General features: G+C 50.6%; 1 protein-coding gene across 1 annotated transcript; it reads left to right on the plus strand.

Annotated features, from left to right (window-relative positions):
* Window positions 1-8,384: 8,384 nt before the first annotated feature.
* On the plus strand, window positions 8,385-40,651 carry GYPC (glycophorin C (Gerbich blood group)). Its single transcript, XM_069473784.1, has 3 exons — window positions 8,385-8,780; window positions 37,888-37,938; window positions 39,949-40,651. Exons 1-3 carry the CDS (start codon window positions 8,741-8,743, stop codon window positions 40,143-40,145), a joined length of 288 nt encoding a protein of 95 aa, XP_069329885.1. The 5' UTR covers window positions 8,385-8,740; the 3' UTR covers window positions 40,146-40,651.
* The last annotated feature ends 30,676 nt before the right edge of the window (window positions 40,652-71,327 follow it).

Consider the following 71,327-nt stretch of genomic DNA (forward strand, 5'->3'; position numbering starts at 1 on the left):
TCCACATTCTCCCATGTTTGGATGGATTCATTCTCCAACAGCTTCTAAACTTTTTCAGTGCTTACATCCCCAAAGATGTCTTTATTCTTCTCTCAATTGATCTTTCAGCCATTTGTAAGATTTAAGGTTCAAAGTCATCTCCACCTCCAGACTTTGAAAGCACTATTCTGTTGTCTTCTAGCATTGGTGTTATCAGTGTGGGTTCTGAGGCCAGTCGGATTTTATGTTCTGCAGAAGCCTCTCTCTCCCGCATCCCTGTCTGTGAAAGCTTTTAAAACTCTTCTCTTTATTGTACTTGTTCTAGACTTGCATAATATACATATGTATATATATTCCTTAAATTCGGCCATTTCAGCCTGAAGACCCGTGTCCTTCGTCAGCTCTGAGCTATTTTCTCCTCCTTCTTCTCTTCATTCTTCTCTTCTTCACATATGTGTACACATATACACACATATGTATATATAGACATACACATATGTGTGTACATATACACATATGTGTACACATATTACATATATCGCTACACATGTATATAAAATATATACACATATATACACACACATATGTGTCATTTGCTCCCTTTTATTTCTGTGTTCTTTCTTTGAGAAATTCACATTAGGTGGACCTCCTGTATTGTCTATCATCTTTTCCCTCTTATTTTCTCTTGTTTTGCTCTCAGTTTAGGAAAATTTCTTTAGCTTTAACTTTCAACTCTGCAATCAAATTTTTATTTCAGCAATTATATTGTTAATTTTCAAGAACTCTCTCTTATTATTTGCTTTTCCTTTTTCATAGACTATCACATTTTTTATGGTTTTAATATTTTCTCAAATCTCTGAGTGTATTAAATTTCTGCTTTGTTCCTTTGTTTTATTGTAGTTCTCTTCTTATTTGTTTTTTTTTTTTTTCCACTGAGGTTAGTTTTTCACTTTGTTCAACTCGGCCTTCTCCCTTCATGTTCTGGTTTTCATATATGACTTGATTGTTGTATATAATTATCTATCAATGTTTAAAAACTAAAGACCAGGTCGAGTAAAGGGTTGTTACCAGTTTCCTCTTCTAGTACCCGAATCCACCTGTTTCCTGATGCCCTCCCCCCGCGTGGAAACTCAGGCTGAGCGACCTGTGTTTGAGACCCTGTGGTCTCTGCTCTAGTGGGGGAGGGGAGCTGTCTGACAGCGATGGCCCCAAATCCCAGGAGGAGGAGGCCTTTACTTCTCACATTAGTGGCTCTCACACACAGGTTCTTCATTTTGTTAGACACACCCACAGTTTTCTGTCCCTGGGAGCAAACCTCCGTGGCCTGCCTGGCACTGTGCACCCAAAGGTGGGGAAGTGGGGAGCATCTGCCTCCACCACACGGACCCTCAGCCCATCTCCTCGTCTTCATCCCCAGGTGCAACCCCACCCTCCAGCCTGGCATCCCTGGGCCCGGACCCCATGGCCGTGACGGCCTCCTCCGGGGTCCGCCTGGGCCGAAGTCTCCAGCCCCCTGCTGCGTCCCTTCAGCGGCTTCCACACCCCATCCAGTGTCCGGGAGTTCCTTACTTCTCACACGTGGCTGATGGAACCCCTGATAGAATCTTCACTTTGCAGGGTGAGGATCCTTTCCATTATTCCTTTATATAACTGTAGAGAGAGCACAAAACATGCTAAGTCTACGGTCTTCAGCCAGACACTTGCAGGAACTTACAAATGAGAGAAACAAATCAGGAAATAAACAGTCACCCATGCCCAATGGCCTAGGCATGACCGTCCACCGTAGGTGGATGCAGTTATACCTGGCGTGGTCATGGCACACCTATGTCCATGTGCGTGTGTTTATTTCACATGATGTCTTTTCATTTTTTCTTCAGTGCCACGAAGACTTTGCCTTGGTCACCACTGATACATTCAGGAGTGGGCAGACCGCCCAGGGAGCCTGCACCGACCCTGCAGAGCGCGCCAGGCACAGGTGTCCTTAGCCTGCTCAGAGGCAAAGTCACTCAGCAGAGTGGCAGGTGGTGAAGCAGGAACGAGAGGCCACGTCTGCTACATTCCAAACCCCAGCCTGTCCTTGCTTGTGAGACCATTCTGGGAATTAAATGAGGTAAAATAATGTAAAGGTTACAGTAAAAGTTTCGCAAATGACATTATCATTCCAGTTCCCCCCTCTCAGTCACTGTTGGGGCTCAGAAAACAATACCCCAAAGTATGATGCTGTGACACGCTGAGTACTTTGAACTGAAGAAGTGCCCTCAGAACCAAGGTGGCTGGACCTTCCCCGCCCCCGTCTCTGGATGCGCCTCTCTCGAAGACAGGGAGGGGCTTTCTCTGAAGGTCCCTTGTCAGACCGAGGGCAGTTCCTCCAGAAGGAACGCAGTGTCACGAACTCCCTCCCTGGCATCTACATCAGCAGGAGAAGATCACGTTTCATCACAGGAGACGGAAACTAAAGGTCTCCACAGCTGGGACACCCGCCCAGAGAGACTGCCCCGGGGGGACCGTCCCCCGTTCTGCCGAGGACTGCCCCTGGAAAGCCACCTGCATGGCCAGACAGCCTTTGCTCCCACCGCAGTTCTGCCCCTCGCCCTTCCGCAGCTTGTCAGCACTACCCTCCAGACACCTCCAGCCCTTCTTTCTTTCTGTGGCTCAAACTGCTGCTTATGCTTTAACCACCCGGCCCTTGTTTGGTCTCATACTTCCTGGGACCTCCTTGCATATGCACATAACAAATTTGTGTGCCTTTTCTCCTGTTAACCTGTCTACTGTCAAGTGTATTTCTAGAGCAAATATCGAACCTCCAGAAAGGAGAGACAAGGTCCTCTCACCCCTACATCACAGCCACTTACACCAAATTCCTCCCTCCTGCTGGCCAAAGAGGGGAAAAGCCACAATAAAAGGTGCCAGCAGGAGCGGCTTTCTTCCCTTACTGGGCTCAAGGGCTCCGCAGGGGGCAGGTGGAGGGGCAGGTTTTTAATTTGGTTTCACATCAACAACTTACACCCACAGGGAAAGGGCTGTGGCTCAAACAGGGCCCCCTGAGAGTTGGTAATTCACTCCCTCATTGCTGGAAGACTTTCATTTCCGTCCATCCTGATGGGAGCCGTCTGAAAGAGTCGCTCAGCAGCTCCCTGTCTCCTTTCCTTGTGTCTTAGGGGGTCCAGCATGAACAGCCCCCACCGGGTGTGCAGCAGCACCAGGAGTCCGGGTGCTCAGCTGCACAGCGTGGAGTGAGGTGGCCAAGGACAGAGAACTGTTAGCACAGTCCCACGCAGAGCTTCAGAGCAGGAAAGACCTGGATGGAAATCTAGCTCAGTCGCAGCAGTTACTTCCCCTTCCCTGCACTGGTCCTCAGTTTCCCTTTCTGCAAAGTGAAGAAGAGAGAAAAGGAAAAATAAACAAAAACGAAACACCACCCACTGTGACAATTAGCTGTGACGATTAAAAATGACCAGAGGAGAGAGGCCCAGCATAGTACCAGTCCGGTACATCCTGGTGCTCAGGAAAGCGCTCCTGTGCGTACAATCCTATGCCTGCTGGAATGTGTTTTCACGGAAAAGTACACGCCTCCTAGGGAGTCTGGACCACCCAAGCTGTCTCTGTGTGCTGTCTTCTCTCTGACTCCTCTGTTCCAGATTCAAGTTCGCCCTGATGCTTCTCTGGGCCCTTTGCTTTTATTTTCAGTCTGAGTCTTCCTGGCTTTGCTCAACCCAGGTCGTACAGGTTGGTTCTTAGAGCAGACACCAACAGATGAGATTGTGCCTGCGGGTCACTTCAACTCAGCCCAGGACACGTGGTGTTCACACTAGGTTTCTGCGCTGCTCCTATTCTCTTACAGATGCCTGTTAGGAAGCTTCCAGAAGTGGGCCATTCTGGATGCTCAAATATCTACCCTTGAATGAGGTGCCGCCGTAAGTTAGGGGAGCATATCACAGCTAGGGTCTGACAGGGGTCCCACCGTCTCACTCATGGCTGGGTGCCACTGGGGCTCAGAAACTGACACCCCAAAATATGGCACTTAGGCTGAACTGAGGAAGCAGCCTCAAGGTCTCTCTGACCTTCCCCTCAACCTCCTGTCCCTCAAATTCTCTGTCTCTCCCAAAGCACAGGATGGAGTTGTTCTCTGAAGTCCCTTATCTGCCTAAATTTCTGACCCACCAAAGAAGACAATGACCTCTGGTCCCTCCCCTGAGTGCTCATTAACTGAACTCTCATCTCAGAAAAAGACTGAAGTCTGTCAACACAACTGGGCAGACTTTTGTCATAAACTACTGTCCGTGAGCCCAACAGACTTTGTCCCAGGTCATTGTATGTTCTCTAAGCCCATCGAATTCCCCTAAAAATCATTTACTACCCCCCTAAAATCACCCACACTTCCCCATCCCTCTTTCCCCCTAAGAAGAGGGGTGTGTAGCCATCTGTATCCCATTGGGTTACTGGGGACTCATTCCCCTATGATTCCCCCGTGCATACACATTGAAATAAATCTATACGCCTTTTCCTCACATTAATCTGCCTTTTCTGAGCTGATTTTTTAGCAAAACTTCAGAGAGTGAAGGGGAAGTTGTCCCTTGGCCCCTAGAATGCTCTCCCCTCTGCCTTGCATGGTGTGAGCCAGCCTTTAGCAACTTCTAGAAGAAAAAGGAACCAAGTAGCTCTGTCCCAGCAAGCAATATAAAGTCTCCTCCTTTGCCTCAAGGCACTCGTCTGAGCCTTCAAACCTCCCCAAGCAGTAGATTCTTCTCAGCAAGTGTCCATGGAACTGCGGGAGGTTTCCCAGTCAAGGCTGCGGGGCTGAGGCCACTGATCCCTCCGTGCCTGGCACAGGTACAGGAGCAGGTAGAGGAGCAGGTACAGGCTCCCCCCTGTCCCCCACAGGCCCGCTCCCTACCTCCTTCTGGTGAGGAGCAGCTTGTGACAACATGAGCAAACCATGTTTCTCCTCTACATCCCTCTGGAAATATGCATGGCCACACTTGGGTTTTCTTAAAAGCTGCCAACTTGCCAATCAAATAAGTCAAACTACATTTGTGTGCTCATGGGAAAGAACTGGGAAAAGGCCAAAAGGGAAAATATTTGCAAAACACATGAAAAGGTGACATTGTCTTTTCTCTATAAAGAGTTTATATAAATCAATAAGAAAAACATTTGCCACCCCTCCAAATAAGGAAACAGCATGAGCAAAATATTCTCCTAAAAGAACATGTGATTTGTAAATAAGCATTTGACAGCATATTCAACCCCACCAGTAATCAAGAAAATGCAAACACAAATAACTACATATGTTTCTCATCTACAGAATTAACAATGGTTTAAAATTTATTGTCTAATTCTGGCAAGAGGCTCTGAGATGAGCTCTGGTACTCTGGAGTGGGGAGAAAATAAATTGTTACAGTCACCACTGGTGAATGTATTGAGTAATTCTACTTGTTGGAATACAAGCTAAGGAAATAAAGTACGAAATCCAGATATTTATTTATGTTCACATGGTTTATCCCAGTATTATTTAGGAAACAACATAGTAAGTAAAACAAATTAAAGAGGTTTTATACTTTTATACGGTAAAATGTTTGTGACATAATACTTGGTAGTGAAAGCTCAGCACTCAAAATCGCATATTCAGTAAAATCTCAATAGTATAAAGCAAATATCCCTAAGCACATAAAAAGACTAAAAGTAAATAACCTTAATGTGCTAGAGATTATAAGTGATTATTAGGGTTTAAGTTTCTTTTTCTTTTTTTCCTCTATTTAACTGTTTTTCAACAAAGAGCATCTATTACTGTGATGAAGGCCAAAACCTTTCAATAAAAATTGTAAAATATCCAGGCATGGTGGCTTACGCCTGTAATCCCAGCACACTGGGAGGCTGAGGCAGGAGGATCACTGGAACCCAGGAGTTTGAGGTTACAGTGAGCTATCATGATGCCACTGCACTCTAGCTGGGGCAACAGAGCGAGACTCTGTCTCCTAGAAAAAAATTGTAAAAGGCCCAAGTAACAGCTGCCCACCTCCATCTGTAAGGGTTCACACCCAGGAGACAGAAACAACAGGGGGCCAGCACTGAGTGTGCATTAGTTTCAGTGGGATTTGGAGGGCAGGGATCCCTTTTCCATGGACAGTTCCTCCCAGCATAGTGCTGGGAAGGAAGAGAACGTTTCCCTCTAGGACTCAGCCACACCCTGTCACCCCCTGGAGGGCTCAGCAGCTTTCATCGGCCACTCAGTTGATGAAGAGGCAGCCAGAGCTGAGTCTCCATCCTGGCTGCATGGCCCTGGACACATGCTTGTCACCGCTCTGAACCTCAGTGTTCTCGTATGTAAAATGGGCCCTTGGCAATACTGTCTTTGGAGGTATTTATGGTAATTAAATGAGATAAGAATTGTTTTATTGCTACAAAATATAGCTGAGCTTTTTCTACTTCATGAATAAATATCCAACACACAAAGACACACTAATAATGCCTTTCTGTGACTTAATGTCTGACTCTTGCCATATAATCTAATTTTTCGTATAATTATTTTATGTTCTTAAAATAGTAGTCATTTCTTTAATATTAGACACTTGGATGGTTGAACTTTCTAAAATATACCCAATGTTTCCCTGGTAGCTGAACTGTGACTCGTTATGAAACATTATTGACTACACAAACAAAGTGTGTATGTCAGGGGGAAGGGGGCCAATATCTTTAAGTAACTCCTATGTGCTGAGTAAGACACTGTGATTATCTAATTATTAATTATCTAATGTGTTACTCACAACAACCTAACTTTGCAGATTGCTCCAATTTCATGGATGAGAAAATTGAGGTTCAGAGAAGAGAAGTAAAATGCTGAAGGTCACCCAGCTAGTAGACAGTAGAGTAACTACCCCTTGACGGCACATGGAACAGCCCCACCCTCTGGCTACGTCTGACGCTGAGATGCTTCAGTTCTATAATAAATGTTACTTTGTTCTTATGCCTTTATAGTCAGTAGGGCTGTCACTTTGGTTGTTTAGCTACTTAGCTGATTAGTTCATTTTTTGGCTTCCTTTCTTTAAGAAATTCTTGTAACATTTTGGTGCTTTTAACCCCTTCTGCCCTGAGAAGTTAGATAAGCAAACCTCTTGTGATTATGTCTAAGGTCAAAGTGAGCCTCTACAAGGTCCTTCTATAAGTGCAGTGTAATGACTTGGTGATTTGTTCTTTGTTTACCTGGTGGAACTTTCTACTTCCAACTCTCCATTATTATGCATTTATGAATTACACATTTCAGAGAACTAAAGTTATTTTCTCTGAATATGGAGGGAGGGGTATTACTGTTCCACATGGACATATATGTTAAAGTGTCACAGTAATCCTTGCTAGTTTCTACTTATTAAATGCCTTTCCTGATCCCACTGTGACTTTATAATCACTTCCACTGTAAAACCTTGGAAGGTAGGTGTTCTTGTCTCCATTTTATAGTTGAGGAAACCAAGACTCAGAGGCTTCCACACCTGGCCAAAGGCATTCTGTGAATAGTTCAAGTAAACGTGTGTGTTGAGCATGGAAGTGTGATGGAAGATCTCTAAGCTGTGGGGGTTCTTCAACATCTAACTAAGGTGAGTTATGAATGCTTCCCCACTGAGTCAAGGCTGCCTGGAGTCTGCGCAGCCCAGGGGGAGGTTGGCAAGGCCTCTGCCTTGCACACCTCCAGGGGGCAGAGTCTCCTGTGTTCAGCGAGGATGACACTCTCAGTGGCATGGCCCATGCATCCCCTGCAGACAGCAGGCATGGTGCAAGAAATGGCAGAAGGTGGGGGAGAGGCCACAACAGTGCTTGGGGCTTTAAATAAACAACAACGAGGAGCAGCACAGGAAAGATCAGACATCAGACATGAGAAGTACCGGGTGTTCCCCTGGCGGGGGAAGGGGGGAAGGGGGTGCAGTTTAAAACAAGGGCAACACGGCCTCACGTTCCCTGCCTTCCTTCTGAGGGGAGGAGGAGATAGAACTATATTACATAACATAATTTGTGGATGGTGGGGTTGACTCCATTTAACTAACGAAAGTGTATTTTCTAAAAAAAGTTTTAATTGTATAAATAGAGTGAATTCTCCACAAAGTCCACTATGTCTCTAAGCATCAGCCACAGGTGACTGTAACAAATCATGCGGCCCCTGTCCAGAAATTCTTCTTTTTCTAGTACTCTTTCCCAAATGGAAAGCCCCCCGGTGGGGACAGGGGCCCTGAGAGGCGGGCAAGGCAGGGACTCTCCCCAGGTCCAGAGCCCCGCCGCGGGCTCAGAGGCCGCCCAGCCGCAGAGCAGCCGCGGAGATTCCAGCGCAGGTCTGCCCTATTTGGTCACCATCCCTGACGGTGCCGGGCCAAGCCATCATTGCCACATCGGGAGTTTTTCAGGGAACACCGGAGGAATTCGCAACCACAACCACTGTATCTGGTAGTGGCAGAGGAAAACAGAAACAGGAAAAAATGTGATTCTTGCGCAGCAAAGTTGGAATTTGGAGAGCAGAAGAGTTCAGAAGTGGGCGGGTGCGTATGTGTTTAAAAAAAAAAAAAAAAAAAAAAGGTTGGAAACCCCACCAGCCAAGTCTGCAGAAAAAAATAAATGAAGTCTGCCTATCTCCGGGCCGGAGCCCCTCCCCCGGCCCGCGCCCAGTGTGACCCAGGTGCCGCTTCCTCCCGGCCGCTGAGGGTCCGGAGCCCGCGAGCGCGACCCTCACGGCGCCCGCCTGTCCCTCGGCCTCTGCCCGGACTGGCGCGCAGGACCGTGGGCGATGAACAGCTTCAACCGCACGTCGCCGCTGCCCCGCGACGGTGAGTTCCCGCCTGGGGAGGGAGCCCGGGGACCCACGCGAGGCCGCGGCCCACAGCGGCGCGGGACCGAGCTCGGCCACGGGCCCGAGGGTCCCGGCGTCGCCGGCGCGCGGGCTGCGCGGGGTCCCCGTCCCGCGCCGCGACCGGACGCGCCGCCTCTGCGCGCCCTGAGCCCGGAGAGGCCGAGGCCGCCAGGGCGCGTCCCCTGGCCGCTTTCTGTTTCTTTGTGTGGGGCTTGTGAGGTGTTTGGGCCAGAACTTGTCACTCTAAGGGAAGAAATAAGGCGCCTCCTGGGAGGGAGAGGCGAGGCAGCGCGTTGGACAACCAAGAGTTGCTTTCTGTGCGTCTGCCCGCCGGACGCCTGGGCAGGGCTGGGCGGACGGGGGACTGGACCGCTCCGGCCTGCGCTCGCCCTCCGGGCAGCCTGAGCCTCACAGCGGGAGAGGCCGCTCGCCTGGATCCTTTGGGGTTGCGAGTCCTCCCGGCTTGTTTTCTCTCTTTTTAAAACCAGCACATGTTTTCTTGCTGACAGGAAATCACATGCGATGTGATTCTTTGTAGGTGCTTGAGACGTTGCTGGGCCTCTCGCAGCCCTCCTCCTCTGCCACTGGGCTTTTGCCACAAAAACTAAAATTTTAATTAACAAAAAAAATGAACGTGTGCCCCTTTCACCCCCACCCTGGCTGAGCCTGATCATTAGAGTCTGTTAGAGAGGAGACACTCTGAGCCTATAACGCAATCACATTAAAGTATTAATATGAGAATGATACGGGTGTTGGAGACACCGGCTCTTTTCTGAGTCTTTGAAATCCGAGTGTTGGTGAGGCCTCACCGCTCGCCAGGCCCGAGCTTGGGCGCGGACGAGCGTGGCTTCTATCTATCCCTAACCGGGCAGGCCTGTGCCCTGCGCAGGCCTGGGTCAGCCTGGGGTGCGGCACCGGCGGGGCACGGGAGCGAGGGAGGGCCGCGCCGCCACAGGGATCGCCTGCGCCAGTTATTAGCAAGTCGCACTGTCTTAGCTCCAGTTTCCACATCTGCAAAATGGGAATCCTAACAGGATAGTCCTTGTCAGGTTTTGAGAATTAAGTGTATATTAATGGCTCAGCACGGAAAGTGACACAAACTAAGTGCTCAGTAAATGTCGGGCATCTTTATATTAATTTTACATGGCACTGTGCATCCGAGTTCTTGTGCTGTAGTGTGTCCAGCGTGTATGTGTTTTACTTGAGCTCCTGTGTGTGTGTCTGTGTGTGTCTGTGTGGCACAGGGCCTGGGTTAAGGGGACAGAAGCCATTGTGATCCTCCCAATTCAGGCACTGAGGAAATGCAGGCTGCAGCCGCTATCCGAAAAGAACAGGCTTGCCCTCCCCTGCTCGGGCCCTCGTCCCGCCCCAAGCCATTCTCCAGGATTCCAGTTTCAGACCTTGACCAATGACTGCCAACACCTCCCCTTCGGGACTCCTGGGGATGCAGCCCTTACTTGCATGCCATTCCGGATTACCCTTCGGATTTGATTTATGGCAGGTCCCTGCTGTGGGAGAGCTGTGGGGCCCTATTTCTTGCTGCTAACTCAGGCAGGATGTGTCTATATCCTGTCTCAGTTTACATAGCTGCTCCTCAGACCCTGAGGTTAGAGAGGAGAGGACCCACTTCCTCGGGCCAGGCCTTCCCCTGAATGCCGCAGTTACTACGAGCAAGGCCTGCGCAGCAATCCACTGCCTTGCCCTTGGATGGAAGGGGTGAAGCCTCAGCGCGGAGACTGCCAGGTCTGCCAGCTTTATATAGAATGCACCGCCTCTGGCAGAGGATCGCGTTAAGTGCCAAATGAAATTCCATCTCAGCCATTGCTCAATCCCTCCAGATATCAGTGGTGCTGGAGTCACATGGCACTGGCACCAGCAGCAGCTGGACCTTTCCAAGGGTGCCCATGGTTGGGCAAGTATTTCTGGGGACTTGCAGAACACGCTGAGGGCAGAGGAGTGTGGGGTAAGAGGCACTCTGTGTTTGCAGGGGGCGCTTGTAACCCCATCCACAATAACTAGGAAGAGGCCCCCTCAGCAGTGCCGAGAGAGGTTGAGCAAGCCAAGTTAGTTTGCCTTTTCGGGTGGGGGTGTATCTATATATATATATATCTCAAATGCCGTTCTGAGGACCCAGCCTAGACACCTTCCAGTGACGAGAACACACAATGGGCCAACAAGCACAAGATAAACACAAAACCAGCCAAACAAATAGGCAGAAACGTTTGAACAGTAAATGAAGTGCGAATAGTAAAAAAGAGAAAGACAACTTCTTCCTACCTCCTACTTTACTGATTGGTGAGAATCCTTCTAGAAGTACTATGCGCATGTATAATTACTTCTTATTTTACAAAATGAAACTCCACTTCATCTTGCTTTTTACCATAAGAATATATCTTAAAGATTTATACCTTAGCACCAAATAGAGACTAACTCAGTCTTCTCAGGGCAGCAGAGTATGAATTGTATGAATGTATCGATGAACTCATTCTTTTATTTAAACAGTTCCTCTGCTAATGGACATTTAGGTTGCGTACAGACTTTATTTAATTCTTTCTAACCTCACACAGTGCTGCCACGACAATCCCTGTAAGTAGGGTTTTACATGCATGTGTTTGTAAACCTTTAGGGTAAATTCCCCCCACCTGAGAATTAAATTTCTGGAACAAAGTGTGTATGCATTTAAAATGTTAGTAGAGACTGAGAAACTGCCCTCCTAAAGGTCACACTAGTTTCTAATGCTCACAAGTAGCTTATAAAAGTCACTATTTGCCCACATCCTCACTCACACAGTGTAGTTTTTAGGTTGGCCAAACTGACGGTAAAAATGTTGTCACTTTGGAATGTGCCTCTGTAATACGTGAGGCCAAGCACGTGTTCTTATCTCCATATAACTTTTTGGGGAAGTGCCTATTTATGCCTTCATCTGTTTCCTATCAGCACGGCCCTCCCATGAGGAAACATGCCCCAGACGTTAAGTGACGGGTCCTGGTCACAGGGCCAGTGAGAGGCAGAGACCAGAGCCCCACCCGTGCAGTGGAGTCAGCTGGGTTTGATCTCGTCCCCACGTTTACTGGCCTCGGGAGAGACGCTGAGCACCGCGGCACCTCAGTGTTCCCACCTGTGAGTGGGCGTACCGGCCACTTCCCACGAGTCACGTGATGAACGGTGCACAGGAGCCTGGCGCTGTGCCCAGCAACAGCGGTAGCAGAGGTGGCTTTGGTAACAGAATTTACAGAGCAAACCTGGCCTTCAGATGCTGGTAATTTCAGGAGTCTCCCTCCAGACAGCTGTTATTTTTTGCTTTTGCTATCTTAGCAACAGCAGTACTTACGTGCCACTGAGCCCTGCTAAGGGCCTTGCCTGCGTCTCCCCCCAACGCCCGGTGAGACAGGCACTTTCTTACCTGTTTTGCAGCTGAAGTACTGAAGGCTCGGGGGAGACAACCTGCCACAGGGCTCCCAGGTACTGAGGGTAAAGCCAGGCTGTGGACACAGGCTGGCAGACCCCACAGGCAGCTGGAGCCAACCTGTGGCAGTAGCTTGTGTGTGGGTCTGCTGCCCGTGTGTGCCTGGCAGGGCACTGTGCCCGCCATAGGGGCTGTGGCAGGGGACTCACTGCTGTGGCTTCGTACCACAGGGAGGGACTGCATGTGGCACAGAGGTTCAACCCTGAACCCCCACTGCCCACTACCACTCCGCTTTCTATGCTCAGACCTGGCCCGTGAGCCTGCCCTGTTGCACCACCGGTACCGATGCCTGCCACCGCCCTAGTGTCCCCTCCCCACACATCCCCAGCTTTCTGGGTACCAACCCTCACTGACACACAGCCACACCTGCTGCTCTGTGACGCCCAGTTTATGCCACACAGAACATTTTCCCACCCCTAGAAAACCACCTCCCATGGCCCTGGGAACACTGGGCAGCTCCAATAGATCCCTGTGTCTGTCCTCTTGTCAGAATTCTGACCTTCCACCCAGGGCCTGGCACAGAGAGGTGTTCGGAACCCACTGTGAAGTAGGTGGGTGATTGCACAGGTGAGCCGAAGGCTTTCACCAGGGCTGCCTGCATTCCAAAAGCCAAACGTGCCTTTTAAAAATGGTGCACTCAGGAGCCCCTAGCCCAGAGCTTGGTATATACTTGGAGGCCAGTAAATAACAAATTGAAATGGACAGAAGTGAATGAAAACAAGTTCTAAGAACGTGGCCCATGGGCCCCAGAAATCCCCAGCTAGCCCTCCCACCTCCCCACTGCAGCACAGGCTCCTGTTTCTAACTCTCTCACTATGTCCCTGCGCCCGCCTCCCTCTCGCCTCGGCCTGGGGTTTTCTCCAGATCACTGCCTGATCTGAACTTCTGAGGGAGTGCCGACTCCTGCCCTTAGTTACTATACATTTTAACTTCTCCACATTTCTTCCAGAACAGTGGTCCTCTACAAAGTCTTAGCCAATGGCAGAAACTGACAAGCCCATTCCCCTCCTGCCAGCTGGGGCCCAGCCCCGCAAGGCTGGGTCCCACCTGGTCCACAGTGCGGGGTGGATGGGGCCCTGGCACGACCCCTCCAGCCACTGGAGAGCCTTGCCTGGGGCCCCGCAGCCACAGGTCCCTGCCCCCTCTCCCGCATGTACCCCGACATCTTCCCCGGCACCCTCCGCAACCCTGTAGAGCTCCAGTACAGTCTCTTGTTTCTGCTTGTTGAGCAAACTCCTTCTGCTTGAAGCCAGACACCCCCTCTCTTATTGGCAAATACTGGGTATGCATGACTTGGGGCCCTGCATGCACACCACTGCCCTCTCTTCTGGGCTCTAAGGGAAGGAAGCTCTGTTTCGGGACACATGTTGGGGAAGGCCCCAGGCGAGGCTGCCTCAGTATCTCTCTGCGTCCCAGGCAGGCACACCCTGATGGAGCCGTTTATCTCCACTCTGCATGTGTGATCCTGACCGCACGGCTCTCTCTGAGAGCCTCGCACCCCCTTCTCCCGCGTGCAGTGTGTGTGTTTATGATGGGCCCCAGCGTGGGACTTCCCGCTGACCTGGCCCAGCACTGCCCTTCTTCCTGCTTGGACTCTGGCGTGGAGAATCTTCATGCTTCATCGGCAACTGATGGGCACACATCTTCTCACCAGAGCCTAAAAGGGAAGGAAACCATGGTTTGTCAGATCAAAGCCAGACAGAACAATGATGCCTGCTGCCCGCCCCCACCGCCCCCCCTCCCCGGGGTTGGGGCCCGCGGTGACGGTGACTTCTCCAGTGTCACCTGGCAGCAGAGCTCACTGGCCGTGAGATCCACCTTCGCTTGAGGTGCCCACCTAACCCTCTTGCTAAAACCTACACAACGCTTGGCAAGGCTGAAGGCTTCAAGGTCGGATTCTGCTTGTGTATTTTTTTTTTTTTTTAAATACCATTTAGTTCGAATAGACTTTGTGCCGATTTGCTGGTGATGAGGAGGTCAGCTTCGAAGTCCCAGGATGAGGTTTTGAATCTGGATGGGCCGCAAGCTGGCTGTGACCTGGGATGAGTAGTTGGGCCTCTCTGTGTCCCAGTTCGTCATCCAGATCAGGGCTGGCTTCCCAGGGGAGACACCCACACAGTCACACAGGGCCCCGTGCCCAGCAGGGCCCTACACTCCCCTGGTTTATTGCTCTGCTGTCACTGTCTTGGAATTCCTCATTTTGAACAAGGGGCCCCAGGGTTTTATTTAGCACTGGCCTCTGCAAATTCTGTAGCTAGTCCTGATCCTGCAAATGGGGATAATAATAATCTCTATTTCAGGGATTTGTTCTGAGGATTAATGTATTGTCACAGGTGAAATTCCTAGTGTCGTGCCTGCTGCATGTTCACAATTGTGCTTAATCGCCGCCTCTTACTGAGTGTGCCAGCGTGTTGAAGTGACAGTTCCCTCCCTGCCGCTCAGCTCCCTTCCCACTGCCCAGCCTTGTCTCTCTTTGCCCATTTGCCACTGAAAATCATGCCCTGAGAGAGGGGACCTTCTGCATCTGCCCCAGGCCAGCAGAGCCCAGGCTAGGCCCTCCGCCTCTTCGATCGCTGGGTGAGCTGCTCCCCGGGAGCCCCGCTAGCTGCCTCCCAGCCCTGCTTCACGTTTTCACCAAAGAGCTGGCCGACTGTGGCAGAGAGCACCCAGAAACCACACAGGCCCCCGTCTTGGCCTCTCACACCAGCTGCCGAGTTGGAGCGGACCGCTCACCTTCTGCAGTGCGGTCTCCTCACATCCTAACCCCTGCGTCATGGGACCACCCACCCCCAACCGCAGGCGTCCCAACTGTCTTGTCCTCCATGGGGAAGAGTAGGCTCTTCCAAAGCACCCTGGGAGTGAAGGAATGAGCGAATGCATCAAAGATGGATGGAGGATAGATGGGGAGTCCAGCCAGTGTAGACAAGACAGTCCGCAGAGAGTGCTGCGGGCCCCACACCCACCGCACTGCTCTGGCGGCTCAGAGCCCACCTCTCTCCGCCCAGTGCTCCTTCCCCTGCACCTGCCCCAGTGCAGGTGGCCCTGTGCTCTGCCTTCCCGGGCCGGGCCCCTTTCCCTGAAGGCTCCCCTGTGAGCACGGGCACAGCTGGGACTCTCTCAGCTCTGAAGGCTGCAGCGTCCCTGCCTCCTCCTCAGCCCCCCACTCCTGTGAGGGGGACCAGGCCCTCTTTGATCATGCCCTGGAATGGACTTGTCCTTTGAATCCCCCCCCTTCAACTTCTGCAAAACTTCTCATTTCAGGGAAAGTAATTTCAGCTCCGGCTGAAAACCCTTAGTGTTCCTTTTATTCCTTAATTCTGTAATCTCCTCTTTTCTTCCTTTTTCGCAAACTCTGTAAGTGATCCTGACCCATCCTGCTCCCAGGGCCACTGTCCCCCTGACTCAGCACGGGGAGCTGGAGACACCCTCTCGCTCCACCCGTGGGCGGGCGCTGTTTTTATCTCCGGGTCACATGTGAAATGCAGTACCGACCCCAGCAGCAGGTGTGACTTGCAGAGAGCCCGGCGGCCCACACGCACCCCTTCTCTTCACCCTCCACACGGGCTTTCTAGGAGGGGCTCCGCCAGGGCCCCCCGGCCACAGTTCTTGCCAAACATTTTAGTTTCTTTTAAAATCAGGGGGAAGGAAATGAACCTTCAAAGTCAAAGAGTGCATTTGTATCTACACCAATATAACCATAAAATATGATTTTTAACATTTGGGAGGAGAAGGGACCCATAAAGGCAGAGCACCTGGGCCCATGGGGGTCCCCCGTGGGCTGGACTCCCACCCAAGGCCGAGGGGCCTGGGCCGCTGTCCCCGAGCTCTCCCAGCCCGACTCTGCCCCCTGCGCCCAGGGCTCTGATCCTCCTCTTCAGTGCGTCGGCTCCCTGGCAGTCCTGCCCCCACAGTGCGGGCCCCTGGGCCCGGCAGCCGCAGGGGGGCTGTCTGCGCCAGGCTCTACCGCTGCCTGTGCAGGGGTACCCACAGGGCGCAGGGGACGCGGGGACACCCCCCTCGTGCTCTCTTCGTCTCTCTCTCCCTTACCTTTTTGGCCTTCTCTTCACTTAAAAGTTTAAAAATAAATTTCCTCCGGCCTATTTCATTATTACAGAAGCAATTTTTGTTCATTGTAGAACTGCAGGCACAAGACCAAGAGGCAGAATGTAGGAAGAGTCTCTCAGGGGAGGAGGGTGACTCTGAGACACGGTCGCCCCCTTCCGAGGTTCGGTCGCCCACGGCCTGGTACCGTGAGGTGAGGTGTGTGTGAAAGAGAACAACCACGTTCACACAGCTTTTCTGCAGTACGTTGCTATAACTGATTTCCTATTCGTTATTGTTGTTCATCTCTACTGTGCCTACTTTATAAATTAAACTTACAGGTACGTACGTGTCAGAAGCAGCATAGTATCCATAGGGTTTGGCGCTATCTGCGGTTTCAGGCATCCACTGAAGGATGTGTCTCCCACGGACAGTGGGGGCCACAGTGCTCATGGGACAGATAGGTGACAACTGAGAGGCAGCGTGGAGGGAGAGCTGGGCAGAGATAGGGCTGGAGGACCTCAGTGTGAAGAGGCCACCCAGGGAGCCCTGGGGAGCCTGCTGGGGTCGCATGGATCACCTCGGATTGGGGCACAGAGGGGGGATGGGAGCAAAGCTGGAAGCCAGGGTCCCGCACAAGTGCCAAGGCTGGGGCGGTGAGTGGCCCGGGCAGGGGCCTGCTGCTGTCCTCCATAGCCAGCCAGGAGAGAGGTGTACACGCGACCTCGTTTGGGCCTGAAGACGTTGCATGGATGGAGATACTATTCATTCAGTTTAGAAACAGGGAAACTGAGGTCCAAAGAGGTGATTTCCCCAGGGCCTCCCTGCATCCTTAACCTGCTCCAGCCTTGAAGCCAGGTGTGCCTCCCGCCACCCCTGGGGCTCTGCAGCTGGCCTTGCTGGGAGGGGCTGTCCCCACCCTTCCCCTGCCACTTGTGCCCCCTCTGCACTCCCTGCCAGCACCCTCCTGCTGGCCTCGCAGCCACGAATGCCACACTCGCTGTGGTGCGCAGGGCCAGGTTGTGTTTGTCCTGCCAGCTCAGGCCAGCCCGCTCTCCCCCAGGGAAGCAGTGGGCAGCTGCCTGTCAGGGTCACGGCAAGGGCACCGGAGAGAATAATGCCCCCGCCACTTCCTGGCCGATTCCTGGAGTGCCTACGCCACAGACCCACCCGTGGGCTGGCGGCTTCGTCCTGTGCTGAAATATACCAAGCGCTGTAGGACCATCATCCCCGCAGGACTGCAATTTCTGTTAGACTTTGCGAGACGCTTGCAAATCTCTTTCCTCCTTCCTTCAGGAGGCGCTACTCTCCTGCTTGCACAGGTAAGTAAAATGAAGCTCAGGGAAGTTAAGTAACTTGGCAGAATTCACACAACCAGGGCTGTGGTAGACGGAGCCAGAATGGAACACGGGCCCCTGGCTCCTTTGTGAGCGCACTGTTTGTGCGGCAGAAACTGGCGTGTTGGGCTCTGGAGAGCTGAGGCCGGGACCGGAGGGTCACTGAAGGGAAGAAACTGTGATTAATGCTGCCCTTCCGTTCTCCTGCCCCCTCCCTTCCTCCCTCCCTCCGAGCGTGCACGCTCACAGGCACACATACGCTCTCACACACACACACACACACACACACACGCCTTCCCACACCCCAGCTCCTTGCATTCCTCAGCAGCACGGGCCTGAGCAGAGGGGCTCCCTTGGGAATCTGTTTTGGCCGGGGACAGGGCGTTCGGTCCATGGGTCCCGCTGACCTGTCAGAGATAACTGGAAGGAAGCGTGAGAACTGCTGTCTACAGTGTCTTTTGGCCTTGGATGTAAGGCGCCGTATGCTTTTGAAACTCAGTTCTATGTCACCATTTGGGGACACTGTGCCCATCTCTTCGCTTCTGTGTTGAGATCTGCCAGGCGCCAGGCTGCGGGCAGGGGCTCGGCTCTCACTGCCTCTTGTGTCTGCATCTTGCCCGGGGTCGGTGTGGCCTTCCTACTCCACCTGGCAGACAGGGACACCTGGATTTGGAATTCACAGAGGTTGTTGTTGTTGTTTTGGGTTTGGGTTTGGCATTGCCTCTCCTGTGCCCTCCCCAGGAGCCCGTCCTGAGTCTACGCACACAGACAGCGGAGGCTGCCTCCCTCCGGCAGGTCGTCCTGTGCTGCACAGCCTCACACAGCGCTTAAATTCTTGGGTCGGTTTCCAGATAGGACTCCCACACACGCTCCCCTTACTCCCAGCCTAGCACATGACGTGGAGTCCCTCTACAAGTCCCATGTGTGCAGGAACCCCCGGGTAGCAGGCGCCCTGAGCCCTGAGCCTCTCGCTGTGCATCCGCTAGTGGTGAGTTCAGTCCAGAGCCCCGCCGCCCAGTCTGATGCGCGCTGATGTTCGTCCAGTGAGTCCCTACTGTGTGCAGGATGCTGTACGGGTAACACAGACCCGGTCTTCAAAGGACCTTCAGCCCAGTTAGGGAGGCAAGACACAAGAGCAGCAGAGAAACAGCAGTCCGAACGCTGTTCGGAGCCGAGGCCTGGCAGGCCGCTCGCTACTCTGGGCTCAGGCACACAGAGCAGTGCCGTTCTCCTCTGGCATAAAGGCCACTCCGCCCTGCACCTTCCAAAAACATGGCTTCCCACTTGGGGTCCCACCCCAAAAGACACACACCAAAAAAATGGTGTCACAGATAGAAATCTCCATTGCAATTCTTATTTTTGATTAATTTTTAGCAGCAGTGACAATTTTACAAAATTAATTCTTAGATGAAGTCCAGAAATATAAAAGAGATAAAAAGCCCATCTGATAGAGTCATGTAAGGAATGAGAGACCTGGTGACCACATCCAAGGGCCCCCTGTGACAGGTGGTGGCTCCCCCCTGAGGCGAGTGTGAAGCCTGCTGCCTGGAGCCTTCCAAAGCCGGTCACTGCTGCCCAGTCGCCATTTGCTGTCAGTGAGGACACTTTGGGGCTTGGATCTCAGGGGATCCTTCCATATTAGGCGTCTGTACCCCATGCAGTTATCAAAGGCTCTCACTGTGGTTAAATGGTCCCCTACGCCAGCCTACAAGGTACACGTAGCTGTGTATCACTTTACCAGTTAATTCCATGAGAAGAGTTTTTGTCAGGCCTCAGGAGTCCTATTCCCAGACTCTAAGAAGAACATCCGAGGCCCTGGAAAAGAAAGTGGATGGAAAATTACATTATGAGAGTAATTCATCCACAGATGTTTACTCATCACTTTACACATCCTGCTTCCACCATCCCTGGAAACTCCTAGGGTTATGGTGGGTCCACCTGTCATCAGTCCCCGAACTGAGAGGAGACAGAAAGTACAGGACACGATCCTGCCTTCAGAGCACTGTGGAGCTGCTTGGGGCAGCAAGGGGCATGTGGTGGCAGGAGTGAAAACATCCAGTCCTCCGGGCGGGAAGCTTCTTACCACATCGATTCAGGTTTCGGATCGAATTGCCTGCAACTTGCAGTGACTATTCACTGAAATAGCAAAGTAGCTGTCTAGATTATTTAAAGGGTAACTTCAAGGAATGCAACTCCCCCATAGTGCCTTTCCAGCTAATATGAAATTATGGTGAATTTCCACCTAACTAGATGCAGCTTTATCTGGTTGAATTAAAAATCTTGTGCTTGAAGAGACAGTTGTCACTGATCCTCATGTTGACTGTGGGGAATGTCCCAACTCTGGGAAATGACTGCAGTAAAGACAAGTTGCAAGGACACGTAATAGGAAGAATTGCAGTCCCAACCTACAGAGCCCTGCTGCGTGCAGGGCTGGGCTGGCGCCTTGTAAGTTCCGGGTAGATGTTGTCTAGCAGTGGCTGTCATCCTGTGCCGTGAGGCGGTGCTCTTCTTCAGAAGGTGGTACCCCTTCTTCAGGGGACAGGCATGGCCAGGAGTGTCAGGATTGTGATTTGAACCTGAGGCCAAGCCCTGGGCCATCCTTTAACCTCTGCACACCACCACCCCTCGTCTGTGCAGGGAATGCGGAGTTTCAAGGGAGAACAAAGTTCTCTTTCACAGGAGCAGTGAAAGATAGTTGGTTCGAATAGGCTAAGTACATTTATTTATATCATACTTTGGTAATTACCCCGGGTCATTTCCTACTTCAGAGTCCTGGAGCCTCTGGAACACACTATTATAAACAATTCATTTGAATGAAATGATGTTGGTCACTCACTGAGAAAACAAACAATGCTGGCGGAGGTCAAAATACACCCTTGAGGACGTCCCAGTCCCGAGGGCTGCCTGCGAGTCCTTGTTCCCACTGGTAGGTAGGTCCGAGCATTACTCTGCATCTCATTTCCTAGAGGCTTTGGGTCTCTGTCTAACTCTTTCACTGTCCTTTTCTTCCTCTGTTTCCAGGGTGGTGCTTTTGGTAAAAGCCGTCTCTGAGGTTGCAACATCTCAGAGGCACAATTATCCGAGATCCTGGTCACATCTAACCCTCCTTGTCCCGGGGCTGTGGGAACAGAGGCCGGCTTGTCTGAGCAGATGAAAGGTTGGCCTCTTGCTGCCCTGCCTCCCACCCCGGAAAGCCCCCATAATTCTCAAAGACGGTTCTCCTTTGAGCTGCCTGTCTGTGAAGCCCTCCCCAGGGGGAAACGAGTTCTCCTCTGCCCCATGTGTGATGTCTCCTTCTGAGACAGGACTGCCCAGAGCTCCCCGAGCCTCCCTGGACTGAGCCTTTGGTTTATCCAGGCTCTGGCCAATTGGACAGGCCCCTTCTGGGACCTCGACACTCCCAGGGCCCATGGCCGAGTCTCGCCAACCAGTGCCATCGCCACAGATGAGTACCCAGAGCTGAGTCAGAGCCACCGACTGGCACGTCACCAGCTGTTGTCTTGGCCCCACAGCTAGGAGCCAGCAGCTCACTCTCACATTCAGAAAATGGCACCAGCAAGCCTGTGGCCCCAGAGTCACATCCCACAAACGTGTACTGGGCACCACTGGTGTATCAGGACCAGGCTGGGGCCCTGGGGATAGGACAGGGAACAAACCAGCAGTGATCCCAGAGAGAAGCTTACCTTCTGGTGGGGTGGGCAGACGCACACCAGGCACATGAGCAAGAAGCTCAGGACGTCAGATGTGCTCAGGGCTGGAGGACGGTCAAGCCAGGAGGTGTGATGGGGAAGGGGAGTCGGGGGGCGCCATTGTAAAGAGTGTGGCCAGAGAAGGCTTCCCTGGGGGAGATGATGTTTCAGAAAGATCTGAAAAAAGCAAGAGAGCCAAACAGATCAGGCAGAGAGCAGCACAGCGAGTGCAAAGGCCCTGAGGCAGGAGCAAGCCAGGCATGATCAGGGAACAGCCAGGGGCCGGTGTGGCTGGAGGAGCAGGGTGAGAAGAGGTAACTGGGCGGTGAAGTCAGGTGAGGTGGCAGAGAGAGGAAGGGACCACCTCCCAGCACCTGATGGAGAGTCAGGAATTCCAACATCTCCCTAAGGCTTGAAGCCTTCCAGTCCCCCTCGCCCCCCACCAAGCAAGGAGGCTCATGACGCAGAGATGTGCACTCAGCATCCAGCTTGCGCTCCAGCACGGGGCTGAGGGTGAGGCCTGGGCGAGCCATAACGTGTGGTGGGAGCTGGGAAGGAGGAAGAAGATGGTGAGATGTCCTAGAGTCCCTGAATTGAGGGATCAGGCAGGAGGGGCTTCACCAAGGGCCCAGTTTGCCCACACAGAGGCCAGCTTTCAGAGTGTGTCTGGCGTTGCTGGTTGCACCTTCTGGGTGAAGCTTTTCTGCAGTCTCCAGGCCTGTGCCAGGCTCTGCGGGGAATGAGTGTGAGGGTGGGCCCCTGACTCCCCAGCACCTGCAGTCCACAGAGCATGCAGGACCCTCAGGGAGAAGAGGGGGTGTACATGGGCCCCTTGCCCGCAGCTCCAGGTCAGTGCAAGCCCGGCCCAGCAGAGGACACGGAGAAGTGACCTCCCCTCGGGGTGGAGGTCTGGCCTGGCAGTGGACAAAGAATCATGACAGGATGTGTACAAGGGAGGTCTCGACCTGCTGCTTCTAGGTCCAGGCTGCCACCTGCCTGGGGGAGGAAGGCCTGGCACCATGCTCAGAGCCACCCAGTCTTCCGTGGCACAGTGAGAACACGTCCCAGAAACGCAGTCTCCTTCTCCTGCCTGAAATCAGAGGGGAAGAGAACAGCTCAGGCCCACACAGCTCAGGCTGGGACCCAGGCTTCCCCACCGTGCGGAGGAGGTGCACATAGTGCAGCTCGCCCAGGGGCAGCTGCACTTGAGGAAAGGTGTTAGAGGTGCTTTTCAGCAGCTGTTTTTGAATGCCATCCCGCATGTGAGCAAACCCTGAAGAATGAGCACAGGGGCTCACTCCTGTGCCTCCTCTCCTCAAATAACGTGGGCCCAGCACAAGAATCCAGTCGCTGCAGAAGTGACCGAGTCCTGATGCCTGGGCTTCTGCTCGTCCTCACCCGGCAGCCTTGGAAGTCCGGGCCCTGGGCATCTGTCTGTACCTGGAGTCGCTCGTGCGCACCAAAGCGCATTCACGTCCCCTCCCCTCTGTTCCCACGGCAGCGGGCGGGGACGCACTGTGTCCACTGAGCTCCCCGTGTCAGGCAGGCCAGCCGTGTGCACACAGGGAGGGGAGTGTCACCACACACTTCCTTAGAAGACGGGTCTGGGGTCCTCATCCAACTTGGTACCCTGAGCATTCCTGAATAAATGGGATTTGGAAAGGTATAAAGTAACTGTCCTAAAGCCACAGCAATAGCAATGGCAGAGCCGGGACTGGAATTCACATGTTTTCCTCCACCTCTGTATCCCACAGGCTAACCTGCAGGCAGACAGTATCACTTTCCTCTTCTCAGTGATCTCAGGAGGACAGATGGCCTCATGCTTAAGCACTGCCTGATCCTCCCCCCATGCACACGCGCACACACACGCACACATGCGTGCACGGTGTCCTGGAGACCTAAGTGGCACCGCCTGCACAGGGTCAGCCTCTTGGATCCAAGCTCAGGTCTCTGCTGAGCTTTTCAGAGCCTGCGCTGTGGGAGGGCCCCCAACTCGTTCCTGCGTGGAGGTGCATGTGGTGCCTTGTCCTAAGGGGGGTCTCGAGACCCCATCCCTGAGTGGGAGGTGAGACACCCGCTTGCCGTGTGCACCAGAACACAGAGCTTGGCCTCAGGGGCGGGCAGCTTGCGAGGCTGTGTCTGCGTGTGCAGGATGCTGTATTCGGTGCTGCGTTCCTTCTGAGCACGCAAGCTGACGGAAGGCTCCCCCGCCCCCCCGCAGGTGTGCCTCTGATAAGCCTCCCGGGCAGTGGAGTGCAGAGCGAGCCCCTTATCAGGCGGCTGCAGGGGGACCCGGGGGACCCGCGCTGGGCAGCAGTGCTGATAAAGTGGGCCTGGGCCGGCCGCTCACCAGCAGCTCTCTGGGAGCCGTCCCCAGGCACCAAGCTCTCAGAAATAGAAGCGGTGAGACCCAGGAAATTTCTTTACTTTCTTAGACTCCAAAGCAGGGCAGGCTTCTGGTGGCCGCAGGTGGCAGGACCTGAGGGAAACAAACGGGGAGACAGGTCTGGCCAGGAGAGCCAGTGGGGAGGAGCCCTGAACGTGGTGGTGGGAGCGGGTGCCGCCCATGGGTGCAGCAGGACTGCGTGTGGGTTTGAGCCTGTGAAGCAGACGCTACTATTTCCATTTTAGGCTAAAACACTGAGACCAGGAAAGAAAGGAATCTATGAAAGTACTTCGTCTGATGTGGTGTGTGGTCAGGTTGGAAGCCAGGTGTGCTGGCACCAAAGCCCAGGCCGCCTTCCTCCCCTGGGAGCTCCGGCTGGGGGGGTTCCTCCCCCGCACCCCACCCCCACACATGCCCTGTTGGGCCACAGCACATTCCGCCTTTGGAAACTAACTTTCTTTTTCTAAGCATCGAAAAGTTTTTGGTTGTTTATCTGAAAGTCAGATTTAACTGGTGTCCTGTATTTTATCTGGCAACCCTAGTAGGAGAAGGGCCAGACGTGGGTGTTTTGGGGTGTTTTTAAAGGGTTCCAGATGATTCTAATGTGCAGAGTTGAGAACCAAGGACCAGAGGCCCCTGCTGCGTGTGCCACCCCCAGAGCCGTCCCGGCGCAGCGTTCCTGGTCTTCAGAACATCCTCAGGGAAGCTGCTTACTCATCCTTTGCGTCTGTCTCGTGGATGCCACTCCCATGGTTAGAAAACTATTTGTTACTTAAATGTGAAAATCTGAGACACATCTTAAGTTTTAATACTTTAAATAATGTCATTGTGGAGGTGATTCCATAACTGGATATATGGAAATAAAGAATAATAAATGATTATTCGTAACCCTCCTACCTCTCCCCTCACACTCATGTTCCCTTCCTGACCTAATCACGCTCCTGCCCGAACCCCAAACTCTCAGACCTCCACCCGCCAGCCTTGTCAGGTTTGCCCTCCTGCAGCTCCCCCCCCCCCCGCCCGCCACCAGCAGCCCCGTCCCCTGCTCCCGGTGTCAGCCCGACTCACTCTCAGTAGCGTCCAAGTGCCGTCCAAGCCGTGGGTCCCCACCCCACCCCTGCCTTGCTGCTGCCGCGTGTCTAGGGGACCTCCTGTGTGCGTCCCCCACCTCACACACACAGGCCCAGCTCCCGTCACCTGGTCTTCAAGACCCTTTGCTGCCCAGGACCCGCCCAAGCAGGCGAAGGACGAAATCTGTCAGTGACTGTGAACTGGCAGCGACGGCGGAGAAATAACAAGACAAGGAAAAGAAAGGGGAAAGTAAGCTCATGACAGGTGCTGGCTTTAGCCGTGTATATTCTTTTCTTTTTTCTTAAAACCCCAGCTTTTATATTTCCCTAAACAAAATTCAAAAGCCATTATTTGAAAGGTGTAAAATAAAAAATTGCATTTGTTTCAGTATGAAATCATCAATACTTAAAACGGATACAATTATTTGAAATCTGTACTGTTGTAGGCAATCTGGCTTCTCTGGGAGCCCCCATCTCTGACTGCTCAAACAGACCCAACCCTGTGGCTGCCTCCTGTCTTTGTGGGTGACTCTGTCTTCACACTGTTACTTGGTTTGCCTACCAAAGGCAGCTTTCCTTTATCAAAGAAGTGAGCACACCCGGTGGGTCTGACAGAGGAGTACACTGTGTCTGTACTTACCCTTCTTCTCCTAAGATGATGAGTCAAGTTTCAAACTTGCTTTTGAAGTGCTAAGCCCCCTGCTGAGAAATGCTGAACAAGCTTCCTGTTTACAAAACACCAGGACTGCTGTTCCCCATGGCTGCTGGTCACCGGCCTACCTTGTCCCGACTGCAGCCGCACCACCTACACCATTCTGAAGTGAAACAAAGTCTAAGTTAGTTGACTTTTCTTTGATTAGTCTCCAGGGCATTTATCACTTTCTATGAAAGAAACATCTAATTTAGGTGGCAGTTGATTTGTGTCATGGGATTTCAACTGACAAGAGGCAGAGTTATGTATGTGTTTATGGCTTCCTTGCTTTTAAAAGATTAATGTTGGGCAAATATAAATCACAAGACCTGGACAGGGGCTGGGAAGATGGAGCAGGAGCTTGCCAGGGTGATGGATTGAGACGTATTTTAGAGTATTTTCATCAGCTAGAAAAACAGTGGGAGGATGAAGCGGTGGGGGCGGGGGGTAGGTTAGAGAAATGGCTTTTTCTCCCCAGGCACAGAGAACAGACGCACAGGGGTTGAGCCAGGGGCAGGCAGCTTCCGGCTCTGTTGCGGATGCAGAATGAGGAAGTGAACTGGTGACTTCCTGAAGCCCCTTTCCTGCCCTGATACCCAGGAGACGGGGACTTGGAGGACAAAGGAGGGCCAAGGGCACAGCAGGAAGGACTCACGAAGTCCCTGGCACTCCCTGCCCCCCCTGGCCTCCCACCCCTCCCGTGTGTGTGTGTGTGTGTGTGTGTGTGTCCCTGTGGGGGGGGGGCGGGGGGTGACAGACAGAGAGACAGAGGGAGAGACGGAGAAGGAGCCATTCTTACATATCTGAGGACAATAAGAAGAGCTTTCGTGCGGGGAACCAGCCCCCAGAGCCACACACAGTGCCAGGGTCCTACTCTGCAGACGCGAGCGCTGAGGGTCGGAGAGGAGGGTAGGTACATACAGCTGGGACACAGCTGCAGCGCCCCTGAGGTGCCTGTGGGAAGAGCAGTTTGCGGGAGTGCACGTGTGCATCCGCCCTCCCCTCCCCACTGCCCCGTCATTGCTCCCAGTGTTGCGGTGGAAACGCTCCCCGTCTCCTGGCACCCGCACACCAGTCGCGCATAACAGACCAATCACAGCATCAATAACGACAACGGCTAACACGTCCAGCACGTAAACTCCCGCCTTGGCAGCTCTCCCCCACCCGGGGGCCTGCGGCATGGTGGGCTCCGCACGCCTCTGGCCAAGCCTTTCCCACGGCCCTGAGCTCTCACGGGACCCTGCCTGCTTCCAGGGCCCCTCGCCCGCACACAGTGGGTGCTGCCGTCTTGGCTACCCCTTCCCAGCATGTCCTGTGGGGAAGCGGTGAGACCCTCCTGGAGCGGCTCCACCCAAGTGTCTGAATGGAGATTCCGGGCTGCAGAAAGCGCCCCCATCCCCCCGCCTCCTGCTGCTGCGCCCCCCCCCCCCCCCCCCCCCCCCCGCCCGCAGTCCTACTCGCCCCCCACGGCTCTGCGCTCCTGCCTGTCAAACCCAGTGAAGGAGGGAGAAAAACATTCCCACATCCTGTTCGCCTAGTGATGGGCCTTCTGGAAACCCAGTAACAAAGCGTGGATAACTAAATCATCGTTATTTACACGTGCAGCCCAAGCGGGGACATTTAGTCATGTAATTAGGTACCTAATTATGCTGAAAATGCAATTATATGATTTTTTTTAAGTGAATTAAGTCCTCCTGAGAAGTGGCGAAGATTAACACGTGGGATCCGGCTGGAGAGCAGGGACCTCAGAGGGCACTGGAGGGTGACTCTGGGCTGCACAGGGACCGCGTGGGCTGGACTTCAACCACATGTGTGAGCACACACGGGCACACCGGCTCACACACAGGGGATGCCAGCGTCACCTCTGTCTCCCAGGTCTCCACAGAGGCCTGCTGCACACCGGGAACTCACTAAATGGCAGCCGTTAGCGTCACTGGAAGCTCAGCGTGTATCTGTGGAGTGACTGTTCAGAGACTCAGAGAAGCTCAGGGAGGTTATTTATCCAGCATCGGAGAGGCAGGTGTCTAGCAAAAACATAATGACAGAAGGATCAGCTGGGACATGTCAGGGGTATTTAATGCAACATCACTTATTCATTCACCTAGCATTGTGTCAGATGCAGACACATAAAGTACAGTCCTGTCCTGGAGTAGCTCAAAAATTAGTGCAGAGACTGGCAAAGCCTTTTAATGGTGATGTGAACAAGTTGTTCAGCAAACTACAGCCTGTGGACTGCAGGCAGCATGTGGCCTGCTTTTGTGCAGTCATCTAGCTAAGAATGATTTTCACAATTTTAAAGAGCTCCCCTACTTGCGCCCCACGCAGCCGGGGTTCTGTGGCCCGTGTGCCTGTCCCTTGCTGTGTGTGCTTAGCTCCAGTGGGGACCCACCCCCACCGGGGGCTGGACGGCTACTTCTTTACAAACATGGGAGCAAGTCTGGGAGCAATACCACTGATATAGAAAGAGTCCTTATTCCTTGAAAGGACACAGGCAATGTGGATAAGGATGGAGAGATGGAAGACGGGCACGAGGACCAAGAGAAAAGGAGAGGGAGGAAGAGGAGGCCAAGACGAGGAACCGTGTGTGCATGTTTCAGCATAAGGTGCTTTCCCACAAAATTGAAATCCGAGGGACAACGGGGGCCTCCCCTCGGAGAATCCTAGCAGAGGGCTCTCTAGTCTGGGGAGGGACAGGAAGCTTTCCAGCATCTCTAGGAAGCTATTCAAACTGCACACGCTGAGAAGCCAGCTGGGTAGCACACCAGTGGCAACCGCAGGGGACTCCAGCCCTGACCTGTTCCCTGAGAGCCAGAGCGCACCTTCGTGCCCTCCTGCAGAAGCCACAGCTCACGTTCCTCCGCCCACGCCTGCAGCCCAGAGAAAGTGAGTGACGCAGCTCCTCACGCGCTGGCGCTTTCCCACCTGCTGCGTCTGAATTGGAAACGCAGCTGTCTACTTGGAGCATCTCCTTACTGGGTTGGGCAAAGGATGTATGAACACAAGATCCAGAGGGTCACTCCGAGGGGTGGCCGTGGTCCTGCTCTCCGTCAACAGCCCAAGGCAGGCTGTGGGAGTCACCAGACAAGGGGTGCCGGCACCCAGCGGGGGCCTGGAGCAGGCAGGCAGGTCAGTGTGAAGGAAGCACCGTGATGCACCTTCCAGTCTGAGACTGTGATGGTTCTGCGAGACCATAGCTAGTCCTGAAGATCCAGCCCCATTTCTCTACTATACAATGTTATCGTAGCTGGCTTGGAAAGTACAGAAAACTATATTAGAAGAAAGCAAAACCACTCATAACCCCGCCCACCACCCAAAAGCCCCCACCTAACATTTTAAGTGTGTTTCCTTTTCTTCTTTTGTCCAAGACTTTTTTGGAATATTTAGCATAATTTTTATTTGCAGGGTCCTGTTCCTTTCACGGAACATCATACCATAAGCATTGCTTCCTGTCACAAAGAATTCACATGCATTATTTCAACAGCTGCATAATATTCTGTCATATGGGCATACTGCGATTTCCATGACCAGTTCTCTAGTGTGGAGCGTTTCGATTGTTCTCTCTCTTTAAATTTTCACTTTAAACCACACTGCAATACACTTTCCTGAGCATGGATTTTTCCGTCCATTCCAGATTACTTCTCTAGGATCAATTACAAGAAGTGGATTGTTTGATTCTGAAGGTGATGCATTGGCCAGAGAGTACACAAGAGCATTGAAGATGCTGTTTTTGACAATCCCACTTCGACCCGGGCCATGCCAACATAACTGGCAATGATAAAAACTGACATTCAAATGGCCCAACCTATGCCAGGCACCACTTGCCACGTGCTCACTCACAACAAGCCCACACAGTAGCACCGTTGTCTTTTACACGTGAAGAAAGCCAGGCTAGAAAGGCCACATGGCCCCGAATATGGTCCAGGCGCTAGTGCTGGTGCTGAGCTGTCACTCCCTCCCCTGTGCCCTCCAGGCCTGGCCGGTGTGCTGACCTCACAGGGGCATGGCCAGGGGCTGGCTCAAGCCTGGCAGTTGCAGTTGAGGGGGCCCAGGGGCACCACACAGGCCTTCCTGTGAACCCTCACTGTCCTCGGGGAGGTGTCTGGATGGAGCTGGGGCTAGAAATAGGGGTGTCCAGGGCCTGCTGCATTCCAGCCACCTCTGCTGGAGCCCTGCACTGGGAGGCCCAGCAAACACTGATTGGTACACGGCCCCCTTCGGGCTCCGAGACATCTGCAAATGTCCATCTCCTTGTCTCATTTGCTGTTTTGGTGCCTGGAAACCTTTTTTTTTTTTTTTTTGGAGAAGCATTTCCTGCTGCATCATCCCAGCCCAGCTATCCTATTTTTTTTTTTATTTCATCTTATTGTTATGGGGGATACAGAATTGCAGGTTACATACGTTGCCCATGTACCGCCTGTACCCCCAAGTCAGAGCTCCAGGCGTGTCTGTTCCCCAGGTAGTGCTCGTTGCACCATCATGTAGGTATATATCCCTCCCTTCCCCACCCCCCTTCCCGAGTCAGCACCTTCAAGCGTTACCATTCCCCAAACGGTGCGCAATACACTCATTGTGTAGGCATACCCCCATCCCCTCCCCCACCCCCCACCTCAGTTTGATATCCGATTGGTGTCGTTCCCAGATGTGTATTTAGGTGATGATCAGGGAAACCAATTTTCTGGTGAGTACATGTGATGCTTGTTTTTCCATTCTTGGGATACTTCACTTAATATAATGGGCTCCAACTCTCTCCAGGAGAACCATAGAGATGTCGTATCTTCATTATTTGTTATAGCTGAGTAGTATTCCATGGTATACATATACCACAGCTTACTAATCCAATCATGTATTGATGGGCATTTGGGTTGTTTCCACATCTTTGCTATTGTGAATTGTGCTGCTATAAACATTCGGGTACATGTGTCTTTGTTACAGAATGACCTTTTTTCCTTTGGGTATATGCCCAGTAATGGGATTGCTGGGTCAAATGGCAGGTCTACTTGCATCTGTTTAAGATACCTCCATAATGCTTTCCACAGGGGTTGCACTAGTTTGCAGTCCCACCAGCAGTGTATGAGTGTTCCTGTCTCTCCACATCCACGCCAACATGTGTTGTTTTGGGTTTTTTTGATAAAGGCCATTCTCACTGGGATTAAGTGATATCTCATTGTGGTTTTGATTTGCTATCCTTAAATGAATCATCAGGGGTCGTTTGCCCTTCCACTGGCCTCCCTGCAGAGGGCTTGGTGTAGAGTGGATGTCTGGGGGCAGGGGGTCCTGGGAGTTTTGCTTAATTTCCCAAGAACAAAGCAGAGAAGACTACAGTCTCATGAGGCATGGACCAGAAGGGCGCGTGCATCTACCAGACCCTGGCACAAGGGCCCCCTCCCTGCACCCGGATCACAGGGGCAGGCGGGGAACAGGCAGAGGGGACAGATTCTCAGGGTTCTCAGGCATCTCAACCCCTCCAGGTCCCGTCTACCTCAGCAGGGGCTCTCCGGAGCCTGGCCCTGCCTGGCTGTCGGGTGGCCTCTCCTGCTCCTCCCTCAGCGTCAGTTCCTTTCTGCCTTGCCGTGCAGATCTGCCGGCCCGACAAAGTGACAGGTGCCAATTAGAAGTTACACAGCTGGGTCTCCTCAGTGTGCTAAAGCCACACCAACTATTTCAGGGTGGATTTTCTTCTAGGAGCAAAACAAACTTACTAAGCTTTCTTTAGGTGGCGGGCATTGTCGTAAGCCAGAGCTGCTGCAGTTGCTGGCTGATACCTGACACCCGCTGCAGCCCCCGCCGCAGCACCCCCAGCCCCCGCCCAGCCCCCTGCCCAGCCCCCTGCCCAGCCCCCTGCCCAGCTCTAGCCCCAGGTGGTTCACGAACACTCTCCTCCGCTCTTCCAATCTATTTCACGTCTGATTTTCCTAGGAATCCTTTGTGGGGTGTGGCAGCTGCGGGAGGAGGAGCACTGGTTCTTTCCCCCTTTTCTCTACACCGTGAATACAGGAGGATATTTGCTGCCTCCTTGAGAGACCGCAAACTCCACCATCCAGAGCTGACGAGGTGCTCTCCCGCGGGAGGAGTCCCCTGTGGACAACAGCAGCCTCATCCTGCTCAGCAAACCCTCTTATCCCAAGACTCATCTTCCCTTCAGGGCTTTTTACTGGTTTCCCTGCCTGTCACCATCCTGGACTTAAGAGAGGGTCGTTCTACTTTTTTACACTCTGGCCCCAAATGGAGACAAAGGATTCTTTCCTTTTGCTTAGATGCTGTAGCTCAACTGAGGGGGTGGGTCGTGGTGTTGAAATAAGGCTCTGTTTTTTTTTAAAAAGGGGGTTTAGGGGAAACGGCAAGGAAAGCCACACAGCAAACCCTGGAAGCAGATTCTTTGACTGGTGAGTTACAGTGAGGGCACCTTTCTCGCCAGTCCCCTGCTGGGAGCACATCCATCCCAGAGCTCTGCCCAGGTGAGAAGTGCGCAGCAGGCCCCGCGGGCACAAGGGGAGGCGCTGTTCCCGACTCTGCCCCCTGGGTGTCCAGGCCCTGCTTCGTCCCCAGGTTACTGCTGGGGGGTGACTGTCTTTTCCAGGCCAGGGAGGCCACATGTCCCCAGCACCCACCCTCGCAGGCCTCCACACTGCCACGCTGCATCAGGCAGGGCGTGACCATGGTGAGGAGGAGGAGGAGGAGGGTGTGGGCAGACAGTGACACTACACTGCTCAGCCCTGGGGCCTGGGGGCATTATTTATAAGGGGACCCATACAGACCTTCAAGGTTATTTTTTTTAATTTTTACTTCTAGTTATTATGGGTACATAACAGTTGTATGTCTTTATAGGGTCCAAGTGGTGTTTTGCTACAGGCGTACAATGTGAATTAATCAAATCCAAGTAATTGGGGAATCCATCCCCTCAGGCATTTATTGTTTCTTTGTGTTAGGAACATTCCAATTCCACTCTCTTAGTTATTTTAAAGTATACCCTGACTTGTGCTATCAAATATCGTTCATTCTGTCTCTCTATCCAACTATATTTTTGTACCCATTAACCATGCCCCCATTCTCCCCCTCCCTGCTACCCTTCCCACCCTCTGGTAACCAGCATTCTGCTCTCTGTCTCCATGAGAGCAATTGTTTTTAATATTTAGCTCCCACACGTGAGTGAGAATATGGGAGATTTGTCTTTCTGTGCGTGGCTTATTTCACTTAACATAATATTCTCTGGTTCCATCCATGTTGTTGCAAATGGCAGGATTTCATTCTTCTTGTGGCTGTATAATATTCCATTGTGTATATGTGCCACGATTTCTTTATCCACTCATCTGCTGATGGACACTTATGTTGAGTCCGTGTCTTGGCCATTGTGAATAGTGCTGCAGTAAACATGGGGGTGCAGACATGTTTCAACACACTGAATTCCCATCCTGTGGATACATGCCCCGCAGTGGGATTGCTGCGTCGTGTGGTAGAATTTCCAGTTTTTTGAGGAATCTCCATACTGACTGTACTAATTTACATTCCCACCAACAGTGTACGCGGTTTCCCCTTTCTCCAGTCCTCGCCAGCGTTCACTGTTGCCTGTGCTTTTGATGAAAGCCATTTTAACTGGGTGAGATGACATCTCATTGTAGTTTTGATTTGCCTTTCTTTGATGACTAGTGATGTTGAGCATTTTTCAGATACCTGTTGGCCATTTGTATGTCTTCTTCTGAGAAGTATCTGTTCGGATCCTTTGCCCATTCTGATTGGAGTATTTGATTTTTTCCTATTGAATTCTTAGAGCTCCTTATATATTCTAGTTATAAATCTCTTGTCAGCCGGGTGGTTTGCAAATATTTTCCCCCACTCTGTGGGTTGTTTCTTCACTTTGTTGATTGTTTTGGTTTTGGTTTTTGCTATGCAGAGGTTTTTTAGCTTGATGCGACCCAGGACAATTATTTTGACCTTGAGACTGACCGGGGTGGTCTAGTTCACATGAGTCTTGCCTCATGTCCACAAGCCCAGGTGATGGCAAGGATGGCCAAGCCGGAGAGAGCGTGGGCAGGTGAAGCCCCCGTAGCATACTTCCAGCAGCTGCCTGGATCCCAGCCTCCTCCGCACAGTGCCCAGGCACTGAGGCGTTGGTGCCAGTTGAGGGCGGCCCTCTGCCCAACCCAGAAGCCCCGCTGGCCACTCCACTTCCATGGGCCTCCCTTCCCTGTCCCTGTCTCACCACCGTGCTGCCTTGCGTCTGCTGGCAGTGCCCGCCCCTGTCTCAGCAGGCCAGACGGGGAGCACCCATCAGATGCTGGGGGCTTGTGGGCTCCATCAGACAACCTTCCTGACTCAGCCTGGGATGCCTTTTCGCTGTTGGCTACACAGCAAGCCCCTGATGGCCGGGCCCTGGCCTTGACTGCGGAGCATGCAGCAGGCGGGCAGCAGGTGCTACAAAGGTCCGATGAGGGCAGAGAGAAGCAGCAGAGCACAGTCGCAGGCTCCTCCCTGTCAGAGGATCACAAGTCCCGGGCCGGGGCTCATGGCTGAACCTCCTCTGCGGCAGCCACGGGCCCCTCCTTGCTTAAGGCGATGCCTGGTCACGGGGGCTGTGGGCGGTGTGACTTTACACACACCTGTGCTGCACCTCATAGAGTCGCTAAGGATTTGGCTGCAGCCAATGGCAAGTTCCATGGAAGAAAAGCCATTTCCAGCTCCACCAAGACGCGGATGGTGAGGGTGCAGTTTAGTTGATTCCTCATTCCCCAGAGGGGACCAGGCCTTCAGACATTCAGCAGTTGTCACTCAGTGCCAGGCACCCAGCCCGATGCTGGGCACAGCCCTGTGAGCAAGACAGGTGTGGGGCCTGGACTCGTGGAGCTTCCAGGCTGGTGGGCACTTTTCGGTCTTGAAAGAAGCTGGGAAGGGAAAACACAGGACACTTTGGGCCTGTCCACTCATGGGTGGGTAGGATCTGAGCTCACTCTGCCCGCCTGCTCCAAATACCCGCCGGCATTGCTGCTGCCCTGGGGGAGCAGCACAGAGAGTGCAGCAGACCAGGGCTCTCCCCCCACCTCCAGCAGCACGAGATGGAAGCAGAGGCGCCAGGAGCCGCGGGGCCACGGATGGGGAGCAGACCCTTGAGGAGAAAGCCAAGAAGCAGGCAGGGGTGAGGAATCCACGGATGCTGAGCTCTCTGCCCGAGATACTTATACTCTCTATGTAGCAAACTCCTCTTCATCCTTCAAAGGCCAATCCTGATACACCCCCCGTGGGAAGGCTTCTTTTACACCTGCACTTGTCAGCCTGAGCATACATCAGAATCCCCTGGAGGCTTTGTTACCACCCTGATTGCTGGGCCCAGCCCTGATGTGTCTGGTACAGCAGATCCGGTCTGGAGCCCGAGAATTTCTATTTCTAAGGGGCTCCCAGGGGATCCTGCTGGTCCAGGGACACCTTGAGAACTGCTGTCTCACACCATCCCCACCTCCCAGACAGACTCTAGTGTCCTCCGTGCTGATTCTGACCTGTGTGGCCGTTCTGGTTGGGCTGACTGTCACTTCCTAGAGTCTGTTGCGTTGTGCAGTGGGAGGGGGACAGGGCCTGGAGAGCATAGTGTGATCCAAGGGGGCTTTCCTGCCCCAAGTGCCCCCAGTGGGCTTGGGCTTGGGCTTGCAGAGAGCCCCTGCTGGGAGGCCTGACTGTGATGCTCTGGTCTCAGGTCCCGCCTGCCCTCCCAGCCCACCTGAACTGCTGGAAGTGCATCTGGTATCCCAGTATATGGATTTGGGTACAAGGTCCCTAAACACGGCCGGGCGCGGTGGCTCACGCCTGTAATCCTAGCACTCTGGGAGGCCGAGGTGGGCGGATTGTTTGAGCTCAGGAGTTCGAGACCAGCCTGAGCAAGAGCGAGACCCCATCTCTACTAAAAATAGAAAGAAATTATACGGACAGCTAAAAATATATATAGAAAAAATTAGCCGGGCATGGTGGCGCATGCCTGTAGTCCCAGCTACTCGGGAGGCTGAGACAGGAGGATCCCTTGAGCCCAGGAGTTTGAGGTTGCTGTGAGCTAGGCTGACGCCACGGCACTCACTCTAGCCTGGGCAACAAAGTGAGACTCTGTCTCAAAAAAAAAAAAAAAAAAGGTCCCTAAACACAAGCCAAGAAATGCACCCCGAGCGGTTCAAGCCAAATACCTCATCTGGAAATCAGCTCACCGAGGCTCCCACTGGGCAGTGCCCTGCAGGGTAAACTCGCTGACTCAGAGCTCTTCGGGTTTGAACTGGGTAACTCCTGACGCTCACAGCGGCTGCATGAGCCAGGGAAAACAATAACACCTTTCTGGGACTCGGCTTCCAAATCTGTAAAATGGTGACAATAATAACTCCTACTGAATGGGACTGCTGTAGGCACTAAGTGAGTTAAAACGTGGTAAATGCTGAGAACGGTACCGGCACCTGGTAAGCAATTGCTAATTGTTTTTAAAGGAAAGGGAATAACAGTCTCTTCTCACCCTGGCTGCATTCGACAGACTGAGGTAAGAGATGCTGGTCTTGACCTGGAAATTCCTAAGGGCAGTTCCAGGTGTTCGAGTTTCTCCAATCATCCCTGCCAACCTAAGCAAAGTGCTGTTCTTTCTTACTGAACGGTGAAGGTGCTTAGTGACTGGAAAGATCTAGAACTCCACCTCTAAATCCATTCATTCATATGTGCACATGCTCAGTCCTGCACGCAGCGACTGTTTACTGAGCACCTACTCTGTGCTGGGCCCTAAGGCGCAGGCTGCAGCTGCTCACACTGGATCGCAGAGCCCAGTGTCCACTTCCACTTGCTGCACCTCCTGCGTCAGGTCTTGCCACGGAGAAGCACGTTGAACGCTGAGCCCCCTCCCTGCCTGGCTCCCGCCGTGCCCGGACTCCTGGACTGTGCCTGCTGTCTCTTTGCCGACGTGCTGCTTCCTTTCATCCTCTTCCCCACCACCGGGCTCCGCTCCCTGCTCCGGCCCCAGCCTGAGGTCTGTTGCTCCCCCACCTGCCGTCCCTTCGACACCAGAGGCATCTCTGGCCTTGCTGAGGAGAATGACCTAAGAGCCCTGTCATTAAAGTGATTATCTGAGCGGAACCGGCCATTATGAAGCATCCTCCTCCGTTTCAGTATTCACAGCACGCACAATGGGAACACAGGATTCCCACGTTAACGCTGACACTTGCCGGTGCCTGACAGCTCTTCTCACTCATCCCCCGGAGGAGAGGAGAATTGTGTGCAGCAGCTCGAGCAAACACCCAGGTTCCCACTCTTCTAGAGATCCTGGTGCTCTGACCAGACCGCTGACTTTGCAAAAACACACTCAGTAACCTGGGCGGCAGCACAGAGCCGTCCTTCCCGCAGGACAGTCAATGCGGAGACCCGCGCAGGGGCCTCGGGGAGGGATCCCTGGACAGGGGCCCTAGGAGGGGCTTCCTCGAGAGGGAAGGAGAGAAGGTGCACCCCAGAGGCAAGAGGACCGGCCGTGTCCTGTGAGGCTGTGGGCACGTCACCTCCCTGAGCCTCAGTGTTCTACTTTTGAAACGGAACAATAGCAGCAGGCACCTCACGGACCGCTGTGAGACCACCGGATACGGCGGCTTAAGGGCCCCCAAAGCAACACCTGGTGCTGGGGTCTGTCCCCACTAGAACTCTTGTTGAAATCAGATTCCCAGTGCGGCGGCGCTGGGAGATGGGGCCCAGCGGGCGGTGTCTGGGTCGCGGAGAGGCTCCCTGATGCGTGGAGCACACGGATCGGATCGGGCCCTTCCGGGGCGGGAGGGAGCGAGTCCTCGTTGCGCTGGCGGGGCTGGGTCACTCACCCGAGGGCAGGGTGCTGTGAAAGTGCGTTTGCTCCCGAGACTCTCGCGCTTCTGTTCACGCGTGTGATCTCTCCGCACACGTCTCTCCCTCCCACTTCCCACCGCGAGTGGAAGCAGCACGAGGCCCTCGCCGGGTGCAGCTGCCCAGTGTCGGGCTTTCAGCCACCGGGATCGTGAGCCACATAAACCTCTTTTCTTCAGACATTCCCCGGCATCAGGCATTCTAGCAACACAAAACAGACGAAGGCAGCCGGTGCGAGCGGACACTCACGGACGGTCTGTGCTGGAACCACAGTCGCGCCTGCCCTCGCACACACCCCAGGCGCAGGCCCAGCCTCAGCGCAGGGACACAGGCGGGAGCTCACGCAGGCCGACGGTGACCTGGTGGAGGGCACAGCACTCCACAGCCTGCTGCTCTCGGGCCTGGTCCGTGGCCCTGCACAGCCTGGGCCACAGGTCTGTGGCTGCCGCCTGCTGCCGCCCCCTGGGCCCGTCAGAGCCGCTCACGCGTGAGCTGAGGGTGCAGCCGCAGCTGCGGTGCTGCCAGGCATGGAGAGCCTTCCTCTCTCACCTCCCACTCTTCTCTTCCGTTCACAGAGCCTGGCTGGGGGACACCCTCCACCATCACGGACATCGCTGTCATTGCAGGTGAGCTGTCATCGCAGGGCCCCTCATGCAGCCGGGAGGGTCTCAGAAGAAATGCCCGGGGGATAACTGGTCTGAGGACTTGGGTGCAGGCAGCCATGGTCAGCGTTTTCCCTACCTCAGAGTTGGTTTCAAACGTGGAATGGAAAGTCCAGCCCTGGTCAAGAAAACCCAGCAGTGTCCTGGTGGAGCAGGCAGAGCCAGGGCGAGTTCCAGGAGGCGCCCCTCTCAGGGTGCAGAGAGTGGCTGTGGACAGGGAGGTTTGCAGGTGGAGGGTGGGCGAGTGGACTGGCCGGGCTGCCTGGTCTTCTCCCCCGGCCCCCTCACCCGCCTGTTGCCTGCCCTGTGTCCTACGGCCACGCCCTCCGTCCTCGGGGAGTCTGACCCTGCCCCCGCACCTTGCTGTGAGCCCCAGGCAGGTGGCTTCCTGGGGTCATGACTGTGACTCCAGATTGTGATTCAGGAACAACCAAGTCTGGGCAATGTCACATGCTCTGTGTCCTTCTTTGAGAGCCACACTTCTCACTAGCTTATTAATAGCTCAGGGAACTTCTACAACTAAAAAGAAAGAAAAAGCAGCAACGACACCTGGCAGCCGGCATTCTCCAACTCATTGACCCCTTCTCAGACGACATTATGGGCCTTGTGCGGACACAGGGCTTCCCTGAAGGCAGCAGGATGTATAGGAAATTGCTCCGTGAAGTGGGACTTGGGAGCACCCTAGCCTGCCCATATTCCCCACAAGCCTCGCCCAAGGCCCCCCACACCGACCTACATTCTAAGGACAGACAGAAACTTGTTCTGCAGCTTCAGATCAGTGCCCAGACGCGCAGCACCCCCAGTGGGACTGCGGCCCTTCAGCCCCCTGACCCCTCGCCCCGCCACTCCCAAGGCCCTGAGTGGCCTGACGCCTCCTGAGTCCGGGGGCAGGTAAAGGGCCTTCCCCACCGCACCTCCCGCCTGGGCACAGCGTCCTCAGCAGGACCCTCCCTCTCAGTCCTTCACGTGGCCATGTCCCGGTCCTCCTGCAGACTGGTGGCAGTCCTCACTTCCCAGGGAGAACACAAACCACACCTCACACCACCTGTCCCCAAGTGCAGCTAGCAGCCCTGGCCTTTCTCCTCTGTGCGATGCATACAGGGCAGCCAGCTCTTCCCGGTTTTCCAGGACTTTCCCAGTTTTAGCCTGGAAAGTCCCACGTTCCCAGAGCCCTTCAGTGGGGATTGTGCTGCTTTAAAAGGTGAAGCTCTGCATCCCGTGGACCCACGGTTTCAGACAAACCCACGCACTTCCCTTACGCAAATCCTGCACGTCCTGCAGCGATGCCTGTGCAAGTCTCTCTCCCCAACAGACTGTGAGCACCTCCAGGCAGGGTTCCGCCCTGGGATTCCACCCCGCCTGTCTGCAGAGCGCTCGGTGAGCGGGTGGGGAGGAAAGGAAGGAAGGGGGTGAGAGAGGAGAGAAGGGAGCCTTAGAGGTGGCACAGACGAGAAGCCAGCACACCAGGCAGCAGGACGTGTACAGAAGGAAGGGACCTGAGGTTGGTACAGATGATCTCCAACTTACAACGGTTCCACTTAACGAGTTTTCGGGTTTTCAACTTTACAATGGTGCAAAAGTAAACACATTCAGTAGAAATCATACTTTGAGTTTTGAATTTTGATCTCTTCCCAGGTTAGCAATGTGCAGGACGAATACACTTTATTATTAATATATAATAGGCTTTGTGTTAGATGATCTTGCCCAGCTGTCAGCCTATGTAAGTGTCATGAGTCCGATTAAGGCAGCTGGGGCTCAGCTGTGATGTTCAGTAGGCCAGGTGTATTCATGCCTATTTGACCTATGAGACTTTCAGCTTATGACAGGCTTATAGGGATCTGACCCCATCTCACAGTAAGGAGCGTCTGTCTATGTTTGTTACAGCAGCATGTCTTTCCTGACACACCCTGTCCCCTGTCCCAGGTCCCAGGGCCCCTGCTCCACACTGACCCATTGCATTTATCCCACCTGCAGGCGTAATTGCTGCCGTGGCCCTCGTCCTGGTCGTCCTCCTCCTTGTCATGCTACGCTACATGTGTCGGCACAAGGGCACGTACCACACCAATGAGGCCAAGGGCACGGAGTTTGCTGAGAGTGCAGACGCGGCCCTGCAGGACGACCCTGCCCTCCAGGATGCTGGTGGCGGCAGCAGAAAGGAGTACTTTATCTGAGGGGCAGCTGGCCTCACCTCCCCAAGTGCCTCCTCAAGCCCCCTCATAGAAAATGCACCCCACCGCCCACCAGCACTGCCGGGCCCACCGTGCACCCTGCAAGAGCAGCCGCCTCTCCCAAGATTCGCACCTTGGGGCGCCAGGTGCCCACCCAGGGAGGAAAGCAGGGGGCTCCAGCTACGTGAGGCATCTCCCAGGGACACAGGGAGGCAGCGGCCACCCAAGAGGCCAGCCTTTGCTCTGCCACAAAGGGAGAAAGTCTGGGCACACAGGTCCCCTGGGCAGGCCAAGGCGTCACCTCATGTGCGTGAAAGTCCTTGCTGAGGGTGAGGGGGCGGGTGGGCCTGGAGGCCAGGGAAGCAAGGATGTGCGTCATCAGCACACCGCCTGGGGATAACGGCATAAAATGTCAGTCCTTGACATTTGGGGGGAACAGCAGGTGCCACAGCTAAAAGGTACCTTTGTCTCCCATTGATCCAGCTCGAAACCATTGGAAATAAATTTGAAATGTAACAGAGCATTCCGAGTCCGACGGCGTTACTGTAGGCGCCTGGGGGAAGATTAACGGCACCGGGCTTGCTTCTTGCCCGTGTGATTTCGCGATGCCTGCGCAGTCTGCGTGCGTGGGGCGGGGGGACAGTCCATTCTAGCCCCTCCGGCTGGTTCCCAGAGAGCACAGACGGTGCGGACTGCCCTGGGGCCTGCCCGGGCGGGGCGGGGAGTGACCAGCATTCCTTCCCCGACACCAGCACCCGCTGCAGGAAAGAAACGGGCGGGTGAAATGTCCCTCTAGAAAGAGATCGTCTCTGGGCAGCGCACTGGCTGGAGAGTTGATTTTCTACTGCGCAGTATTAGACAAACCAGACCTGATGAACAATATGAGTGAGCCCCGCCCTTCCCATACTAACTGTGGTGACGGCACCTGTTGCCCCCGACTGGGTCCATCTGCCGCCTCCCGAGCAGCAGCCGGTGCGCCGAGCCCGCAGGCTCAGGGCAGAGAGAGACTCCATTCCGCACAGCTAAGCAGGGAGAGGGAGGCATTTCTGAAACCCGCCGGCGCTGGAGAATTTGGGAGACAGGGTTTTTAAGGATAGTTTAGCAGGCAGGGGATTAGGTAATTAGGTTTGTTGATTGGGGCAGAGTTATAGGGGTGTGGAAATCCTCTTGCTGTGTTGCGACAGTCCTGGGGTCACAATTCCAGCTGAGTCGGTTTTAGGTCTGTGTGGCCCAGTGAACCCACTGGACTGCGGGCCTGGCAGACAGCTTGAGAACCACCTTTAGGCTCTGAAAAGGTGAAGTTCCCCACGGAGAAAGTTAAGAATCCTTAAGGACACCAGCTGCGTGGCTCCGCAGTGGCAGTTACAGGGGAACAGTCACTAATTATTATCATTATCTTTAGCGAGGCCCTCACCACAGTTTTCGCCGTGCACCCCATTATTGAAGGGCGTTTCACACCCAGCGGCGGGAGCAGGGACCGCAGAGCCCACTCCCCGGGGCCGGGTCCCGGCTGCTCTTTCCTGGTCCCAGGACCTCGGGCCACTTGCTTAGCTCTCTGGCTTCCATGTTCTCATCCCCCCGGTGGAAACGAGGCTAATGATGCTACCTCTGAGGTGCCAGCTCCCAGAATTGAGGGTTAGGAACAAATGTGCCAAGGGCTCAGCGTCCATGGTCTTCCAGTGTCAGTGACCGGGACAGTGTGTGTCGTGGTTAATGAACATTCCTCACTGACCGCTTTGAAATGCTCCTGAGGAGAAACCATAACTCCAAATGAATAACAGGGAGAGACCATGAACTCGTCAGCCAACCCCCTCACGCGACGCTGAGACTCCCAGCAGCCCGGCAGTCACTCAGAGACCAGCAGCTGTGGGGTTGAAGACTGCGTCCCAGGCGCCAGGGTCGCCGCAGGAGCTCCCTCGGGCTCAGGTTCTTGAGGCTGCGCCATCTTTCCCTGGGAGGCAGCAGAAAGGGCCCCTCACTCTCCCAGGAGGTTACGGGGGTCCAGGCTGAGTGGAGTGGCCGCCAACCAAAGGAGCTGGAGGTCCTGGGGCTGTCGTGGGGGACAAGCAGGGAGCTCACAGAAGCTGGTGACGGCAGGAACCCAGTTCAAAGGCGACAGACACCTCTCCTGGGGCAACCAGAGCTGGCTCTCCCATAAAATAAAGGACCATGGCCACAGCCTTGTCTTCAAGGGTTGTGAGCACAGATGGCTGTCCAGTGGGCACAGAACAGCACCCAAAACCCGCACAAAGACTTGGGTTGGTGTGGACAGGGCTCCAGGGAAAGGATGCCCCCAGAGCCCCCTGGGCCTCCGCCAGGGCTGGGGCCTGTATGGGGAGGGGATGCTGGTCACTTGTCCATCCCTCAGTGGACCCAGGAGCTGTCCATGCTAAGCTCGGCTCCCTGGCCACTCCGCTCACCTCCCCTTCCTCGCCTCTGCTCATCCTCACTCTTCTGCGTTCCCAGTGTCCTGGGACACTAGTGGGCCACAGCCTTCTCCCCAGGCCCAGCTGGAACCAGGCTCAGCAGCAGAAGCAGCAGCGACACAGAAACTGCAGGGCTGAGTCATCCAAGGTGGCCCAGTCCAGATGACACTGAGCAGAGAGCTCACAGGCTAACTGCAGAGAACAGATGGCCACACCTTAAAGAGATACTGTGCATACACACATCCAGGGCACACTGGGGGGCAAATAAGTAATCCTCCCTCAGGTCGGGGGTCGGCTTCTTTACCTTGTCTCTCCCGCAACAGCGCACCGTCACTCTGCAGCACACCTGTAGCAAATCTTGGTCAGAGTAAATATTCAAAGCACCAAAGTTTCCAGAAACTGTTAAGGAGGAAGGAGGGACAAGGAGAGGAAAGGAAGAGAGGAGAGATAAGAGGAGGGGTGGGGAGAAGAAGGCTGGAGGGAGGAAGGAGCCAGACCTCACTCTAGGACATCCTGGCTTCGCGCATGAGCCTCCTTCAGTCCTCCCAGTAACTGTATTAAGTGGCTATCCTCATCCCCCTGTAGATCTGTAGGAGCTCAGGCTCAGAAAGGCTGAAGGCTTTGCTGGAGGCCTCACAGCTCCGAGTGGCAGAGGAGGGATTCACCCCAGGCCTGACTGGCCAGGGGGCTGTAAAACGGACCCTCCTCCCTTCAGCAGGTTGAGGCACCAGGACTCCTGGATGCTGGGGTGACTCACAGTGATGGCCCGGCACCCGTGCCAGCATCCTTGTACCTGGTGGGAGCTGGCCTGGGACAAGGGGTGGATGAGTAGGAAGATGAAGACAACAAGTGCAGCAAGCTTGGCCGCAGCAGCCCTGCACCTCAGGCACCACCCTTACGAAAGGGAAGGTAATCGGCTGGACTACATCATGCCAAAGCTTCCCCACCAGCTTTTCTTGGATGATTTGTGCTTCTTACAAGTGTTCATTCCATTCCCAAACTAGGAGTATTTAAGCGATGAAATTTCAGAGTTAGAGACATATAATACATCCGTGTGTCTGTCTGAGTGTACAGCTGCCGTCCACAAACATTTATTTGGTATCCACGTAAGTGTTGGACTTACATCGTTGAATATGGCAGCTCCTGCCTTCAGGGGTCCTGACTTAGCAGAGAAGATAAACGTGTAAATGTGCACAGGCCCTAAGGTGTTAAGTGCTGAGAGAGAAGAGATGCAGATCAGTTGGGAACACTAAGAAGGGCGGGACCAGTTCTCCCTGGTGGCCAGGAAAGGCTTCAGAGAGGGCGGGAGGCTTGGGCAGCTGCACAGCAGATGAGGGCTGGGCCACAGAGCACCCCTGGCCCCAAGTTAAGGAATTTGGACTCTGTCATGTGGGCAATAGGGAGCCATGGTAGAAGTGGATCGCTCTGTATCATAAGGGTGAGCCAAGGATCAACTTAAACAGGACACAAGACGCAAACACACCATGGATGTTTACAGGGGCCTTGGAAAGGCTCCCAGAGCTGGAGACCTCCCCCGCAGGGCTCGCCCGCTGCTCCCGCCGCCCTGCTGTTTGGTCTGGGTGTCTCGCAACTCTACGCAGCTGCCTGGTGACAGGAGGGTCTCACCTGTTCACCAGAGAAGGGGCAGTGGGTCAGGGCGTGGAGCCAACTGTTACGTAAATGTTAGAGAAGAACTTTTGCTTTCTTTTAATGGAAGGAACACCTCACGATTTTATCTGTTTATGCTCCTTAGAGGAGAGGCTGCTCAATTGTTTTCTATTCTTTGCCTGAACGTCTTCATCATAATAGCAAGGGGCATGACTCAAGGGCCAAAAGGATTTTACCTGGCCCAGTGCCACAGGAGAGCTGCAGGCATTAACGTTTGCAGTGTGCCTCGTCCGCATGAAGTGACAGAAAGGCAGTGGTCTGGCATCAGACAGAGCTGGACAAATATCTCGCTTCCGGCACTAACTAGCTCTGCGACCTAGGAAGAGTTACCCAACTCCTCCAGACGCCAGTCTTCTTACCCACAACATAAAGACCAACATATTTGACCTTTAGGGTGTTTTGAACATGCATTTAAATAAGGACAGAATCTTGCCACGAATTGTGAAGGGCCTGAGATTTTGCCCTGCTTTCAAGTGAGCAAGTGAGCCTGTACGAGTGGCGTGGATGCTGAGTTCTTCGCGATCATGCAGACACATCCGCAGCTCCTCTGGGACAAAAGATACCTGGCTAGAATTCCAGAGGGGAAATGAAAACAAAGGATTCATAAGGGCTACCTCATAAAGATAAAGCCTGCCCTAAACAGCATCCGAGATGCCCAAATTTTCACCCCAAGTAAGTCAGAAATTCCACAGTTCAAGTTTTCTTCTTTAGGATGAGTACTGCAAAGCTCTCTGCCACACACAGCCCCCCAGGCTGGGAGGGAGCAAGGGAGCAGTGAGGTCCAACCCCTGCCTTCTCTGTCTGCAGATGGGAGAGCCGAAAGGGGTGCCCAGGCATTGGTGGGATACAGGGTGGGCTAGGACAGCAGAGGACGTAGACGAGCCTACCTTCACAGCTTTGCTCAGCTCTGACACCCTTCTCAGGCCAGAATGCCATCCGGGCCTGTGTGGGAACACGAGACAGAAAAAAGACTGTGCTTGAAGTCAGGCAAAACACCCAGGAGTGTTGTAGAGAGGAACTAGTATGGGACTTATGTCTAACTTTCTAGTCTTCCTAAGAGAAGAAGAAATGAGTCCTGGAGACTCCAGAGAGCAGGCTCCACATGTAAGTACTGGCCATCTATGCAATCCTAGCGTCTGTGCTATCCTGGGCACCTGCGTGACACTGGCTACCTGTGGACACCAGACACCTGTGCAATATTGGCCTCCTGGGCAGTCCTGGCACCGGTACAGTCCCAGCGTCTGAGCTATACTGGCACCTCTGCAATCCTGGGCAATGCTAGGCACCTGCGCAGTGCTGGCACCTGTGTAATACTGGGTACCTGGGCAACACAAGCTCCTGAGCAGCTGGAAAATACTGAACACCTGTGCAATATTGACACCTGTGTCACACTGGTACAGCTGTGCAACACAGGCATCTTGCAAACTCGAACCTGCGCCATATGGCACCTAGGTAACATGGGGCACCTGCGCGATGCTGGCACCTGAGTAACACTGGCACCTGGCCATGACGGGACACCGGCTGCGGGGCTGACAATTAAATGAACCCGTTGCTGTCTTACAGTTGATTGTCACTAGTTGAAGAAGACAAAGTGGTTCCTGGGAGATGACACGGGGCAGCGTTGGTGGTTCTCCTCTTCGAGCTTTGACTTCCCCACTAGCACAAAGGAGATGATGAATCCCACCCTCCCTTCTTCATGAGTCGGCCAATGCCGTGCGATACAGAGGAGCTTCAAAGTGAGGAAGGCGCTCTCCCACGGTATTCTTCCATTCCTTTCAACACCCTGTTGCCATGCACCATCAGAGAGAGATTTTTGAATGTGAGGGGGATTTTTTTCCTCACAGACATGTTTGATATTCAAAAAAAAAAAACAGGCTGGAGATTTTAAACAGCTAAGCTGAATTGGAATTCTTGGCAGCTAACAGCAGCTACCCCCCCAGGGAGGTAAAAGGAAGTTCTCTAACTTGTTTATTCCACCCAATATTAATCACTTGCCATAGAAAAATGATTCTAGCAGGAAAAAATGTGCAGCTGCCTTACTAAACAAAAACAATTTTAAATATATATATATATGTGTGTGTGTATGTGTATACATACATGAACAGTTGAACCTTGAACAACACAGATTTGTCTACACAAGTCCATTTGTATATGGATTTTCTTCCACCTCTGCCACCCCTCAAACAGCAAGACCAACCCTCCTCCTCCTCCTCCTGCTCCTCAGCCTGCTCAGCGTGAGGACGGTGAGGACAGAGCCCTTTGTGACAGTCCCCTGCTGCGTAATGAATAGGAAATATATTTTCTCTTCCTAATAGCAGTCTTTTCTCTAGCTTAGTTTACTGTAAGAAAATATGTGTGTACAGTATACAACACATATAACATGCAAAATACATGTTAATTGTTATCAGTAAGCGTTCTGGTCAACACGAGGCTATTACTAGTTAAGTTTTAAAAGAGTTAAACAAAACATATATATGGATTTTCAACTGTGTGGGGAGTTGGTGTCCCAAGCCCCACATTGTTCAAGGGTCAATGGTATATACACATACATATATAGATATATCTGTGTGTGCATGTATGTGCATATATGTGTGTCTATATAAGTATGGGTATATGTGTACCACATTTTAACACTCTAATCAAGACAGATTTTATTTAAAAGAATCTTACCCAAAGCCACCAAGGGTCCAGTGGGCTCACACTGGTTGGTGAGTACAAACCTGAGCACAACTTCTCTGACAGTACATTTGGTAATGTGCCAAGAATCTTATAAATGTTCACATTCTTTGATCCAGAAATTCTACCTCTCTAAAAGTATATCCTGAGGAAATATGCTGAAATACAGGCCAAGATTTCAGTTAAAAAAGACTTATAATAGAAATAACTCTTGCAGAAGAAATATAGAACTGTTTAAGTGTTCATCTTTAGCAGAATGTTAAGAGAATTATGATGCAGACTTGCAATTAGATATTCTACAGCAAGGTGACACCACAGAGAATTTCAATAAGTTGGGCAAGTACTTATGATATCATGTTAAGTGAAAAACATTGAAACACACATTACACCCAGTGTGAACTCAAGCATGCCAGAAAGGCACAGAAAAGATTGGGAAAGTTCACCTGCATATTATTGCAGAGTAACTACTCAGGGTGCTAAGACCATTAAGAGAAGTTTCCATAGGAATCAAGGAAGCTCTAGCCTCTTCAGAGGCCAAGACCGAAGCTTCAGTGTGTGCCTCTTCTCTTTGTGCTCCACGATTGGGCACATTTATGGGTCCCCTCATCCTGCTGCCCACCTCCTGTCAAAGTGTCCCGCAGTCGCACTGTGCGTCCCACAGTCTCCTGAGATTCTGCAAACTGGCGGCTTTGCTCCACTTACTAGAGGGCCTTAGACCCTGAACTAGAGGTTCTTCAGCAGATAGTGGCAGGTTATGAGTCATAGCTTTCTGATACTTTCCTTCTATGAAGTACTTTTCCAAATCTTCTACCAAAAATACATAATCAGAAAAAATCAAAAAACTGGATGAGCCTCACCAAGGGTTGGCACTGTTGTAAAATGCAGACTATTTCACAGCCCACCCTCAAGGGTCTTTAGAACCAAATAGAAAAAGCAGATCACTATGATTATCACCGCGACTACAAGGAAAGCTGTGCAGAGAGTGATTTCAAACCTATGCCCAGCCACACTGCTCTGTAAACATGCCACGGGTTTGGGAGCTTACTGGGGATGGGGCTGATGAGATGGGAGAGAACCAGGGGACCCCAGCTGCCAGAAGGCATAGAAGAGGTTATATAGCCCAACTCTCTACCTGAGCAGGTGGGGAGACCAGGAGGGGATGGGGTAAGGGCTTGTCTGAGACTACATGATGCATTAGAGGTGAGTTATGACTAACACTTCTAAGTGTATTAAGCACTTACTATGGCCCAGGTATGAGCTATTCACTCATTTAATTCTCATTACTATCCTCTGAGATAGGTGTTATCATTTTCTCCCCATTTTACGGACGAGGAAACTAATAAGAAGAAACATCAGAAAGCTTGTCCAGATTGCATAGCACAAAGTGGCAAAGGCAGGGGCTGAACCCAGCCTTCAGCCAGCACTCTTAACCACTATGCAGCATTTTAGAAACTGCTAGGTCTGAAATGGAAGACCTATACTGAGTTTCTGGGAACATGGGGCCTGTCTAACCTGGGGGCCTGCAGGAGAATTGCTCTACGAGGACCCAGACACACTCCTGCCGAGCATGAGGTAGGTGGGTTTATCCACAGCCCTTACCCAGCCACCCCAGCGTCCCCATCTGCAGAGCTGGCATTACCCCAACAGAAAAAGGTGCTCCCTCCCGCCAACCTCCAGAGGCCAGGGCAGACGCCCCACAACATAGCTATTCTTTTAGGATTTCCCTGCTTCACCAGGGATGTCTGCCTTGGATGGGATAATGGAGAGGTAATGGTACATCCCTCCAGGGATGTCCTAAATGGATGCAGACACTCAATTCTCAGGATAGGGGAAAACCCTGGGGGATGATGTCCTGGGGTTGAGTTGGGAAGCTATGTTCATTGGCCAAGGCAGAGCAGAACTTGTGGGGCCCCGAGCAGGCAGAGCGTGACCTGTACTGTAATAAGAGCATGCACCTTCATTTCAAGTCACTGAGCATGCGTGAACAGCCTCCTATGTTTCCAGCCCTGTGTGTACACTGGATCTCTAGAGAGGAATGCCTGCCTTCAAGGAGGTCCCAGAGACAGAGACAATAATAGAAAGTAACCCAAAAATGTCAATAAAGCTTGCTAAATGCAGGGATGAAAGGAATCACAGTATGTGTCCATACATGACTCAGAAGATGGCAGGATGGGAAGGGAAGCTCTGGTCACACCAACCGTCCTGGAGGAAGAACTGTTGGTCCGAATGGATAAGGAGAAAATACTGAGTTGCCAATTATTTGAGTTAACAAATGGGGGATTTCAGGAAGCAGAGAGTGATCAGGCAGACATGGATGTGGCACATTCAAAGTCCTGTGAGTAGCTGGGGCATATACATGGGATGGGCAAGCTGGCGGGAGGCAAGCCTAGAAGTGGGCAGGAAGATGCTCACTACTAGGATCACGCCATGAAGTTTCTGCTCTGCTGTGCGGCAAAGCAGAAAATCAGAAGGGAGTGGCATGATCAGATTAGGAATTTTGAAACACCAGTTTTAGTGCCAGGAGAGGCCAAAGGGATGAAAATCCCCACCATTTCTAAAAACCCTTAGTGTAGAAGAACACATTATCTCTGGAAAAGAAGTGAACAACCTTATCTCCCGGGATAGTTCATTAGCACCCACCAACACGTGAGCACTTAGGGCACATGAGCCTGGATCCCTTTCTCAGATTAGGTGGGAAAGCAAGACTAGGCCCAAAGATCATGAAGCATAGGAAAATCACTTAATTTGTTTTTGATACCATTGTTATCACTTTTGATATACTTTTAGAAGTAGTGGCTCCAGTCGAGATGGCACAAGTAAATTTCCTCCTTAGATGCATCACCTCTGTTCTAAATATATGATCATAAGAGACAAAGCACAAAAGAGAGTAAGTAGCCGCAAATCGAGGAGGACATTTGTGTGGACTCAGAAAAGAAACAGAGCTATAGAAAGGCACTGGCTTGCTGACTCAGGAATGACTCTGGCTGGATAACAGGAAGTAAAAATATTTGCCTGTCAAGGGAGGCCCAGAGTTCAGAAAACTCAACTCTAAGAGAAAATGGGCCCTCCAAGCACAGAGAAGACTGAACACAATTAAGTTCACACCTTGACACATTCTAATAAAACCACAGAAGGGCAGGAGAAAAGAGAGATTGCCTGCAAAGGACTGATAATTGGGCTAATGGATGACTTCCCTAACGGCAGCAAAGGAAGCCAGAAGGCAATGGATTATCTACTATATACTGAGCAGAAATTATCCAGAAAGTGACAAATAGAAACAAAAAGCTAGAAGGAGAAGTTAAGACATGAAAGATATATGGAGGACTGAGTAAGAAGATCTAATATACATCGAATCATATTTCTAGAAGGGGAAGAAAGAAATGGTGACAGGAAATAGGTAGATAAGAATTTTCCAGAATTAATTAAAGACACCAATCTTCAGAATACAAAAATCCCAAAGACCCAAGGAGGAAAAATGGGAAGAACCCACACCTGGGCATATCATAGTGAAACTGCTAAACAGTGATGAGAATGAGAATATATTAGAAGTAAAATAAGAGAAAATATAGGGTAAATTTTAAAGTATCAACAATTATTTTAACAGATAACTTCTCAATAGATGTGAAGAAAGCCATAAAAAACTGAAATAATACTTTCAAGGAGAAAGTAGAGAAAATTGTCAACCTATAATTGTACATTTATCAAGAACATGATGAAAGAAAGACATTTTCAGGCAAACGAGAAATTCTTACTAATGGAAATTCTAAAATAATTCGGGAAGAAGAAAGTAATCCCAGGTAGAAAGTATAAGATGAAATGATAAGAAAAAATATAAATAAATTTAAACAAATACTGATTTATAAAACAATAATTATGTTCAATGAGATTAGAAATATGGTAAAACTGAAATGTTGAACATCAACATCATATTTAGAAGAGTTAAAATTAAAATGTTCTCAGGTCCTGTATTATTTGGGGAAATGACAATGATATTCATTAAATTTTGACTTTGATAAGTTACACATACCTGTTAAATAAAATAGAAAAAAAGTATAAATTCTAAACTAGCGCTAAAAAAGTGAAATGATAAAAAAATTTAATCAATTAAAAAGAAATCAATAAAAATAAATATAGAAAAAAATCAGAAAGTACAGAGTAAGTTATTGGAAATAAATCCAATTATATTATAAATACAATTAGTGTAAATTTATTAAATTATCCATTTAAAAGAGAAGATTGTCATAATAGAAAAGTAAAACAGATGCCGGTTACAAGAAATAGGTCTAAAACATATCAACAGAGAAAAGATAGAAGTAAAAACAAAAATAAACCATGCAAATACCAATTATCTCAAAAGCTAATATAAAAGTTATAAACTTGTATGCAGCTAAAACATGGTCTTAAAATATATAAAGCAAAAATTGACAGAACTTCAAGGAGAAATAGACAAATCCACCATTATTTCAGGAGATATTGACACAACTGTCTTGAAAGAAGAAGGAAAGAAAAGAAAGAAAAGAAAGAAAGGAAAGGGAAGGGAAGGAAGGAAGGAGGAAGGAAGAAAGAAAGGAAGAGAAAAGTAAAGAAAAGAAAAAAAGAAAGGAAGAAAAGAGGGAGGGAGGGAGGAAGGAAGGAAGGAGACATGCAAGATTTGAAAAACACATCAATCTTGATGTGATGGAGATCAAGGTAGGTAGGAAGGTAGGCAGAGATAGATGACAGAAGATAACTGATTGACAAATAGACAATCAATTAATATTCATTAGTGTCCAACAATAAAGAAATACACCTTCTCTTCAAATCCACACAGAATATTTACAAAAATTGTTCACACACTAAGACAAAAAAAAAAAGTCTCAACTATTTTCAAAGGATTGGTATCTTGGTATCTTGCAAACTCCATTCTCTGACCACAATGTAAGAAATCAATAACATAAAGATCATATACCTTATGTTTTCAATGACATACTTCTCAATAACACAAGTCAAAGAAGAAATCATAGTCAAAGTTACAAAATATTTAAAACTTAAAGATAATAAAAGACTGCATATGAAAATGAAATGAAATGCTAATTTGGTATATGAGGAATCTTCAAAAACTTCATGGAAAATATGTACTATGAAAAAACTATGCATGGATTTCAAAATTGTTTTGCACCAAAATAAATGCATACTAACTTTTTATAACATGTCTGAACAGAATCTAGTTTGAGGCACTAAGAAATATAAAATACCAGTTTGAAAAGAGTCCCTATCAGAGCAACATAAATTCTGCTAAAATTGAAGGAAGAGTAAATATCAAATTTATGGTGAAGCTTGGATGGAAAAATAGTAAATCCACTGATGCTTTATGAAAAGTTTATGGGGACAATGCCCCAAAGAAATCAGCAGTTTACAAAGGAATTACTCATTTTAATAGGAGGCAAGATGTTGTTGAAGATGAAGCCTTCACATCAATTTTGGAGGAAAAAATTAATCTTATAGTGCCCTAATTGAAGAAGACAGATGGTTAAAAGCAGAAACAATAGCCAACACTAGACGTCTCAATTGGTTCAGCTTACACAATTCTGACCGAAAAATTAAAGTTAAGCAAACTTTTCACTCGATGCTCCCAAAAGCAGTACAATCCTGAGAACAAAGCACAGGCAAAGCCATGGCTACAGGAGGTGGGCATGGTCCAGTGGAAGCCAAGTGGAGTAGTCAAGAACAAAGGTCATGGCAGCAGTTTTTTGGGATGCTCAAGGCATTTTGCTTGTTGACTTTCTGGAGGGCCAAAGAAGAGTAACATCCACTTGTTATGAGAGTGTTTTGAGAAGGTCAGCCAAAGCTTTAGCAGAACAACCCCTGGGAGAGAGCAGAACTCTCTTCGCCAGAGGGTCTTTCTCCACCACGGCAGTGCTCCTGCCCACTATGCTAGTCACACAGGGCAATTTTACAAGAGTTTTGATGGGACATCATTAAGGAACCAAGCTTACAGTCCTGACTTGGCTCCTTCTGACTTGCTTTTTATTTAAAAAATCTGTAAAGGGCACACATTTTTTTCTTCAGACCGCATTGACAGTCTTTTTTCCCAGGACCCTCCGTTCTTTAAGGATGGACTAAATGGCTAGTGTCGCTTACAAAAGCAGCTTGAGCTTCATGGATCATATGCTGAGAAATAGAGTTTATATTTTTTAATTTTAATCTTTTGATTCCATTTTTTTCATGAACTTTTTGAAGTCTCCTTGTATAGATAGAAATTGGTAGCCTTAAATATTAATGTTAGGAACAAAAAAGTCTAAAATTTAATGAGCTAAGCATTTGACTTAAGAAGAACAATAGAATAAACCTAAAGAAAATGGAAAGGAGAGTGTACTAAAGATGAAAGCAAAAATTAATGAAAAATAAGCACATACAATAGACAGAAAAATAATGCCAAAGATTGGTCCTTTGAAAAAGCTAATTTTAAAACTTCACACAAAAGTAATCAAGAAAAGCATGAGAGGAGGCATGAATAAATAATTTAGGAGTAAAACAGAAAACACAACTTTGAATGCTGCAGGTATTTAAAATGCAATACAAGGATATTATAAGCAGCATTATACCAATAAACTTCAAAACTTAGATAAAATGTGCAAATTCATTTTAAAAATAACTTACCAATGCTAAGGGAAAATACAGGGCAAGAATTCTGAATGGTCCTATATAACCCTTAAAAAAACCTGAGTAGTAGCTAAGAGATCTCCTCCCACAAAGAGAGCACTGGGTCCATGAAGTTCCACAAAGAGCTACACCAAATACCCGAAAGATGCACAATTCTAATTAAACTGAGATTCCTACAAAAAACAGACAATGGCCTCATTTCCTGAGGTTGACATAACCTGGCACAACCAAAATCCAACCACAAGAGCATGAAAAAATAAAATTACGGGCAACCCATCTTTCATGAATATAGATGTAAGAAAACCTTAAAAGGTGAACTGAATCCAGCAATGTCTAAGACCACACTGGGCTTATTCCAAAGATGTAAGGTTGACTTAACATTTTTTAAAAAATCAATGAATGAAAGTCATACATTCACAGATCAAAAGAAAAAAATCACAGGCTTATCTATGAGATGCAGAAAAAGCAATTCATAAAACTTAACATATATTCATTATAAAAATTCTTAAGCTAATAATAGAAGGAAAATTCCTCAACCCAATAATGCAAACCTCACGTATAACAGTGAAAAAATTAGGAGTAGGTACAGGCCCACTGTCACCATTTCCATTGAACATCAAACTGGTGGTCCCAGCTGGCATAGAAAGGCAACACACAATCAGAATCTGTCTAATCAAAAAGATTAGGCAAGAAAAGCCAAGACAGTCAGTACTTGCAGATAATACGACTGTCCACATAGAAAACCCAGAGCATCTACAGATGAACTATTGAATTAATATGGGAGTTTACTAGATAGAGGTCACTTTTTAAAATTGCATTTCTATACACTAACAATAATTTTTAAAGACATCATTTCTAAAAGTACCATTTAAAATTGTCTCAAGAATATAAAGTCCATAAAAATAAATGTAACAAAGAATGTGCCTGACCTATATAAACAAAAGTATAAACTTAATTAAAACATACTAAAGAATACCAGTTAGCTATGTCTTGAATGTATTTCAACCACAACACAAAAGTGGCTGAGTTTTTTCGCGTTGCTGTGTTTGTGGCCGTGTAAGGTGACCTGCTGTTTCTGATACTGACATAGAAGAGCAAAGGCTAAGAACAGCCAGGAGAGCTCTGAAGAGGCAGAACTGGCAGGAAGGCTTACCCTGTCAAAACTGAGAATGGCTGCGCAGCGCCAGTCAGCAAGCAACGAGACATTGGTGGAGGAGGGGAAAGGACAGGCGGAAACGAATAGAGAACCAAAAAATAGGCCACGTGTGCAGAACTAAGACTGCACTTCCATGAGAAAACTTGGACTTTTGGGGAAATAAAGAAAATATGTTTCCCTCCCATCGTGATCTTTCTGTGGACTTTCTCGTCTCTGCTGTGGGTGCTGGTGTCTCCGAGCCCGCCGGAGGCCCGTGGTCTGGGGCGCAGCTCGGGTGCTGGGGAGCGGCGGTGGGAAGGAACCGCTCCTCCCACGGCGCAGACCCGCTGCTGGTGATGCTCCCGTAGCAAGGAGTGAACACGGAGCAGGCCCATCTCCAGGGGCCGCGCAGAGCCCCACGGGCGCCCTGGGCACCGCCATCGAGGGTCCTAAGGAAGAGTAGCTGGCGACGCCAAACGTGGTTTACAGACTCTCAACTTCAGCATCAGAGTGCGTTATAAAGGGTGGGTTTGGAGCTAAGAAAAAAATAGCTTCACATTAAACTGGCACAACCACAAGATTAAAGAGCCCTGGTTCCAGTGACATGGGGGCCTGGGCCCCTTTTCCATTCCCTGTGTCTGGGCTTCTGTCCCACGTTTGGCTTCACGCCTTTCTTCACATCCTGCCTCTGCCTCAGGCCCCACCATTCACCTGCTCACCCCAGCCCTGCGCATTCTTCACGGGACACGCTCCTCCCCAGGGTGCCTCAGCCTGTCCCAAATTCCTCCCGGAACACCCCAGAGCCGTGGCATCAGCGTTGGCCCTCTCAAGTCAGCGCACAGCCCTGGGACCCCGCAGGCGGCAGCACATTGCAGGGCTCAGAGATTCGGGTGACCAGAAAGCACTGTGTCTTCCCAGCCCGAGCTCTGCTCTAGCAGCTCAGGTGGACAAGACCTCTCCTGAGATGGATCACTCAAAGCACCGTCCCTGTCGCAATGACCAATCCCACGTTTGCACCAAAGTAGCACTGAGTTAGCAAATGAGGCAAAGCAAGCAGGCAAAGCAGATCACAGTGGAGGTGGCTGCCGTTTAGATACCCCAAGCTGCAGCTCTGCAGCCTCAGCCCGAGACATGGGCCTAAAAGAAACATTGGCAGCAGTGAAAACAGAAGGAGCGGCAGCAGCTGTTGTTTCCCGTGCTGAGTGCTGTTCTAGGCTCTCATAAAGTACTATCTCATTTAGTCCCCACAGCAGCGCCAGGAGAGAAGTGTAATTAGCCACACCAGAGCAATGCAAGCTCTGAGACTCCGAGTAAACAATGAAAGACACACAAAAAACTTGCCCTGGGTGACAGGACTAGTCGATGGCAGGGCCCCGCACTAGCAAGATTGCTTAGATTGCTTTCAGCAATTAGCTACTGTTCGGGGAAACACAGGGGTGGTCCTCCTAGCAAGCCTCTAGTTTGCCTGTGGCAGTGTGTAGTCAGCCCGGCCCGGACTGGGTGGTTCAAGCCCAGACACTTGTTTCCCACAGTTCTGGAAGCGGAAGCCCACGGCCCCAGCCTCTGGGGAAAGCGGCCTTCCCCGCTTCCAGATGCTGCCTTCTCGCTGTGTCCTCACAGGGCAGAGGAAGAGAGAGACTGAGACAGAGAACGGCAGCTCTCTGGTCCTGGTCTCCGCTCTGGCCTGACGAGGGCCTAACCCAGCAGGAGGCCCCACCCTCATGACCTCGGCTAACCCCAATCACTCCCCAGAGGCCCCGTCTCCGCCCCGGTGCCATCGCGTTGGGAGTTAGGGCTTCAGCATGTGAATGGGGGGAGGCGGACACAAACATTCAGCCCGCAGCACGCAGAGACCCTCTAAGGCTCACTGTTAAGGATGTCTCAGACTCTGCCTGCCCGGCTCCCCTCCCTTCTTCAGGGACATGGCCCCCCACCACCACCACCACCGCCGCGCCGCTCCCGGTGATTTACGCAGGACCCACCATGTTCGTGTAGATGCCCTCTGGCCGCAGCTGATTGGTCCAGGCAGAAGCACCTGACCCAAGCTGAACCAATCACAGTGCTTTCAGCCCCTCCCCACCTTATAGTTGCCTCATTCAGAAGAGGGCATTTGACTCAAGTTGGTCTAACTCAGAGCCCTTCTGTGGGATTCTAAAACTGAGTCCAAAGGACACGTACCTCAGTCTTCCTGTGCTAGTGGGCAATGCACTGTGATGCATGCGAGGGGACCCAGTTCGAAGCTCTGGGCAAGCATGTCGCCCACCATGGGCTGAGTAGAGAAAGTAGCAGTTTTGTAAGTAAAATCCCAGGAGGACCGAGGTAACCTGGCCCATGTGTATAGATGTCACATGCTCTGTCCTAAGAATAACTCCTGGAGAAGCCTGGAGTAGGCAATTGGCAGCCTCTAGAACAGACTGCCACATCCCCCCTACAGCCACGTAGCATTTGGACCTCACGGTGCTGCCCTGCACCGGGATTTTAAAAACATTGGATTACTTGCCCACATTTAAAAATTGGGAAACATCCCATAAATATCTGCATTTCTGGATTATCTTAAAAAAAAGTAGAGAAGCTGGAAACATTGGGCTTTTGTCCCTGCGGGCAACAACATGCTGGAAGCCAGTTGGCATGTGACTTCAGGTGGGGAAGTGATGGAGACTGGGGCAGGCTGTGGCCAAGCAAGAACGTGCCCAGCCTACTGCCATTTATCTCTGTCTCTGGCCTGTTCCTCCATAGGAGATAAAGGGCTGGACCAGGAGGACTGTGCATTTCTAGAAGTTTGGGAGACAGGTGTTACTTTGTGGAAGGAAAGAGTACGCCTGCATGATTAACAAGCAAACAGAATCTGCACTAAAGTAATACAACTGAAGATGTTACAGAACTAATGATCGTCACCAGTTCACTCAGTATGAGGCTGGCTTGGCCCTTCTGGCTATTTCATTCTGTAAGAACTGCTCTAGAATGTTAATCGTCCTGGGCACCAGTAATTCAAACTCAAGGTCAGCAGTTAGTACTCAAAGGGCAGCATGTGCTGTTTACAGAAGGTGCACTTTGGGATCTATGTTCTACGTCTTAGTCTTGTTTCTGCTGCTCTAATAAAATACCTGAGACTGGGTAATTCATACAGAGCAGAACATTATTCCTCACAGTTCTGGAGGCTGGGAAGCCCGAGATCAAGACCCTGGCAGGTTTGGTGTCTACGGAGAGCTTGATCTCTGCTCCAAGATGGCGCCCTGCCGCTTCGTCCTCCAGAGGGGAGGAATCCTGTGTCCTCTCACGGCAAAAAACATGGGGAGGTGTGAGGGCCACCGAGTTCTCCCCAGCCCTTTCATAAGATGCTAATTCCACGCAGGAGGCCTCATCACTCTCTAAAGGCCTCACCTCTTACTGCTGTTGCATTGGGGATTAAGTTTCAACAAGAATTTTGAAGGAGACACAAACATTCAAACCAGAGCATCTACATAAAGAAAATTAAAGCATGAGGCTTTGTTACGACAAGCAAAGATCCTGCTTTGTGTCCCTCGAAGGTCTGTGGCCAGGAATATCAAGTTCCCCATTCTTATAGGAAAGAAAAAATCTTCAAGAAGTAGAAACATGATCTTTCAGGAAACAGTGAATGTCCAAAAGGTATGTTTTCATTAGTAGGGTCTGGTAGGAGGTGAATAAAAATTCATATATCTTATGTATCTAGCGGCGTTGCCTGCCTGCCTCCACGTGAGTGCTCACGGTTTCTAATAAAAAAAGGAATTACTAACTCACTTCTCACCTGCCATCTGTGCCTTTCCACTCCCAGTCAACCCTTTCATAAAAGTCATCACGTTCCCAGGCCCAGCCCTGCTCGATTCCGGTAACTGCCAGGGCTGGTGGTCGTGCTGGATTGCAAAGGCCGTAACAGGCCAGGACGCGGAATCACAGCTCTTGGTTTAGTGCAAAGCGTGCGCTGTGTGTGCCAGCGGGGGCTAAATACGCATCACCTAATTTAATCCCAGTGACAGCCACCTGCAGGATGTTGTCTCCTCCTTCAGTAAATGAAGAGAGGCTGGTTCGCAGAGGTCAAGGGGCTCCAGCTCACTGGTTCTTCTTTTTATTTCAAAGTATTATGGGGGTACAATTGTTTGTGGTTACATGGATGGCTTTTGTAACTCTCAAGTCAGGGTTAAAAGGGCGCCCGTCACCCCGATAGCTTCACTGTTCCGTGAGGCTCGTGCTTCTTCCTTCCTCAAACCTGTCAAGCTCCTTCCACCGGGGGCCCTTGTGTCTGCCAGCTCCTCCCTCTGGAACGCTGTCCTCCCGACCTTCGAAAGCTGGCTCCTTCTCGTCCAGATGTCGCCTCCTCGGAGGTCTGCTCGGCCATCACATCTGCCCCCACCTCCCAGCATTCTCTCTCAGGTCACCGTGTCACTCCTCCACAGTGTCTGACAAGTGCTCATTGGCTGAACGCCCCTGGATCCTGTGATTCTTTGGATTTTTCATGTAACTTTCTGCTCAAGAACCTCCCCTAACTCCGAACATAACCTCAAGGTCAAGTTCACACTCACTAGCTGAGCACACAAGAACTCCGCCGCTTGGGCCGACAGCCCTCCCGGGCCGTCGTGCACCCCACCCACCTCTCGAGCCACCCCCGCCCCCACAGCAGTGTGAGGGGCTTTGTAAGTGGACCTCAGGGGCAGTTTATAAAGAAAATGAGCCTAAGCCGGTGTGTGGTGCACGGAGGGGGCAGCCCAGCTCTGCAGCCACGGTGAGAGTGAGCGGGGGCACAGCCGGCTTGAGGGGAGGCAGAAAATAGGAATGGGGCGGGGCAGCATGGGGTGGGTGGGCGCTGTCGACGGTGGGGGTGGCAGTCCTGGTGTTTGGGCTGGGTGCTGCTGTGGGTGGTAGGGCGGGCTGTGCCGGTGTTGGAGCTGGGATGGGGTATCAGTGGTGGTGGTGGTTTCAAGGTTGGCATGGGAGAAGCAGAGGTGGCCGCGGGGACAGGGATGGGCTGACAAGGGTGGGTGCATCACACTGGGACTCGGTTCATGGATCTGACAGAGCTGCCTGGGTCTCCCTGTCAGGGTCTCACCTAAATCACTACCCAGTTGGGATAACCCAGGGGCACCCCAATCTCGAGACCCTCGGTAATCACTCCAGTCCTAACTCAGGACACTGGAAATGACTCTGGCTGTTTGGGTCAAGGGACACACACAGTTTAGGTGTGGAAAACCTGCAACTTGGAGAGTGAGGTGCCGGACAGGTCCACTGTGAATAGATCCAGGTGCGACTCCCAGAATCCTTGAGCCTCACCTCCTCCAGGCGTCTCTCCGCCGGCAGCTCACAGAGACGGCCACTCCCAGGCAGGGGACTGGAAGGGTATTGGTGGCTCCGCGGGCATCGGCAGCAGCAGGCCGGAAAGGCAGGCGGAGACCATGGTAATCTGGCTGTGGAATCTCAGGCCTCGCAACTTGCCCCAAGTGCCCTAAGAGCAGAAAAAGCCCTGGGGGACAATGGGACCATCTGCTGAGCAGCGGATGGGGCCGACGGTGAAGGGGGCCTATCCGTGGCTGGCTGGACTTAGTCAACCAGAACTGTGCGGCTCCAACGGGCTCACCCCCAGCCGCAACCACTTTATAAAGGGAGAAGAGGCCGGGGAGAGAAGGTGAAGGCGAGTGACCAGGTTTGTGCTATTTGGGAGCAGGGGCCGCAACGAGTTCTACAATCATTTATTCATTCTTTTATTTGCTCCTTTGTCCTTTCAGCCGACATTCACCCCTTCATACAGTCATTCATCTTTTTTTACTTCATTTGCTCAGTAAATGTAGCCCTTGGCCAGGAAATAGAAACAGGCCCTGACAGGAGGAAAGAGGCACCTGACTTCAGGCTGTGACGCAGGATGCAGCAAATGTCACCCAGGAGTACAGTTTGGGAGTGAAGCAGGAATTCAGGGGCCGGCGTGAAGTCAGCAGGGAGGGCTTCCTGGAGGAGGAAGAGCCCTAGGCGGCCCAGGCTGAGAGATGCTGTATGTAAAGGGGTGAAGGCAGAAATGAATGGGGTGCATTGGAGGTGAGCAGAGCAGGCTCCTGCGAGACCTTGAGAGAAGGGGGAGCCCTGGCCAGATGTGTGGGGTCAAGGGAGGGAGGGCCACAGGCGGAGCCTGGCCCAGCGCTCAGGCCAGCCCGCCTTCCCCCACCGCTGCATCTCGTGCAGAGGAAACGAGGTTTGAGGATCGTGGTCTGGTGCGTCTGATTCACCTGGGATCAGTTACAAAATTGTCACAGCCAGTTGCGCCCTCAGACACCCCAGTAGGAATGCTTGGAGGTGGCCTCAGCATCTCAGTCTGGGGGAAATGGCTCCGGGGTGAGTCCAAAGGCACACATGAGTAAGAAGCAGTGCTCTGAAGGAAGGAAGAAATGCCAGAAAGGACACAGGCGGAGAATGTCCCAGGATGCCACCCTGGTGGTCATCGCCCTTAGCTTTCAGACCATCTCCAACCTGTAACAGACGGCAGTATCCGCATCAGCAAGGCCTGCCAGAATGCGTTCCCAACCCCCTGGCTGGGCCCAGTTTCTGGCAGAGCTGCGGCCTCCATCTGAGCGCTGACCTCCGTGAGCCTGTGGGGTGGCACCAGCTCCCCCGGCTCCTCCTCTGCACCTGGGAGCGGCACCCTCCCCAGACTCTGCCCACGGCCCCTGTGGGGAGACACTCCCCCCACCCCTGCCAGGAGCAATGTCACGGGGCTGCAGTACCTTCCTGCTGTCACAGCTTGCCCAGCGCTGGCCCTTCCTCACGTCCTCTCCCACCTGCCCCGTGGACACCCTGCAGTGACTTGAGCTAGGAGAGGAGTCACAGGTCAGGGAGTGTCAGTGCCCCTGCCCCACCCATGACGGAGCCACCAGGCCTCTCTGGATGGAGAGAAATTCAAGCTCTGGTCCCTTCTCCCTTCTGACCCTCAACGTCTTCTTTGGCAAGTGGGCCGGCTGTACACGGAGAGCTCCAGACGCCCTGCGAAGGGTAGAAAACTGCGGTCTACCTTCTTCAGTTGGCTCTTGGCCACTGAGTCTCTCCAAGCAGAGGTGACTCTTCCATGGGATTCTTGGTTATGCAGGTAAAGCCTAAACCCTCTTCTTAAAAAGTAGAGGTTGAGCCAGGAGAGGAATGGCACACAGTGGTGCACGAGGCCATCCGCCCAGGAGTGAACGACCAGGGGGGTTAAGAGAGGAGCCCAGGCCTGGAGATCAGGGTGGGGGCCTTGGCCTTCTCTCCCTGCCGGCCTGATGACGTGGGCCCTGGAGGCTCAGGGCGGGAGTTCAGGACAAGCCGACTCCTGCAAAATGGCAGCAGATAGGACATAAAAGAAGACCCCCTATGAAGGGCCCCTAGACTGGAAATAGTCTAGTGGTTCCTGATCTCATTTGTGTTTATCATTTGATTGACTGGTTGGTTGAATGAAAAAGGGGAACACATGCAGGTGGTTCAAAATTTTAAGTTAAAAATTCAATAAGTTTAGACCAGAAAGCAAGTCTCCTTTCATCCTCTGTCCAGCAATCTAATCCCCACTACGTTACTGGGGACCTGTCGTCCTTCCCTAGATATTTATTCTGTGTGTGTGCCTGAGACTCAGTGTGACGTTGTCCTCTGCGTTGTAATCTCCCAGGGCATGCCCAAGCTTCAGAGGAAATCTTGCAAAATGCCGGATCTTGGTGCTAGTTCCCCTGTGGGCAAATGAAGCAGGACCTGGTCCGCGCTCAGGGAGAAGAGGCAAGGCAGGACAGGGCAGTGGGCAAAGCAGTCAGAGGACAGCAAAGGTGACCACACACAAGGCCCAGCTCCAGAGAGAGAGGACGAGGTGCCCAGGGCAGATGTGCAGAGCACAGGCAGAGCCCCTGGGGACCCAGCAATGCTGGGCAGAGTGGAGTGACTCCCGGGGACCCAGAGCGTTCTGCAGCTTTAACATCCTGCAAGGAGCAGTTTAGCCCCTCACGAGAGCTGGGCCGTCTGCTAAAGACCACCCCAGTACTTGCGGAAAATACAAACAAGGGTGGAAAAAATCACAAACAAGGACACCTAAGTGGTCCCATGCTGAGCTCCTGGACCAGGGAGAACTTAGAGTGAGAGCCGCCCCTCCTGGGAATGCAGGCATCTTGTGAAAGTTCAGAGTCAATGGTGGGGGGGCCAGGGAGGGAAACAGAGAAGGGGGCTGTTGGCCACCAGCTGGTCACAGGAAACCTGTAGTCCTGTTGACAGGCCTGTCGTGTTGGCCACGTGGCAAGGTCAGACCCGGGGCTAACGCACGTGCACGAGCTCGCCACACTGCCTGGCACAGAACGGCCTCTCGAAGGACGGCTCTGCCTTAGCCATCAGTTCTTCCTGGTGGCCAAGCACTGCTCGTGTCAGAACGTTGCTGGTGGCTGGTTAAGCTCCTGATTTCCACAAGGTCCCCTTTCTTCCTCCCACAGGACCTGCCTTCTTTTCCTCAGTGGCCCAGTGGTGCCCTGAGTGGGGCCGTGGGGCAGGTTCAGGGCCTCTCCAGCAGCCCCTGGCCCTGCACCTGGAGCCCACCTCCCGCCGGGGCACACCTCGCCAGCCCACGCTGCATTCGGAGTCCTGGGCGGGGGCCAGCCTGGGCCGATGCCACCGTAGGAATTTTGCTGTGGACTCCAAGGGAAGGACTTTCCCCTGCTATTATAATAAGAAAAGGCTGAAAAGGAGAATGCTATTCTTCTGCTGCCTGGAAAGGCTGCAGTCTTCCTACAACACTGAGGCCGTCATCACAGCAGGTGGCGGTACTGAGGGGGAAGACAGAAAACCCATGGGGCCCCTGAGGACATCTGGAGCCACCGCACCGACCCTGGGACCACCTGCACCTGTGCTTTGGCTATGGCATCTCATACATGTCCTTGCTCTTACAGCCACTTTCCTTCGGATCTTCTTTGCTTTCAGTCCAAAGCATCTTGAATTATGTTTTTAAACACATTTGTTTCCAGAGCCACCCTCCCAGTCTCTGTCCCCTGACCACCATGCTCAAGGGAGCCGGTGGGATGTCCTGTTCCTCTGCTCCTGCCTCCTTGAGGGCGACTCGATCCCACCCCTACTCCTCCTCCTCCTCCTCCTGTCTGTCACAACAGATCGGGGCCAAAGGTGTGAGATCAGAGCGGCAGGGAAGAACCCGCTAGTGCACCCAGCCTCAGGTGGTAACATTCCCCTCAACGAATAGATCGCTGTGAAATAAAATCTGTCCGCGCTCCCTTCCCATGTAATTTCCTTCAGCAACTCCCTATCTCCCAGCAGACAAAGCTCCAGCTCCAGCTCCTTACACAAACCCTACACGGCAGCCCTGCAGACAGCTGTTGCGCTGGGTCCCTGGCAGGCTGGAAGCAAGAGGCCAACAGAACACGGCCATGGTCGCTGCTGCCAGGGGCTCCAGCTCTACTGGGTTCAGGGCATCAAACGTGCACAGGTAGCCTGGGGCCTCAAGGAAAAATGCACAGGAATCTTCAGACAAAGGCAGCCCTGAGATGAATGGTGAAGGACGAGCAGTTTTCCAAGTCAACCATGTGCTAAAGCAGCGGTCCCCAACATTTTTGGCACCAGGAACCAGTTTCATGGAGGACAATTTTTCCACAGACTGGGGGCTGGGGTGGGGATGGTTTCGGGATGATTCAAGTGTATTACATTTACTGTGCAGTCAAACCTGTCTGCTGTTGACAATCTATTTGCAGCCGCTTCCCAGCACTAGCATCACTGCCTCAGCTCCACCTCAGATCATCAGGCATTAGATTCTCATAGGGAGCGTGTAACCTGGATCCCTCATATGTGTGGTTTACAGTAGGGTTCACGCTCCTATGAGAATCTAATGCTGCCCCTGCTCTGACAGGAGACGGAGCTTGTGCGGTGATGCCGGCGATGGGGAGCGGCTGTAAATACAGAGCAAGCTTTGCTCACTCTCCTGCCGCTCACCTCCGGCTGTGCTGCCCAGTTCCTGACAGGCCACGGACAGGTACCAGTCCACAGCCCAGGGGTTGGGGACCACAGAGCTAAAGAATGTATGGTCTTCAACCACCCAGGGCTGCTTCCGGCCATTCCGCCTTGGCTGGCTGCCTTCTCCTGAGCAACCCTTCTCAGGCCCATGCTCCCCACTCCTGCTCATCCCACAAGATCCTCCCAAGTTCCTTCCCACCCCTGAAGCCTTCCCTGGTCCACCCGAGTCCCGTCCCTCACTCCCTCTCTTGTGCTGCCCAGAGACTGAGGGTGGAAGGTGCGCTGTACCGTGACAGGCAGCGGTGCTGTGTTCAGGTTACTGTGCAGAGGACCGCTGTTCAGATACTGTCTGCCTTCCCAGCTCAAGGGCAGCATGTCTGCACCCACTTTTGAATATAACTATGCCCTTTGCAATATTTGGAATATACTTATACCAAAAAATTATTTGTGTTTATCTGAAATTCAAATTTAACCAGGAGTCCTGTATTTTATCTGGCAACTCTCCCCTTGGGCCTCTTTCTTCCTGGATCTTACTGTCTAGTTTCAGCAGCCTGGAAGTCTGCAGCTTTAAAATCTCCTGGAATGCTTCCAATAAGTGGGTCATCGCTTTGTAAACTTAAGGCCTCTGCTATATAAAACAGGGATGCACCTTGTCATGCAAAAGCTTGCAGCCTGACCTCCATAGAAACCATCCACTCCCAGGTCTTCTGAGTGTGGAATGCTCCAGCTCTTTCCTGCCAGGCCCTGCACTTCCATAGCTGTGCAGAGAGGGAACAGGCTGCCCTGGGAGAGAGGGTCATGGCTCCCTTACCTGCCGGGCTCAGTGTGGCTGACTGGCCTGGGCAATGGTGAAGCAACAAGCCTCTGTGCAGTCCTCATGGTTGCCCTGTAGATGTTTACAATTTCTCTCTACCATGAGGACCAAGGTTCTATGGATGCAGAAGCCTCAGTGAGTGGAGCCAGAGCAAAGAGGGAACAAAACTATGTCACCTGGGAGATGCACGGACCCTTAGGAGGAGGAAAGGGCTGGTTGCAACAGTGCCTGCCAGCATGGGAAGGAGCAGAGGAGGGGAGAACAAGGTGGCCAGGAGTGGATGATGTGGGCAGAGACCTCTCCCTCCTCTGGCCACCTCCTCTCTGTTGTTCCTCTTCCAACTTTTGTTCCCTCACTTTCTTAGTTCCTCTCCAGCACTTTCAACCTCTCACTTCCTTCCATTTGTTTCCTGGTCCTCTGTTGCTTCCTTTCCTTTGATGGATCCATCCTCTCTCTCAATCCGTGGATGAGATGTCCTGAGATGGCACCATCAACAGTCTAATGTTACGCTGCTGAAGCCTCTGCCAACTATGGGCAGCTGGGGCTTTGATCCTATTATTGAACCCTCACAATACAGTTTCTAGTTATAGGCTAGTACTCAGAAACAGTGTGTGCATCAGGATTTAAATTGGTAGTTTCTCTGAGTTGCCAAACATAACAACAGGGTAAGTGACATCAGCAACATGGCAGAGTAAGAAGCCCTGAATTCTCCTTTCCCCCAGAAAAACACTGATTCAGAAAGAATTCAGAGATAAATTCATTTTGTAAGAAATTGGAAACTAATTGAAAGGCTCCTATACTCCAAGAAAATGTGAACCCAGACTCACCAAAGCTGATAAGTATTTTCAGGACACTCTCCACCAGAGACCCTGCTCCCAGAACATGATCATATGATCAAGAAAAGACTCCCTAGATCCCAGCTTCTCTCAGGAGAGAGAAAGGTTTTGTTCATGTGTCCAGTGACCCAACTTTCCCAAGGGGGCTCCTTACAGGATTAACCTTGGTCCTGCCAGTTTTGGAGCTTGGATAGGACCACCATAGCCTAGCAGCCTAGGGAAGAATGCAGATGGCAACTTGGGCTGATAAACACCATAACTTTCTCCCCCAGCACAGCAGAGCAAGTAGACAAAACCATAGCTGCCTGCTTCTTCTTGGGGAAAGAAAGACTTGATAACAGCCCCCAAAATCACTGACTGAGCTGAATGGCAGGGATCTTCTCCTGTACAGGGCCAGTCAGAGAGGTGCTGCTTTGTCTAAGGCACAAATACCAACGCAGAGCGTCAAGAAAAGTGAGTAACCAGCAAAGGGGTTTCAAACAAAGGAACGGGAAAAATCTCCAGAAATGGTTTTATTAAAAACAGAATTAAAAGGTTTATCTGACATAGTCCTAAAAGTGCTTCCTGACGTCAAGAGAACAATGCATAAATAAAATGAGAATTTCAATGAAGAGATGGAAAATATTTAACAGTACCAAACAGATATTATGGAGTTGAAGAGCACAATACCTAAACTGAAAAATTCACTAGAAGGTTAAACAGCAGACTGTGTCAAGCAGAAGAAAGGATCAGCTAACTTGAAGATAGATCGCTAGAAATAATTCAATCAGAGGAGGAAAAACAAAGAATGAAACAGAGTAAAGAAAGCTTAAGGAAATTGTGAGACACCAGTAAGCATACCAACACATCCATTATGGAAGTTTCAGAAGGCAAAGAGAAAGAAAACAGACCAGAAAAATCATTCAAAGAAATAATGGCTAAAAACTTTCCAAATCTGAGAAAGGAACTGGGCATCCAGATCCAAGAAACCCAAAGAACACCAAAAAAGATGAATCAAAAAAAAATCCACATCAAGGCCGGGCGAGGTGGCTCACGCCTGTAATCCTAGCACTCTGGGAGGCCGAGGCGGGTGGATCGCTCAAGGTCAGGAGTTCAAGACCAGCCTGAGCAAGGGCAAAACCCCGTCTCTACTAAAAATAGAAAGAAATTATCTGGCCAACTAAAAAATATATATAGAAAAAATTAGCCGGGCATGGTGGCACATGCCTGTAGTCCTAACTACTCAGTAGGATCGCTTTAGCCTAGGAGTTTGAGGTTGCCGTGAGCTAGGTTGACGCCATGGCACTCACTCTAGCCTGGGCAACAGAATGAGACTCTGTCTCAAAAAAAAAAAATCCACATCAAGATACATTGCATTCAAATAATCAAAAGTCAAAGGCAAAGAAAGTTTTGAAAGCAGCAAGAGAAAAGCAACTTGTCACATACAGAGGAACTCTAGTAAAACTATTAGTGGATTATTCAGCAGAAACTTTGTGGGCCTGGAAAGAAAAGGATGATATATTCAAAGTGCTGAAAGAAAAAGACTGCCAATCAAGGACACTATACATGACAAAATTCTCCTTCAGAAATGAAGGAGAGATAAAGATATTCACAGAGAAAGAAAAGCTGAGAAAGCTCAGAACCACTAGACCTGCCTTACAAAAAATGTTAATGAGAATTCTTCAAGTTGAAATGAAAGGATGCTAAGCAGCAACATGACAGCATAAGAAAGTACAAAACTCATTGATACAGGTAAATATATAGAAAAATACAGAATACTGTATTACTGTAATGGTGGTGCATAATTCATTTTTAATTCTAGTACAAAAAACAAAAGTATGAAAAGTAAGTATACTAAAAAATGTTAGGCTAGGCATGGTAGCTCATGCCTGTAATTCTAGCACTCTGGGAAGCCAAGGTTGAAGGATCTCTTGAGCTCAGGAGTTTGAGATCAGCCTGAGCAAAAGTGAGACTCCATCTATACTCAAAATAGAAAAATTAGCCAAGCATGGTATTATGTGCCTGTAGTCCCAGCTACTTGGAAGGCTGAGGCAGGAGAATCGCTTAAGCCCAGGAGTTTGAGGTTGCAGTGAGCTATGATGACACCACTGTACTCTAGCCCAGGCAATAGAATGGGACTCTGTCTCAAAAAAAAAGTGAAAAGATTCACAATATATTTATTAGACATAAATTGATACAACAAGAACATAAAGTGATTGGGAGAGAAGTTAAAGTGTATAGTTTCTGTATGTGATTGAACTTAAGTTGTTATCAGCTTAGGATAGACAAATACAGTTATAAGATATTTTATGTAAGCTCCAAGGTAACCACACACATAAACATAGCTATGGTAGTTACACAAAAGAAAAAGAGAAAGGAATTAAAGCATATAAATACAAAAAAATATCAGCACAACACAAAGAAATACAGAAAGAGAAGAAAAGGCAGACAAAAGAACCACAAGACTAACAGAAAATAACTATCAAATCATCAGTAGTAATTCCTTCTCTATCAAAAATTACTTTAAGTATAAATGGATTAAACTCCCTACAAAAGATGTAGAGTGACTTGATAAATTTAAAAAATAAGACCTAACTATATGCTATTTACAAGAAACTCATTTTAGACCTAAGAACAAACATAGGCTCAATATAAAGGGATGGAAAAGATACTCTATGTAAATGGTAACCAAAAGAGAGAGGGGTGACTATACTAATATAAGACAAAATAGACTTTAAGTAAAAACTGTCACAATAGACAAAGAAAGAAATTTTATAATTATAAAATGGTTACTTCACCAGGAATATTTAACAATTACAAATATTAATATATATGTACCTAACATACTTAGAGCACCTAAATATCTAAAGCAAACATTGATAGAAATGAAAGGAGAAATAGATAGCAATACAATAATAATAGGAGACTTCAATACCCCACTTTCAATTATGGACAGAATATCCATAGAGAAAATCAATAAGGAAACAGAGGACTTGAAGAACAGTATAGACAAAATCAACCTAAGAGATATATACATAACATTCCACCCAACGGCAACAGAATAGACATTCTCAATTGCACATGGGTATTTCTCCAGGATAGATCACATGTTAGATCACAAAACAAATCTTAACAAATTTAAGAAGACAAATCATACCAAGTGTATTTTCCAGCCATAGTGGAATGAAACTATTTAATATAAATCAATAGCAAAAAGAAAACAGGAAAATTCACAAATATGTGGAATTAAACAACATATTCCTGAACAACCATCATTGAGTCAAAGAAGAAAGCAAAAGTGGATATTAGGAAATACTTTGAGACAAACAAAATAAGAAAGTACAACATACCAAAATTTATGGAATGCAGCAAAACAGTACGAAAAGAGGGAAGTTCATAAAGATAAATGCCAAGTTAAAAAAGAAGCTCTCAAATAACCTAACTTTATACCTCAAGGAACTAGAAAAAGAAGAATAACTAAACCCAAAGTTAGCAGAAGGAAAGAAATAACAAAGATTAGAGCAGAAATAAATGAAATAGAAAATGGAGGAATAATGGGAAAAAATCAACAAAACAGAGTTGGTCTTTTGAAAAGATTTCTTTAAAAGTTGACAAATCCTTAATGAGACAAACTAAGAAAAAAAGAGGGATGATTCAAATAAATAAAATGATAAATGAAAGGGAATACATTACAACTGATACTACAGAAACACAAAGGATAATAAGATATTACTATAAACAATTATATGCCAACAAATTGGAAAACCTAGAAGAAATGGATAAATTTCTAGAAACTTAAAACCGACAAAGTTTAAATCATGAAAAAATAGAAAATCTGAACAGACCTATAATGAACAGGGAAATTGAATCAATAATCTAAAATCTCTTAATAAAAAAAGCCCAGGACCAGACGGCTTCACTGGTGAATTCTACCAAACACTCAAGAGGAATTAATGTTATTCTTTCTCAAACTCTTGCAAAAAATTGAAGAACAAGAACTCTTCCAAGCTCATTTTATGAGGATGGTATTACCCTGATATAAAAGCTAGACAGACAGCACAAGAAAAGAAAACTATAGGCCAATATCTCTGATGAATGTAGATGCAAAAAATCTTTAACAAAATACTAGAAAACTGATTCCAACAGCACACTAAAAGGATCATACACCATGACTAATGGGGATTTCTCCCTGGCATGCGAGTATATTTCAAAATACAAAATTCAATTAAAATAATACACAAACAAAGAATAAAAATCACGTAATCATCTCAATAGATGCAGAAAAGGTGTTTTATAAAATTCATCACCTTTTACCATGGTAAAAAAAAAAATCTTTCAACAAACTATAATCATGAGAAAATTACCTCAATATAATAAAGGCCTTCTATGAAAAACCAACAGCTAACATCATAATCTACAGTAAAAAACTGAAAGTTTTTCCTCTAAGATCAAAAACAAGACAAGAATGCCCATTCTCACCTCTTCTACTCAACATAGTACTGAAATTTCTAACCAGAGGAATTAAGCAAGAAAAAGAAATAAAATACATCCAAATCAGAAAGAAAGGAAATTTGCCCCTCTATGTAGATGACATAATTTTATATATAGAAACCCTAAAAACTCCATAGAAAATATGTTAGAACTATTAAACAAATTCAGGACAGTTTCAGGGTAAAAAATAAACTTGCAAAAATCAGTTGTGCTTCTGTATGCTAATAATAAACTAATTGGAAAGGAAATTAAGAAAAAAATTCCATTTACAAGAGCACTAACAAGAATAAAATACCTAGTAATAAACTAAACTAAGAAGAAGAAAGACATGTATGCTCAAAACTGCAAAACACTGATGAAACAAATGAAAAAAAGATGCTAACTAGTACAAACTCTGTGGAAAGTAATATGGAAATATCTCAAAGAGCTAAAAGTAGAACTACCATTTGATCCAGGAATCCTATTACTGGGCATCTACCCAAAGGAAAAAAAGACATTCTACAAAACAGACATCTGCACTAGAATGTTCATAGCAGCACAATTCACAACTGCAAAGATGTGGAA

The sequence above is a fragment of the Eulemur rufifrons genome, chromosome 1, assembly GCF_041146395.1.
Source record: "Eulemur rufifrons isolate Redbay chromosome 1, OSU_ERuf_1, whole genome shotgun sequence".
Taxonomy (NCBI): domain Eukaryota; kingdom Metazoa; phylum Chordata; class Mammalia; order Primates; family Lemuridae; genus Eulemur; species Eulemur rufifrons.

Coding starts and splice junctions, on each gene's coding strand:
- GYPC (XM_069473784.1), top strand. CDS start 8,741: ATGAACAGCTTCAACCGCACGTCGCCGCTGCCCCGCGACG. Junction 8,781..37,887: donor GTCGCCGCTGCCCCGCGACG/GTGAGTTCCCGC, acceptor TTCCGTTCACAG/AGCCTGGCTGGGGGACACCC. Junction 37,939..39,948: donor GGACATCGCTGTCATTGCAG/GTGAGCTGTCAT, acceptor TCCCACCTGCAG/GCGTAATTGCTGCCGTGGCC.